Raw genomic sequence first — 72,089 nt, 5'->3', positions numbered from 1 at the left:
TTTCAAATTTGGATCAAATAAGGCTCCTGTGTGACCTGTCATATCCACTTCTAACGATGACCCATTAGAAGCAAGTATAAATACAAATAAACAGGATTCATCATGGCCATGGTTAAGGCCACTTTCTGAAGTGTTGTAAAATCTGTCTCATGTTGGTAAACTGAGACTTGGTATTACTTGATGTGGAAGGCTGGTTAGGTAGTCATTCAAAAATTTTCCACCAGAAGAAATTATGGTAGTTATAAGATAAAATCTTATTTTTAAATTCAATTGATTATATCAGTTGGTTTTCTAAAAATAATTGATTTCTTCTAACACCTTTTAATATTTTTATAGCATCCTCACAATAATAAATTGTGAGGTAAAATGACATTTTATAGTGTAAATGTTCTATAAAGCTATACATGTTACCCAGTTGAAATCTAGTAACTTGTATTTAGAATTTATCCCTACATATGTAGAATTCATTACTATATGCTATTCACTTCTTCATGGTCAGAGATGTAAACTAGACTTCATTTTTCTGATTAAGTGCCTCTATTTGGAGGGATCAAGTATTAACTGCCATCAATAATAGCGACTAGAATCAATACCATGGGTTCTTTCTGTGCAGGTCTGTATGAATATACTCACTGTTTCAGGGGAAGGGATTTCTATATATTTTCTCATGCATTCTCCCCAAAAATAGGTCATTTGTTGCACTTCTAAAGTTCATTTCCGTGATACAGTATAATAACAACTAGGTTGCCTCCTCTTTTAGTGCCTCTTCTGTCAACAGTTGTCAAGTGAGTCATGGGCTCAGACTGAGAACTCATGGGAATGAAGTGTATAGGAGCCGATCAGTTCAGCCAATGGATACAACTTCTAAGAGGATGTATAGGTAGCCTTCAGGAAGAAAGGTTTCAAATAAAATTGTAGTTATCTTATACTTTCTTAATGTACTATTGAAAAGGAGTTCAGTCATGGTTGTACATGTGGCTTGATGCTGACTATGCTGAGACAGTGAAGATAATCTGGATGGTTATTTACAACAGAAAAGATGTAAAGAACCTTCAAACAGAAACTACTTGCTGATCAAGAGAGATGCACTCACGGATAAGTGGATATTAGCCCCAAAGTCTGAATTACCCAATATGCAACCGACAGACCACGTGAAGTTCAAGAAGAAAAATAACCAAAGTGCTGATGCTCTAGTCTTTCTTAAAAGGGGGAACAAAAATATTTATAGGAGGCAATTTGGAGGCAAAGTTTGGAGGAAGGATTGAAGTTACAGCCATTGAGAGCCTGCTCCACCTGGGGATCCAGCCCATCTATATATAGCCTCCAAACCTAGACAATATTGTTGAAGCAAAGAAGTGAATGCTGACAGGAGCATCAAATAGCTGTTTCCTGAAAGGCTTGGCCAGAGAATGACAAACACAGAGATGAATGCTAGCAGCAAACCATTGAACTGAGAAAGGGCACCATTGGAGGAATTAGAGAAAGAATTGAAGGCCTGAAGAGGCTTGCAACCCCATAAGGGCAACAATACCAACCAACAAGAGCTCCCAGGGACTAAACCACTACCCAAAGACTACACATGGAAAGACCCATTGCTCCAGCTGCATATGTAACATAGGATGGCCTTGTTGGGCAGGCATGGGAGGAGAAGCCTTTGGTCCTGCCAAAACTGGATACCACAGTATAGGGGAATATGGGGGTGGGGAAGCAGAAAGGAGGGTGGTGGTTGGGCATGAGTGTGAACCCTTATGGAAGGGGAGGAGAATGGGAGAGGGGGCTTATGGCTGGGAAACCGGGAAAGAGAATTATATTCCAATAAAATATATCCAATAAAAAATTTAAAAGGAGGTTGGGGATTTAGCTCAGTGGTAGAGTGCTTGCCTAGCAAGCACAAGGCTCTGGGTTCAGTCATCAACCAGAAAAAAAAATATTTAAAAAGAGGGTACTACAATAAAATTCATGCAAAACTATTACTTTATAACTTTTCCTCTCTCCCCTAAAAGAACTTGATATTTTAAAACATTGCATACACTTGGAAAACTGCACTATAATCACAGTTATTACACATTCTTGGTTCTATGGTTCGGATGTATATACAATACTAGGGTAGATAAAACCAATTAAAGTTTAGCCCAATGGGCTTTTTCATATATATGTTAATCAAATAAAGCAATATTCCTAAAGAAAGCATTCTTTAGGATCCTAGAGTAAAACATAAAAAATAACATAAAACTTTAAAGATATACAATCTCATCATAATTACTTTAAGTGTTCTCATGGTATAAACCAAGATCAGTTGATTTTACAGAGCTTTGCTTTTATTGTTAACACTTCACATTTTGATTAGTATTTGATTTTCTTTGTGACATCCTTTTGCTCAGAATGCATTGAAATTGATATTTTAAATAGTGATGCTTCTTTAAACATAATAATTAAAAGCACTCTAATATTCAGAGACCATTTTAAGAGCAACAGTACAGTAACCTGTGTTGTAAATTCTTGTGTTTCAGTTGGAAGAAGTATGTGGTGGCTTTCTATACTAGACATGCTTTGCTATGAGGTCATTTGTAAGGCACCTTTGCTGCTAATTCCCTTTTAATATTGTATTAGCTAGTAATCATCAGTTATATCTGAGATATTTGACCTGCTATATCCACAAAAATATATGACATAGAATGCTTGCAGAAACAAAATTTCAACTTATATATACACATTCACACAGTCTATGATTAAATTACTAAGGTTAAAAATGAGAATGGCAACTTTGATGCTTCTCATAAAACATCTATTTCTCCACTTGGATGGTTACACAAATGCATTTCACAGAGAAATCACAGCTATCTGTTTCATTCTTCTCTATGAATTTTTAACTCTAAGTGATGTTGCATCTCACTGGGCATCATCTATACTTTTACTGCATCAGATTTGGTAAGAGTAAGATATAAATGTCTCTTCACATTTGAAACAACACAAAATTGGGTCTAGGAATTACTATCTAGGGACAAAGTTCTTTGTATAGCTTTTGCAGTGATTCCAGAGCACTGATGGCTCAGTATTGTTTTGTCCAGCATCCTGGTGGTTGTTGCGTCAGTGAAAATATAAAAAATATTATTTCTCTGGTAATAATATGTAGACTTACTTAGCAATTGCATTCAAAACATAATTAAAAATAACCCACTGCCTCCAGACAAGCTGCATCCTTTTCATTTTAAACGATTGGTTTAAAGAAGAATACATTACATTTTCCATCAGAGATTGATTTAATAGTCAAATAAATTAAATTTCTTATCTATAGGAAATTTTTGAATAAATTTCTATTTTCATTTGAAAAATCATTAATTTAAATTTATATTACTTCTATTTATCATCTCATGTTCCACAATCTTTCAACCTTGATAAAAGCATTAGAAATTCTTCACAATGCTTTCTGTGATTTGAGAGATAAGATAATAGGAACCAGATGGAAAATGCCATTTAGCTGCATGTTTTACAATACAATGGTAATAGATAACATCTTATCACTCTTTGTTCACTTACTAGAAGTGGAATATTTCCCAATTATCATCTTGATATTTTAGGTTTTAGTAAAATGGAGAGACTAATGCTTCTTGAAAGAACACAGAAAAGTGTTTTTTGAGTACTCAGATCCTGGATCTGCAAAATTTAGTTTAGTTATCTGTAATGTCATTGTTCATAACCAAGATAAACCATATTGAAGGTGTCATGCTACTAACTCCTGAGACAGACACCATAGTTGGAACCTAGCAAACAGTGATTGTTTCACATTACAAGCCTCACCCATAATAATAAACTTACCATAATTGACGATTTATATAGAGATAATTATCTTTATTTAGAAAACTTAATATTTACTTCAATCTTGCTAGCTGCTATTGCATCCCTATTTACTCACCATATTATTTTGGTAAAAGGTGAAAGTACTTTGTCCAAGTATGTGTTTTATGTTTCTTGTCAAGACTGAATAGTTTGTTATCCGGAAAAAAAAAAATATATATATATATATATATATATATATATATATATATATATTCAGAGGAGCACTATAGATATGAAAATAGAGTAAATAGCTAATAAGTAAAATATACCTACCACACAATTCAGCCATACTAAAAGTAAAGTTAGCATATAACAGAGATACCTGCACATCTCAGGTTATTATAGCAATATTCACAAGAACCACCTTATAGAATTAATTTTAGAGGTAGATGAACATATGAGTGGATTGAGTCTTCTGAACATTTATAAACATATATATAGATATGTGTATAGATAGAAATAAGAATACACCTACACACATGCACTGTTACTGACCATGAGTAATCCGATTAGCTTGCTTGAAGAGAAATATACAAAATTAAAATTATTTTACTATGGGTATCCATAAGGATTTGGAAAACAAATATATTTACATATAAGTAAAATATATATTTTATCTGCATAAATACACATATTTGATAAAATACATAATTTTGGTGTTATTTTATTTGACTATAGAAAAGAAGGATTTATTTTGAAAGCAGTAGTATCTTCTGTTCAAGCAATAATAACAAAAAGTTTCAGGAAAAATGTCTTGCAAAAGACAGACATGTCCTCAAATTAGTTCTTCAGGGTACTTGTCCATATTTGGGAACCAACATAAGCAGGGGTAACAATAGCCCTGGTAGCATGGCAGACAACTCCCTTGGACTCCCCTATATAGGATTACTGATCCTATTTATAACACATCATCTCAAAAATATAAATATATTTCAAAGCCTCACTCCCTACATCTCAAGAAGGCTTTTTTTAAGAGTGTCAATGGAGATAGTTTGACATTTATAACAACTTTGCACAAACATATGTTCTTTAACACTATGGAACTAGGTAAAGCTGATCAGCATAAAACAAAAGAAATTATGATAGACATAAAGAGTGTTCTTATGTTAAAATCAACCCATAATCCTCTTATCATACCCATTGAAATTCACTGGTATATCTGTTTTTCTTCCTCTTTGGGCAATAAGTTTGAAGATTAGACTTCAGCAGCTTTAAGAAACTTAAAGCATATCTGCCATAAACTCTTTATAGTCTATTTGTTTTCACTGAAAAATTTAAACAAAGAAAGGGAAAAAAAAGAGAAAGAAAAAAGAAGCCAAGTAGATTACTGAGAGGTTAAAACAACTGACTATTCTTTTAGAGGAACAGATTCAGTTATTAGCACTTTCATGGAGGATACCCAACCACTTGTGACAATTGTTTCAGGTTATTAGGGGATTCCTGACATCCTCAGACATAAGGCATGTACATACAGGCAGGGAAAACACTATACACATAAAATAAAAATAAATCTTTTTAAAAACCAAAGTAAGACGAAAAAGAAGAGGCCGAAAAGATAATACGGTTGACAAGGTGTCTCAGTCTTTAAAAGTGACTCGTGACACAATGATGTCCTGAACTTCTTCCTCAGAATTCAGATAAAATGTTGAACATAGTGTCATATACCTGTGATCCCTGCATTCCTTCAGTGAAATAGGAAGGCAGAAACAAACTATCTTTTTCATATACAAGACCAGCTAGCCATTAATACTTAGCACAGCTTCATATAAAGAATGATTCTACTCAGAAAAAAGGAGAGGAAGAGGAAACTGTAGCCTTAGATTTTTCAAAACTTACTTTAATATGGGTTCTCAAATGCTTTGACCCCTGTTCTAACCCACTGTCAGAAAGTAGGGAACATAAAAAGAGCAATGGGACAATTGGGAAGTAAACTGTTTAGACGTAGTTATTTGGACCAATTCCAGTTTTCATTGTCAGGATACCAACAGGACAGTTCACATATGTCATCGAACAAAACTCAGGAGCAGTGGCATAATTCAGTGGAAAACCCAAGCCCTCACAGAATTAGCACAAGTCAGCTGGAGCAACCAGAACTAGTTGGGATTACCAGTGGAAGTTTTCTGTTGTGCCTCTCTCAACTAAATAAAGATCAGCAGAGATGAGAGACCAACAAAGATTTGCACAGTTAGATATGCAAGCATTCCTGGTTGCTGCCACCACAGAGAGATCGTGGGCAGCACCCCGCGAGCAAACATGAGCCTCGGGACCACAGGTAAGACCAATTTTTCTGCTGCAAGAGACCTGCCTCACAGTGAACTCGGGACACACAGAGGCAGAATTCCTCTAGGACCAGGCACTCGCTGTGTTTACCAGGAGTCCCACACCCGCGGATCCGGGCCCACAGCAGCTCTCTGCTCCCAGACCCCGTGGGAGAGAGACCTCACCACCTGGTCAGGTGGGCACTCCTGAGGCTGCAGAGCGGAAGAGACCACCAACACTGCCCACCCCTGCCCACATCCCTGGCCCAAGAAGAAACTGTATAAGGCCTCTGGGTTCCCGTGGGGCAGGGCCCAGGAGCAGCAGGACCCCTGCGTCTGAGACACCTCCGGAACCTGAGGGAACAGACCGGATAAACAGTTCTCTGCACCCAAATCCCGTGGGAGGGAGAGCTAAACCTTCAGAGAGGCAGACACACCTGGAAAACCAGAAGAGACTGCACTCTGCTCACATCTCTGACTCCAGAGGAAAACACCAAACGCCATCTGGAACCCTGGTGCACTGAAACTCCCTGAAAGGGCAGCGCACATCTTCCTGGTTGCTGACGCCACAGAGAGCTCGTGGGCAGAAACCGGCGAGCAAACTTGAGCCTCGGGACCACAGGTAAGACCAACTTTTCTGCTGCAAGTGACCTGCCTGGTGAACTCAAGACACAGGCCCACAGGAACAGCTGAAGACCTGTAGAGAGGAAAAACTACATGCCTGAAAGCAGAACACTCTGTCCCCATAACTGGCTGAAAGAAAACAGGAAAACAGATCTACAGCACTCTTGACACACAGGCTTATAGGACAGTCTAGCCACTGTCAGAAATAGCAGAACAAAGTAACACTAGAGATAATCTGATGGCGAGAGGCAAGCGCAGGGAGCCAAGCAAGAGAAACCAAGACTACATGGCATCATCGGAGCCCAATTCTCCCATCAAAACAAACATGGAATATCCAAACACACCAGAAAAGCAAGATCTAGTTTCAAAATCATATTTGATCATGATGCTGGAGGACTTCAAGAAATATGTGAAGAACTCCCTTAGAGAACAAGTAGAAGCCTACAGAGAGGAATCGCAAAAATCCCTGAAAGAATTCCAGGAAATCATAAATAAACAAGTAGAAGCCCATAGAGAGGAGTCACAAAAATCCCTGAAAGAATTCAAGGAAAACACAATCAAACAGTTGAAGGAATTAAAAATGGAAATAGAAGCAATCAAGAGAGAACACATGGAAACAACCCTGGATATAGAAAACCAAAAGAAGAGACAAGGAGCTGTAGATACAAGCTTCACCAACAGAATACAAGAGATGGAAGAGAGAATCTCAGGAGCAGAAGATTCCATAGAAATCATTGACTCAACTGTCAAAGATAATGTAAAGCAGAAAAAGCTACTGGTCCAAAACATACAGGAAATCCAGGACTCTATGAGAAGATCAAACCTAAGGATAATAGGTATAGAAGAGAGTGAAGACTCCCAGCTCAAAGGACCAGTAAATATCTTCAACAAAATCATAGAAGAAAACTTCCGAAACCTAAAAAAAGAGATACCCATAGACATACAAGAAGCCTACAGAACTCCAAATAGATTGGACCAGAAAAGAAACACCTCCCGTCACATAATAGTCAAAACAACAAACGCACAAAATAAAGAAACAATAATAAAGGCAGTAAGGGAAAAAGGTCAAGTAACATATAAAGGCAGACCTATCAGAATCACACCAGACTTTTCGCCAGAAACTATGAAGGCCAGAAGATCCTGGACTGATGTCATACAGATCCTAAGAGAACACAAATGCCAGCCCAGGTTACTGTATCCTGCAAAACTCTCATTTAACATAGATGGAGAAACCATGATATTCCATGACAAAACCAAATTTACACAATATGTTTCTACAAATCCAGCACTACAAAGGATAATAAATGGTAAAGCCCAACAAAAGGAGGCAAGCTATACCCTAGAAAAGCAAGAAACTAATCATCTTGGCAACAAAACAAAGAGAAGAAAAGCACACAAACATAACCTCACATCCAAATATGAATATAACAGGAAGCAATAATCATTATTCCTTAATATCTCTCAACATCAATGGCCTCAACTCCCCAATAAAAAGACATAGATTAACAAACTGGATACGCAACGAGGACCCTGCATTCTGCTACCTACAGGAAACACACCTCAGAGACAAAGACAGACACTACCTCAGACTGAAAGGCTGGAAAACAACTTTCCAAGCAAATGGTCTGAAGAAGCAAGCTGGAGTAGCCATTCTAGTATCAAATAAAATCAATTTTCAACTAAAAGTCATCAAAAAAGATAAGGAAGGACACTTCATATTCATCAAAGGAAAAATCCATCAAGATGTACTCTCAATCCTAAATATCTATGCCGCAAATACAAGGCCACCTACATAGTAAAAGAAACCTTACTAAAGCTCAAAACACACATTGCACCTCACACAATAATACTAGGAGATTTCAACACCCCACTCTCATCAATGGACAGATCATGGAAACAGAAATTAAATAGAGACGTAGACAGACTAAGAGAAGTCATGAACCAAATAGACTTAACAGATATTTATAGAACATTCTATCCTAAAGCAAAAGGATATACCTTCTTCTCAGCTCCTCAGGGTACTTTCTCCAAAATTGACCATATAATTGGTCAAAAAACGGGCCTCAACATGTACAGAAATATAGAAATAATCCCATGTGTGCTATCGGACCACCACGGCCTAAAACTGGTCTTCAATAACAATAAGGGAAGAATGCCCACATATATGTGGAAATTGAACAATGCTCTACTCAATGATAACCTGGTCAAGGAAGAAATAAAGAAAGACATTAAAAACTTTTTAGAATTTAATGAAAATGAAGGTACAACATACCCAAACTTATGGGACAAAATGAAAGCTGTTCTAAGAGGAAAATTCATAGCGCTGAGTGCCTGCAGAAAGAAACAGGAAAGAGCATATGTCAGCAGCTTGACAGCACACCTAAAAGCTCTAGAACAAAAAGAAGCAAATACACGCAGGAGGAGTAGAGGGAGGAAATAATCAAACTCAGAGCTGAAATCAACCAAGTAGAAACAAAAAGGACCATAGAAAGAATCAACAGAACCAAAAGTTGGTTCTTTGTGAAAATCAACAGAATAGATAAACCCTTAGCCAGACTAACGAGAGGACACAGAGAGTGTGTCCAAATTAACAAAATCAGAAATGAAAAGGGAGAGATAACTACAGATTCAGAGGAAATTCAAAAAATCATCAGATCTTACTATAAAAGCCTATATTCAACAAAACTTGAAAATCTGCAGGAAATGGACAACTTCCTAGACAGATACCAGGTACCAAAGTTAAATCAGGAACAGATAAACCAGTTAAACAACCCCATAGCTCCTAAGGAATAGAAGCAGTCATTAAAGGTCTCCGAACCAAAAAGAGCCCAGGTCCAGACGGGTTTAGTGCAGAATTCTATCAGACCTTCATAGAAGACCTCATACCAATATTATCCAAACTATTCCACAAAATTGAAACAGATGGAGCACTACCGAATTCCTTCTATGAAGCCACAATTGCTCTTATACCTAAATCACACAAAGACCCAACAAAGAAAGAGAACTTCAGACCAATTTCCCTTATGAATATCGACGCAAAAATACTCAATAAATTCTGGCAAACCGAATCCAAGAGCACATCAAAACAATCATCCACCATGATCAACTAGGCTTCATCCCAGGCATGCAGAGATGGTTTAATATACGGAAAACCATCAACATGATCCATTATATAAACAAACTGAAAGAACAAAACCAAATGATAATTTCATTAGATGCTGAGAAAGCATTTGACAAAATTCAACACCCCTTCATGATAAAAGTCCTGGAAAGAATAGGAATTCAAGGCCCATACCTAAACATAGTAAAAGCAGTATACGGCAAACCTGTTGCTAACATTAAACTAAATGGAGAGAAACTTGAAGCAATCCCACTAAAATCAGGGACTAGACAAGGCTGCCCACTCTCTCCCTACTTATTCAATATAGTTCTTAAAGTTCTAGCCAGAGCAAACAGACAACAAAAGGAGGTCAAGGGGATACAGATCGGAAAAGAAGAAGTCAAAATATCACTATTTGCAGATGATATGATAGTATATTTAAGTGATCCCAAAAGTTCCACCAGAGAACTACTAAAGCTGATAAACAACTTCAGCAAAGTGGCTGGGTATAAAATTAACTGAGATAAATCAGTAGCCTTCCTCTACACAAAAGAGAAACAAGACGAGAAAGAAATTAGGGAAACGACACCCTTCATAATAGACCCAAATAATATAAAGTAACTCGGTGTGACTTTAACAAAGCAAGTAAAATATTTGTACAATAAGAACGTCAAGACTCTGAAGAAAGAAATTGAAGAAGACCTCAGAAGATGGAAAGATCTCCCATGCTCATGGATTGGCAGGATTAATATAGTAAAAATGGCCATTTTACCAAAAGCGATCCACAGATTCAATCCAATCCCCATCAAAATATCAATCCAATTCTTCAAAGAGTTAGACAGAACTATTTGCAAATTCATCTGGAATAACAAAAAACTCAGGATAGCTAAAACTATCCTCAACAATAAAAGGACTTCAGAGGGAAGTACTATCCCTGAACTCAAGCAGTATTACAGAGCAATAGTGATAAAAATTGCATGGTATTGGTACAGAGACAGATAGATAGACCAATGGAATAGAATTGAAGACCCAGAAATGAACCCAAACACCTATGGTCACTTGATTTTTGACAAAGGAGCCAAAACCATCCAATGGAAAAAAGATAGCATTTTCAGCAAATGGTGCTGGTTCAACTGGAGGTCAACATGTAGAAGAGTGCAGATCGATCCATGCTTATCACCCTATACAAAGCTTAAGTCCAAGTGGATCAAGGACTTCCACATCAAACCAGACACACTCAAACTAATAGAAGAAAAACTAGGGAAGCATCTGGAACACATGGGCACTGGAAAAAATTTCCGGAACAAAACACCAATGGCTTATGCTCTAAGATCAAGAATCGACAAATGGAATCTCATAAAACTGCAAAGCTTCTCTAAGGCAAAGGAAACTATGGTTAGGACAAAACGGCAACCAACAGGTTGGGAAAAGATCTTTACCAATCCTACAACAGATAGAGGCCTTATATCTAAAATATACAAAGAACTAAAGAAGTTAGACCGCAGGGAAACAAATAACCCTATTAAAAAATGGGGTTCAGAGCTAAACAAAGAATTCACAGCTGAGGAATGCCGAATGGCTGAGAAACACCTAAAGAAATGTTCAACATCTTTAGTCATAAGGGAAATGCAAATCAAAACAACCCTGAGATTTCACCTCACACCAGTGAGAATGGCTAAGATCAAAAACTCAGGTGACAGCAATTGCTGGCAAGGATGCGGAGAAAGAGGAACACTCCTCCATTGTTGGTGGGGTTGCAGACTGGTACAACCATTCTGGAAATCAATCTGGAGGTTCCTCAGAAAATTGGACATTGAACTGCCTGAGGATCCAGCTATACCTCTCTTGGGCATATACCCAAAAGATGCCCCAACAAATAAAAAAGACATGTGCTCCACTATGTTCATCGCAGCCTTATTTATAATAGCCAGAAGCTAGAAAGTACCCAGATGCCCTTCAACAGAGGAATGGATACAGAAAATATGGTACATCTACACAATGGAATATTACACAGCTATCAAAAACAATGACTTTATGAAATTCGTAGGCAAATTGATGGAACTGGAAAATATCATCCTGAGTGAGCTAACCCAATCACAGAAAGACATACATGGTATGCACTCATTGATAAGTGGCTATTAGCCCAAATGTTTGAATTACCCTAGATGCCTAGAACAAATGAAACTCAAGAGGGATGATCAAAATGTGAATGCTTCACTCCTTCTTTAAAAGGGGAACAAGAATAACCTTGGCAGGGAATAGAGAGGCAAAGATCAAAACAGAGACTGAAGGAACACCCATTCAGAGGCTGCCCCACATGTGGCCCATACATATACAGCCACCCAATTAGACAAGATGGATGAAGCAAAGAAGTGTAGGCCGACAGGAGTGGAATGTAGATCGCTCCTGAGAGACACAGCCAGAAAACAGCAAATACAGAGGTGAATGCCAGCAGCAAAGCACTGAACTGAGAATAGGACCCCCGTTGAAGGAATCAGAGAACGAACTGGAAGAGCTTGAAGGGGCTCGAGACCCCATATGTACAACAATGCCAAACAACCAGAGATTCCAGGGACTAAGCCACTAACTGAGGTCTATACATGGACTGACCCTGGACTCTGACCTCATAGGTAGCAATGAATATCCTAGTAAGAGCACCAGTGCAAGGGGAAGCCCTTGGTCCTGCTAAGACTGAACCCCCAATAAACTAGACTGTTGGGGGGAGGGCTGCAATGGGGGGAGGGTGGGGAGGGGAACACCCATAAGGAAGGGGAGTGGGGAGGGGATATTTGCCCGGAAATCGGGAAAGGGAATAACACTTGAAATGTATATAAGAAATACTCAAGTTAATAATAAAAAAAAAGATATGCAAGCATACTCTCACTCTCTGTTGTGTCATACTTAAAGTCTCTCCAAACATCACTTTTCCTCTCATGGGTCTGCTTCAGCAAAACATCATATGATTCTACATCACATGACACAACCAGAAACGCTCACTTCATATCTCACCTTCCCCTAAAATTTTTTCACTAACATTAACAATCTACACACAACAAAAATAATCATAAGAACTGTAAAACTAGAACTTTGCATCACATTCTTTTTGCACTTGTAATCTCTTTGCCCATATAGTTTTCTTTTTTTCTTTTTTTCTTTTTTTCCATTTTTAATGAATGGGTATTTCATATTTACATTTCAAATGTTATCCCTTTTCCTGTTTTCCAGTCCAGCAGTCCCCAACCCCTCCCCCTCCTCTTTTTTATGGGTGTTCCCTTCCCCATCCACTCCCCATTATTGCCTCCAGCAACAATCCCTTACACTAGAGATCCAGCTTTGGCAGGACCAAGGGTTTCCCTTTCACTGGTGCCGCTACAAGGCTATTCATTGCTCCCTATGAATATGGAGCCAAGGGTCAGCCCATGTATAGTCTTTGGGTAGTGGTTTGGTCCCTGGAAGCTCTGGTTGGTTGGCATTGTTCTTATGGGGTCTCAATCCCCTTCAAGCTCTTCCAGTTCTTTCTCTAATTCCTCTAACAGGGTCCCTTCCTCAGTTCAGTGGTTTGCTGCTGGCATTTGCCTCTGTATTTGACATATTCTGGCTGTGTCTCTCAGGAGAGTTCTATATCTGTTTCCTATCCCTTCTTTGCTTCATCCATCTTATCTAGTTTTTGTGGCTGTATATGTATGGACCACACGTGGGGCAAGCTCTGAATGGCCATTCCTTCAGTCTCTGCTTTAAACATTGCCTCCCTCTCCCCTCCTATGGATATTTTTGCTCCCCTTTTAAAAAAGGAGTGAAGCTTCCACATGTGATCATCCTTCTTGAGTTTCATGTGGTCTGTGCATCTTGGGTAATTAGAGCATTTGGGCTAATATCCACTTATCAATGAGTGCAAGCCATGTGTGCTTCTCTGTGATTGAGTTACCTCACTCATCATGATGTTTTCTTTTCTTTTATTCTCTTTTTTAAACTTTTTATTAGATACATTTCTTTACTTACATTTCAAATGTTATTCCCTTTCCCGGCTTCCTATACATAAATCCCCATTCTCTCCCACCCCCCTCCACCAAACAGGTATTCACCCCATACATCCCCCTTACTGCCCGCCATATTCCCCTGCACTGCAGGTCCAACCTTGGCAGGACCAAGGGCTTCCCCTTCCACTGGTGCCCCAACAAGGCTATTCTCTGTTACATATGCAGTTGGAGCCTGGGTCAGTCGATGTATAGACTTTCGGTAGTGGTTGAGTACCTGGAAGCTCTGGTTGGTTGGCATTGTTATTCTTATGGGGTTACAAGCTCCTTCATCTCTTTTAATACTTCCGCTAATTCCCCGCAAGGGGGTCCTGTAGATTATATACAATAGTCTAACAAAACAAACTTAACTTTCTATCAATATACAATAATTCAAAAAAGACAACCTTAATTTCTAACAGTATACACTAATCCAAAAAGAAAAAAAAAACAACAACCATAAGTTCTTATCAGTAGACAATAATTCAAACAAACCAACCATATATTTTTATCAAAATACAATAATTTAAACCATTGCATAGATGATAACAATGATAACATATCAAACCAACAAACTATTCATTCCCACTTAAGGTATCAGGAAACCAGTCTTCTTATAATTGTTTTCTACTGAATCAAAATGAATCTTTTTGGGGGCCCAGTTGGGGGAGGGATATATGGTTAACCTGAATAAAAGGTATCTGTAGTATTCTTACCTAGTCTATGTTTTTCCAGTCTACGTGATGTTGGTTCAGTCTACATGTTGTTTGTCAACTCTCTGGAGCCATTTTGATGTTGATGTGCAAGTATATTTTAGAGAAATTGGCAACTGAGATAGACTGATTGTGAACCATCCAGGCTACTTGCCTTGTGAAGACATTCATGTCTCAATTGACAAGAGCCTTTCCCCAGCCAGATCTAATATTTATGTTTTGTTAGCAACGATATTGTTCATTCCTTGTAGAACATAATCATAATCACATCCCCATCTTAAAACTTTGCAGGTTTCCATTCTAATGCTAACACATTCTTATAGTACATTGGTTGACTTGCTCCTCAGATATTTTGATAACCAAGTATCTCTTAGCTGCGGTTGTTCCTTTTACTAACATTAGGAAGCCATTATTCAGTCTATCCCTGGGGGTTTTTGATATTTCTTTTGGTTTAATAAGCATCTCACTTAAGGTACAATTGGCTCTCTCTTTAACTGCTTGTCCTCTGAGGTTGTGTGGTACACCAGTAACATGCTTTATATATCAATATGCAAAGAATTGTTTTTATATTATTGTATCCATATGTTGTTGTAAAGATGTAAAAATAAAAAAAAGTAAAGTTGTCTTTTACCCCGCCAGCTCTGGCACCATAGTGTCCCAAGATATCTGCTAGATATCTTGGCGGAAACACATCCCAGCCACACACTTTCCTACACTCAAACCCTCACATAAAAGAACACACAACACAATAATCTTTGACCCAATTGGTAAGATATAATTGCCCACTTAAGCATACAAAGCCCAGTACCATCCATCCCTTAGGAACATTGATAACAACCTGTAAATACACAGAGCAGAATCTTAACATCACCTGCCATGGCTTCTCCCCCTCTCCTCTTTTCCTCCTGTCTCTTGCTTTCTCCTAGTCTCCTCCACTTCCTTCAGACTTCTCTCCCGCCCATCCTTCCTTCTCCTCCAATGACAGGCCTCCTTCTATCCTGTACTTGCCCTTCACCTGTACTTTTCAAATTCAATGGGGAGGTAGTTCTGGTGAAGTCACCTGAGTTCTGAGTATGTGACTAGGCAGTTGTCCTTGGGGCAGTGGAATTAGCATCAAAATATAACTTCAGGGCAAACCACAACATCCATGGACAGTAACAATATTAGTTTTAATTTGTGCATTATTTAGTATTATTAGTATTATTTGTGCATTGCCATTATTTCCCTGGTGTTACAGAAATTTCATCACAACACATTCAGCCTTTTCAGAACTGAAGGTAATTCACTGAAATATTGAATACATGTTAAGGGTATAGCATATATATATTCAAATTTCTGCAAAATGGAAAACATCCAACTGCCAGATGTCATTTCTTGTGGTACTTCTAGGGTTACATCCAACAGGTAACAGAACTTGATTATATAGACAACATAAAGGACATTTTATTATTATTATTATTATTATTATTATTATCATCATCATCATCATCATCATCATCATCATCATCATCATCATTATTTCTTTGATGTGTTGTCAAGTGAAGGATTTTTTTCTTTAAAACTTTCCTATTAACATGAAGTTTTTCATGAAATTTTGAGGATTCTAACATATTTGCTACTGCTAATTGGTCAATTTTGTCAGTTCCTTTAGCTAATGGATCTGGGAAACCTGTATGACACTGAATATTAATAATATATATGGATAATTTCTACTTCTGATAGTTTGTTTAATTGTATAAATAAGAAAGTCAATTCTGAGTTATAAGGTAAAAATTCAGGAGTCTCTGTATGCAAAACAACTTTTTCTAAAATATTAAGAATGGTTAATTATGTTAAGAAATTCAGGATAGTCTTTTGTCATTTGAACTGAGGTTTAGAGTCTTTGGAGTACCTTGCTTATTTTGTCTGACTTACAACCTGCCTTCCCATCTTGTTTGCATCTATATAAAGTATTGATTGTTCTGGAACTTGTATTCAATGTACAAAACATGGAAGAATCCAATTAGTTTTTTTTTTAATATAGACTGTCTATGTTTGCTTTCCAGATACTTCTCTTTAACTTTACCCAAATAATTACTGCAAGGTATTTGCAAATCTTTATTAATGGTCCATAATGACATAATTTCAGCTTTTGGCTACAATTTCAGCCAGATCTATTTCTGATAATTAATGTAATCTTTTTTTACCTTTTATATTATCTCATCAATCTTTTCGATATATGTCTTCAACCTTTTTCTTTGTTTATGAACTAAGAAAATCCATTCCATAATACTATCTTCTCTTTGCATAATGAGCTCAGTAAGAGAATGAGTTGAAGGCAAAATGACCAAATACAGTTAAGTTTAGGATCTAATCGATCCATGTGTGCCTCTTGCAGTCTTTGTTCTACAAGAATTGACTATTTTTCTGTTTCAAATGTCAGACATCTTGTGCTATTCAAATTTGTCTCTCCTTGTAATCTCTGAAACTAACTACCTAACTCAAATGTACTTAATCCAGTTGTGAGCCTCAGCCAGTTAATACCTCCCATTAATTTTTGAAAACATTTAGAATTTGCAATTGGTCCTTAGGGATTTCATGGTTGAAATTTTGAAGACTGAGTCTATAACTCAAATAACTAAGTGAATATACTCTTTGTAATTTTCTAAACTCTGTAATCTCCACTGTGGCAGAATTATTTTTGTTACCTTAAACAACATGTTTATCTTTATCTAAATTATCTTTGTCACAATTAGCCAACAAAATGTCATTCATAGCATGATGAAACACAAATCAAGGGAATTGTTTATGAATTATTTCTAATAGTTGTTGCACAAAATATTGACAGAAAGTTGGACTATTTAACATGCTCTATGCAATACCTTTAGTGGATGACTATTATTTAAAATAGGTACTGAGAAAGCAAACCTTTCTCTGTCCTGCTTGTGCAAGAGTATTGTGGAAAACAAATTTTCAAGTCAATTATTATTATAGACCATGATTTCAGTAACAAACATGGTAAATGATGTATAGGTTGTAAAGGACACAGTGATTAAACTACTTAGTTAATTGCTCTTAGATCTGCTATCATCCTCCATTTTTCTGATTTCCATTTCACAACAAAGACAAGGGAATTCTATAGTCTGGTAGACTCTTCTATATGTTGAACCTCTAGCTATTCAAGTGTCCACAATATTGGGGAGGTTGGTGATGGTTATTACAAGTTTTAGCTCTTGCCTAACATGTCTGTTTGATTAACATTTTAGGGGTAAGGCTGTTTGTATGTCAGCAGTGTCCACTTTTATAAATTTTGAAATTTAAACCCTGTAACATCCTGTTTTTTGACCGTGGGTATAGCTTATGATTTTTCTTGATAATCTGTATGAATAACTCCCCTAGGACCATCTACCATATAATATATAATTTTCTCATTTGTTATCTCTGGAATTACAGGGATATTAACTTACAAACCTCATTGTTGTAAAAGATTTCTTCCTCATAAATTTATGGATCTGTCAGCCAAATAACTACTCAACTTATTTGTTTGCCTTTCTGGTTCCATACAGCTAATTCACACAACACTTTATCTTATTCCTGATAATTTACCAATTCCAATAAACTGGGTGTAAACTTTTTGAAGTGGTTTTTCTTAATTTGAACACTTTTGGGAAAGTATACTAACACCAACTCCTGTATCTACCCAGCCTTCTGTGTCAACACCATTCATTTATACCATTAATTTGGGCCTCTACCATTAACCACTGTTTGTGAGAACGCATTTTTCAGTACTCCCCAAATTCACTGTCTTCTACTGGAGAAGCCTTGCTTCTAATGTAAGGAGATAACAGTTGAACAATTCTTTTCCCTGCATCAATTTACATCTCTTTCCCCCCATATGCCATAATTTAAATTTCTTCCATACCATTCCCATCTATTATTCCTGAATCTGCAATAAATCTTTGAGAAGTTAAGCTATTTCTTTCTAAAATTATTCTTAATATTCCTGAGGGTAAAGGACCATCAACACCAGTAACTCCTATAACATTCAACTTTGGGAAATAGTGTAAGAGGCATATCTGTGGCCAGATCCAAAGTCAAATTCCATTCTATACCATGTTTAAGATCTGAAATGGTTAATTTTGATTTTCTTGCCTGCTTTGTACCTTCTGGCAGACGAAAGACTTTTTCTCACTCATATTGTTTACTTTAGGACCTTGAGATGACAGGACTCTCTGTTCATTTCCCAGTGGCAGGAGTTTACTTTGTTATACCTCTCTTGGACCAGGGATCTTTGACCAAGGTTTACTTTTTCCATAGTGGCTACAATACCTTGGAAATCATAGTAAGTCATAGCAGTCAGAACCTGCTTGTTATTTTCTATGAATACTTTTCTTTCCAGAGTCAATGTAGTTGCTGAATCTTCTAGCCTTATAATTTCTTTGGAAATAGCCAAATTCATCAAAATTAAAGCACCAGGCACTCCAATTTCTAAAACAAACCACTGCTTGCCCTGTGATATTAGTATGATGCCCCTGAAAACCAATGCCAGTTGTTTCCCATATCTATTCATCTATTGGGGTTCCTTGTGCTTTCAATGGTCTGATGGCTCTATTACATTCAGTATTTGCATTTTCAAAGCCAATATTTCTATCAGTGACTCTCTGGTTTCAGGGTTTAATAAAGCTCTATTTATAGCTGAACCCAATCTCTGTAAGAAATCAGTAAAGGCTTCTGAAGAACCCTGTATTACCTTATTTCATCAGGTGGATTATTTTCTACCCTTCTCAGTCATATCCCAAGCTCTAAAAAACTTAACATGGTAATTTTCAATTATACCATTTGTTCATGTATTTATTTTTTTCTTTTTTACTTATTCACTTTGCATCCCTCTCACTACCCTCTTCTCGTCACTCTCTCCTGCAATTTTTCTGCCTCTCCCTCTCCATTTCTCCTTTGAGAGGGTGGAAGCCTTCTGGCCCCCTCCCAAACTGTCACATAAGTTTCTGCCAGGCTAGGCATATTTTTTCCTATTGATGGCAGACAAAGGAGTACAGCCAGAGGAGCATATCTCACATGCAGGTAACAGCTTTTGGATAGCACTATTCTAGTTGTTCAAGACCCATATAAAGACCAAGATTCACGTTGGCTACATATGTGTGGGAAGCCTATGTCCAACCTGTGAATGTTCTTTGGTTAGTGGTTCAGTCCCTGAGAGCCCCAAATGTCACATGCTAGCTTATTCTGTTGGTCCCCTTCTGTTCTGAAATCCTTTTCCCTTATTATTCCATAAGAGTTCCCAAACCCCAATTAATGTTTCAAGGTGAGTGTCTGAATCTGTCTGAGTCAGCTAGTGGGTAAAACCTCTCAGAGCACAGGCTCTGTGCCAGGGAATAGCTCATGCCAGGCTATTCCCTGAGAGCACAAGAGTGTATTACCAATAGTGTCAGAGTTTGGTGCTTACACATGGGATTGATCTCATGTTAGGCCTGTTTTTGTTTGGCCGTTTCCTTAGTATTTGTTGTATTCCAGTTCCCTACATTTTTATCAGACAGGATAACTATTGGGTCAAATGGTTTGTGATTGGTTTGGTATCCCTGTTGCTTTACTGGGGTTCCTTCCTGGCTATTGGAGATGGCCTCTTTAGGTTCCATATTGTCTGTTCTGTAAGATACAGGTAAGGTCATTGATTCTTGAATGCCTCCCTTATCACAGGTCTTGGTCACATCCCTGAGATTTCCTCCATATACCCACACCTATCAGTTGCAGATTTTCATTCATTCTCATAGTCATTTGGCCATCATCCCCCACACCAAATCAGGAAACCCCCACTCCTCTTCCCATTCCATTTTTCACCGAATTCCCTCCCTCTATCTGGCTCCTATTTTATTCTCCCTTCTAAATGAGAGTAAAGAAGCGTTGCTTGTCCCTTCATTTTAGTTTAGCCTCTTTTGGGCTATGAAATATAGCATAGACATACAGTATTTTATTGCTAATATAAACTTATGTGTCAGTACATTCCATACATGATCTTTTGGGACAGGGTTGCCTCACTCAAGATGATATCTTCAAATTTAATTCATTTTTCCTGCAAGTTTCCATGATATCTTTGTTTTTAGTAACTGGATAATATTGAATTGTGCAAATGTACCAGATTTCCTTTATCCATTTTTCATTGAAGGACATCTAGGTTGTTTCCTGTTTCTGGAAACTAGAAGCAAATATGCTATGAATTTAATTGAGCAAGTATCTTTGTAGGATGTTGGAGTATCTTTTAGGTATGTACTGAGAAGAGGTATAGCTGGATCTTGAGGTAGATCTGTTCCCAGTTATCTCAGAGACCATCTAATTGATTTCCAAAGTGGTTGTACATGTTTTCTCTTCCACCAGCAATGAAGGAGTATTCCTGTTGCTCCACATCTTTGTCAGCATGTACTATTCCATGAGTTTTTTTTTTATCTTAGCCATATTGATGGGTGTAAGATAGAACACAGAGTTGAATTGATGTGCATTTCCCTGATAATTAAGAACTTTGAATATTTCTTTAAGTGTTTCTTGGCCATTTGAGAGTTCTATATTGAGAATTCTATGTTTAGCTCTGAACACTGGTCTTAAATTATGTTATTTAGGTTTTGAGTGTTTAATCTTTTGAGTTGTTTATAAAGTTTGGATATAAGCATTGTGTCAAATGTAGGGTTTATTAAGAAACTTTATTAATCAGTAGGCTATCATTTTGTCCTAATGACAGTGTCCTTTGCCTTATAGAAGCTTTGCAATTTTATGAGGTCACATTTGTTGATTGTTGATCTTAGATTGTTTTTCTGTTTAGAAAATATTCTACTGTGCCCATGTGTTTGAGGCTCTTCCCCACTTTCTCTTATTTTAATTTCAGTGTATCTGGTTTTATGTGGAGGTCTGGTCCACATGGACACTAGCTTTGTACAAGGAGATAAGAATGAATTGATATGCATTTTTTTATATGCTGACTACAATAGTATGAACCAGCACCATTTGTTGAAAATGCTGTCTTTTGTTACACTGGATAGTTTTAGCTCCTTTGTCAAAGTTTAAGTGACCATAGGTCTTTGATAAATAATTTGAGAGATAAATTAGGAACAGGACACCCTTCACAATATTCAAAAATAATATAAATAACACCAAGTAACTCGACTCAAGCAAGTGAAAGATCTGTATGACAAGAACTCAAGAACTTCAAGTCTCTGAAGAAAGAAATCAAAGACCTCAGAAGATGGAAAGATCAACCATGCTTATCGATTGGCAGGATTAGTATAGTAAAAATGGCCATCTTGCCAAAAAGAAATCTACAGACCCAATGCAATCTCCATCAAAATTTCAACTCAATTCTTCATAGAGTTAGAAAGAACAATATACAAATTCATTTTGAATAACAAAAAGATCCAGAATATCAAAAAATATTCTCAACAAATAACGAGCTTCTGGGGGAATCACCATCTCTGACCTCAAACTGTATTACAGAGCATTCGTGATAAAAACTGCATGTTATTGGTACAAAGACAGGCAGGTACATCAATGGAATATAATTGAAGCCCCAGAGATGAAAGCCTTCCAAATCTCCATCCCTTACTTGCCCTTGTTTGAAAGGAAATATATCATTTCCAAAGTGTTTAAAGAATTCTCAGAAACATATGTGGATACAATACAGATAACATGAATTTTTATATAGTGATTTCATTAGATAAGGTGAGAAATACTGTAAGAAATTATTTTAAAGCTTAATTTTTCTTTCTCTTCTTTCTTAGGCACTAAACCTAATTCTCTGAAAATCACCTTCCTAAATGAAAACTGAAGCTATTTATAGTACTCTGTTCTCTTGGTTAGAGATTACTTGTTGCACATTGTACCTATGCAGCTGATGAGAGCATTAACTACAGAAAAAGCAAGTATTAAAAATACTTATTCTATCATGTAATGAAGGTCCCTAACTAGTCATATGTACTGAAATTAAACTTGTTTGCAAATGTGTCTTTTAATAAAAAACTTTATCATAAAATAAAACTTACATATGAAAAAAACCACACACCAAAATCAAATGTATTGAAGTCTATATATTTATTGTATGAAAAAAAAAAACTTTGCAGAAGATCTATAACAAAACTATCTACTCATCTCATATCAGAATCCCATGACAGACCAAAGTAAGTATACTAACAAAGTCCAACTAGGTTAACCAATATTTTTTAAAAGTGTTACGTAGAGGAGTGTGAGGAAAGGGTTACTTACAGGAGAAGAAATGACTCAATGACAACTACATCTCTAAGGTCCATTTTAGCATGAGGCTGCAGAAGCTAGACTGGTTGAAGAGTGTCCTTTCCAGGTGACTTAAGCTTCTCCCAGGAAGCTCTGCTGCTACTACCAGGTAGCTAATGGGTCCTGTTTCCCAGTACTCTTTCCAGCTTGCCTTATCTGAGTCTTCTTTGTAATTCAGCTTCTTTTTGTCATATGGAGGTTCTCAGCTTTTATGGTTTGCTATGGCAAGGCAGGGCCTAGTGAATCAGGTCACTTTCAAGGACATCCTGAAGTTCTTTGAGTTGTTTACCTCCCATCTTAAGGTGGATGCCTAAAGGATAAAATTTCTATCTCCGAGGAAATTGTTCCACACTATTTTATAGAATTCAATGCCTTTAAAGGTCATTTCATCAGATGCTAAGAAAGCATTTGACAGAGTTGAACACCCCTTCATGATAAAAGTCCTGGTAAGATTATGAATTCAAATCCAATACCTAAACATACTAAAAACAATATACAGCAAACCAGTAGCTAACATTAAAGTAAATGGAGAAAAACTTGAAGCAATTCCACTAAAATCAGGGACTAGACAAGGCTGCCTACTCTCTCCCTATTTATTCAATATAGTACTTGAAGTCGTAGCCAGAGCAATCAGACAACAAAAGGAGGTCAAACTGATACAAATTGGAAAGGAAGAATTCAAAATATCACTATTTGCAGATGATATGATAGTATTATTAAGTGACCACAAAAGTTCTACTAGAGAATGACTACAGCTGATAAACAACTTCAGCAAAGTGACTGGGTATAAAATTAACTCAAACAAATCAGTAGCCTCCTTCTACTCAAAGGATAAACAGGCTGAGAAATTAATTAGGGAAATGACACTTTAACAATAGTCCCAAATAATATAAAATACCTCGGTGTATCTCTACCCAAGCAAGTGAAATATCTGTATGACAAAAACATCAAAGCTCTGAAGAAAGAAATTGAAGAAGATCTCAGATGTTAGAAAAATCTCCCATTCTCATGGATTGGCAGGATTAATATAGAAAAAATGGCATTTTTCCGAAAGCAATTTCAAAATTCAATGCAATCCCCATCAAAATTCCAACTCAATTCTTCATAGAGTTAGAAAGACCAGTTTGCAAATTCATTTGGAATAACAAAAAGCCCAGGATAGCGAAAACTATACCTAACAACAAAACAACTTCTGGGGGAATCACCATCCCTGACCTCCAGCAGAATTATAAAGCAATAGTGATAAAAACTGTATGGTATTAGTACAAAGACAGGCAAATAGATCAGTGGAATAGAATTGAAGACACAGAAATGAACCCACACACCTATGGTCACTTGATCTTTGACAAAGGAGCTAAAAATATCCAATGGAAACAAGAGAGCATTTTCAAGTCCAAGTGTATCGAGGATCTCCATATCAAACCAAATACACTCAAAGTACTAGGAAAAAAGGTGGGGAATAGTCTCGAACACATGAGCACTGGGGAAAATTTCCTGAACAAAACACCAATGACTTATGCTCAAAGATCAAAAATCGACAAATGGGCCCTCATATAACTGCAAAGCCTCTGTAAGGCAAAGGACACTGGCATTAGGACAAAGCAGTAACCAACAGATTGGGAAAAGATCTTTACCAATCTTACATCTGACAGATGGCTAATATCCAAAATACACAAAGAACTCAAGAAGTTAGATTCCAGAGAGCCAAATAACCCTATTAAAAATGGGGTACAGAGCTAAACAAAAAAATTCTCAGCTGAGGAAAGCCAAATGGCTGAGAAGCACCTAAAGAAATGTTCTAAATACTTAGTCATCAGGGAAATGCAAATCAAAATAACCTTGAGATTCCACCTCTCACCAGTCAGAATGGCTAAGATAAAAAATTAGTTTATAACAGATGTTGGTGAGGATGTGGAGAAAGAGTATCACTCCTCCATTGTTGGTGGGATTGCAAATTGATACAACTCTCGAAATCAAACTGGAGGTTCCTCAGAATATTGGACATTACACTACTTGAGGACCCAGCTATACATCTCTTGGGCATATACCCAAAAGATGCATTAACATGTACTAAAAACCCATGCTCTACTATATTCATAGCAGCCTTATTTATAATAGCCAGAAGCTGGAAAGAACCCAGATCCCCCTTCAATAGTGTAATGGATACAGAAAATGTGGTACATCTACACAATGGACTACTAGTCAGCTATCAAAAGCAATGACTTCATCAAATCCATAAGCAAATGGATTGAACTAGAAAATAACATCCTGAGTGAGATAACCCAATCACAGAAAAACACACATGTTATTCACTCACTGATAAGTGGATATTAGGCCAAAAGCTCAAATTGCCCAAGATACAATCCACAGACCACATGAACCTCAAGAAGAAAGAGGAACAAAGTGTAGATGCTTCACTCCTTCTTAAAAGGGGAAACAAAATACTCATATAAGGAGATATGGAGGTATAGTTTGGAGTAGAGAATGAAGGAATGACTACTCAAAGTCTTCCCCACATGTGGCCCATGTATATATAGCCACCAAAACTAGATAAGATTGATGAAACTCAGAAGTACATGCTGACAGGAACTGGATATAAATGTCTCCTGAGATGCACAGCCAGACCATGTCAAATACAGAGGTGAATGTTAGCAGCAAATCATTTAACTGAGAATAGGATCCACATTTGAGAAATTAGAGAATGGATTGAAAGGGCTGAAGAGGCTTACAACCCATAAGAAAAACAATGCTAACCAACGAGAGCTCCCAGGAACTAAACCACTACCCGAAGTCTATACATGGACTGACACATGTCTCCAGCTGCATAAGTAGCAGTGGATGGCCTTGTTGGGCACCAATGAAAGGAGAAACTCTAGGTCCTGCCAAGGTTGGACCCCCAGTGTAGGGGAATGTCAGGGGTGGCGTGGAAGTTGGAGTAGATAGGGAAGGTAACACCCTTATAGAAGCAGGGGAGGGGGATGTGATAGGGGGCTTATGTCCAGGAAACTGGGAAAAGTATAACATGTGAAATATGTGAAATGTAAATTTAAAAAAAATCTAATAAAAGAAAAAAAAGGAATCGAGTCCTGGTATCATGAAGAGAGCCTATAAGAGGCTATTGGTGAAGCCTTGTTCTAGCAGAATTCTCCACTGTACTGCAGGTGCCAAAACCATGGCATGATCATCAAGAAGTGGCAACAGTGGAGTAGATAAACCTGAGTTTAGAGCGACAGAGGGCAAAGGTGGAGAAGTTATACCAGCTTTTTGAAGGGGTCCAGAAGAGCATGCGTGGATCCTAGACACTGAAACAAGAAAATAAATCACTGAATTTTCCTTGGAGCCCCAAAGATATTTGAGATACCAGAACTGTGGGTTATCTGCTGAGGAAAGCTGCTAACAGGGGATGGGATCAGGCCAGGAGAAAAAAGTTTGTTGTAGTCAACAAAGATTAAAATGGAGTTGGAAATCTGAAGACTCATTTGACATCCAACGTGGATTTGCAGAGTATGGAGTTTGTTCAGCTGGTTTCCTATCTTGCTTTGGGGATTATAGCTGATGCATGACTGATAATACAAGTTTCGCTGTTACTTGGAAGTCACCATAGGTCTTAGAGATTACTTGCATTTCTGTTCCCCACAGCCTTCATCGAAACAGCTGTTTCATCATAATATCAGCAAAAATAATCACTGATACATACACATCCTAGTTGTACATTTTGGATAATCACCATTTCGATTTACTCAAGATTAACTAATATGGGTTTTGACATCTTTGTAAGAATCCGTTCCCTGTGTTATTATTGAATAAAATTCTATTTTTCTTAAAAATGCATTATATTAATTTCTCTATCTCTCTGTCTGTCTATATCTCTGTGAGATATGCATGCAGGAATATACATGCTTTGGCTCCTGTGAAGATGTCAGAAGAAATCATTCTGGAGTTGCCAAAAGTAGAAATTTTTGGTTGAGTTATGTGATGCACACTCTTGTGATGTTTTACTAAAACAGATCCATGTGATGCTTTGCCTAAGCAGAACCATGTTATTTTTTGCTAACGCAGACAAGTGAGAGTACACATGGTGTTTGGAGAGAGTATAGATAGAACAATAGTGAAATGAGGGTGTACTTGCATAGATTAGTTGGTCTCTTGACTTTGCCAATATAGAAGATAGACACCAGAGAATCAAATAACCCTATTACAAATGGGGTACAGAGCCAAAAAATATAATTTTCTACTGAAGAATAACAAATGGCTGAGAAGCACCTAAAGAAATGTTCAACATCCTTGTTCATTAGGGGAATGCACACCAAACAACACTGAGATTCCACCTCACACCAGTCAGAATGGCTAAGATCAAAAATTCAGATGATAATTGATGTTATTGAGGATATAAAGAAAGAAGAACAGTTCTCCATTGTTCAGAATGCAAGATGGTACAACCACTCTGGAAATCAGTCTGACAGTTACTCAGAAAATTGGACATAGTACCACATTACAACCCAGCTATACCATTTTTAGACATATTCCCAAAAGATGCTCCAACATATAACAAAAACACAAACTACACTATGCTCACAGCAGCCTTATTTATAATAGTGAGAAGCTGGAAAGAACCCAGATGTCTTTCAACAGAGGAATGTATAAAGAAAATACGGTACATTTACACATGGAGTGGAATTCAGCTATCAAAAACAATGACTTCATGAAATTCATAGGCAAATGGATGGAACTAGAAAAATATCATCCTGAGTGAGGTAATCCCAGGCACAAAAGAACACACATGGTATGCACTTACTGGTGAGTGGATATTAGCCCAAAAGCCCAGAATACCCAAGATACAATTCACAGATCATATGAAGCTCAAGAAGGAAGACAAAATGTGGATGCTTTAGTCCTTCTAAGAAGGGAGCACAAACTACTCAGGGTAGATAGAGGGTGGGACAGACTTGGGAGGAAGGGAGGAAGGAAGGGAAAAAAGGGGGCAGAATCAAGTGTGGGAATAGACAGGGATGATATATAGAAGGTCAGGAATTTTTACAGAGGTCTTTAACAATGGGCAATAGAGAACTGAGGTTAGCCACCAGCAAGGTCCCCGATTGAGGGATGGAGCCACCCATCGTTCTCAAAATTTTAACCCAGAATTGCTCCTGTCAAAAGGAAATAAATACAGGGAAAAGGGTGGAGCAGAGACTGAAGGAAAGTCATCCTGACTGCCCAACCAGGGATTCATCCCATATGCAGCCACCAAAACCAGTCACTATTTTTGATGCCAAGAATTGCTTGCTGACAGGAGCCTGATATGGATGTCTCATGAGAGGCTCTGTCAGAACGTGATAAATACAGTGGCAGATTCTTGCAACCAACCATTGGACTGAGAATGGAGACTCCAATGGAGGAGTTAGGGAAAAGACTGTTGGAGCTGGAGGGATTTGCAACCACATAGGAAGAACAACAATATCAACCAGACCCTCCAGAGCTCACAAGAACTAAACCTCCAACCAAAGAGCACTAATTGAGGGGCCTATGGCTCCAGCTGCATATGTAGCACAGAATGACCTTGTCAGGCATCAATGGGAGAAGAAGCCCTTCATCCTGAGTAGCCTTGGTAGCACAGTGTAGGGGAATGCCAGGGCAGTGAGGTGGGAGTGGGTGTGTAGCAGGGGGAACATCCTTATAGAAGCAGGAATAGATAGTGGATTTCTAGAGGGGAACCCTAGAAAGGTGAAAACATTTGAAATGTAAATCAATAAAATGGCCAATAAAAAAGAAATATTTTGATAGATGATAATCAAATGATAACAACATGCATATTTGACAGAGTACTTGTGTGGCAAAAAAGCATTAGAAGAATAATGAAAGAGTAATTTGTATATATGCTTTTCTTTCTTATGAAGTAACTTATAAAATACTATAAATTTCTTGTATGATACCCAAATAAATATTTTTAAACCCCCTTTCCTTTTTAAATGAACTATTGCCCTGATAATGCAACTAGTGGGAAATGAATGTGAAATTCAGTTAGCATGTATTTCTTGTAGTTCAGAATATTATGAAAAGCATCCTAGCATGATAATAAAACCTCAGTGTATGCAAACAGTGAAGTTAATCACCATCATTATCATTTATATTTCATTTTGAACACTGCTGGGTCTTGAAGCATTAAAGGACACACATTCCATAAAACAACAACAACAACAACAAAAATATCACATCCAGTAGTGAAAACCTAAGTGTACAATATGCAATAATTGTCTTCATTCATATTTAACATTTTTATTTATGTCAAAAGAGAAGAAAACATCATTCAAAACAGTAGTTTCATAATGGCAAAGTATATTGTATCCTAAAGAACACACCAATTTTATGCTGACTAGATTATTATGCTGAAGTTAAAATCTATGTTTACCTTTTTTCCTGGTTAATTACAACCATATATTTCTTCATTAGGAAGAAAGTTACAATTAATATTCTTCCAATATATTTTATTTCTAATTTCAGAACTGTTCTGAAATTGAATTCTCTGTAGTGATTCTATTACTGTCTTCTGAAGAGACAATGTTAATTTTGCTAGCTGAAAATTTAGACATTAAGCATTGAATTGGGAGTCAATGAAGATTATTCTGGTCCAATGGACTTTTAAGGAACCTTGGATGTTATTTTATTGTTTTTTTCTAAGTTGTCGTCATTTTATTCCTCAGTGTACACATCTTTCAGAACATGACCAAGACCAAATACAGGTGGACTAAAATGATGCAGATGACTGCTGAAATAAATCAATGAAAACTTTATTTCATTAACTACTTATGATTGCAGTATAACTTGGAGATTATATTACTGATTAAGTTCTAAAATGTAAACAAATATTGAATTATAGTAATTCAACAATATATTTCAAAAATTTACTACAATTCATCATGAAAACAATGAATATTTCAGAATCTGTAAGAGCAAAATTACCCAAGAAACATTGCTTTCAAGAACTCAGAGGTGTCAGTTACAAATAAAGTTTCCTGGTGGTCAAATGAGTGTACTTAGCAGACATGATACCCATGCTTGTCAATTGATTGAATCTTCAATTAAATAACCCTTTTCCCGCCCCGCAAGTGAAAGGCTCCTAGCAAACTTCCTGTACCTCTGGCTCTTCCAGTCTCTCCATCCCATAAATAATCTCTTAATCTTAGGTAAAGATGCTGAGGTTTTGTATATTTCCATTGAATTGCAGTCCTCCACTCTGCATTTTGATTGTCTCTAGTTTTCTGTAATGTCCTCCTCCTGATAGAAGGTGATTCCCTTGGTGAAAAATGAGTACTATACCTATTTGAAAATGTAAGAATGAATATGTTGAATTTACTTAGGGATTAGGCTAGTTTAGTAAAGTTTATATATTCCTCCAAGATCTATAATTTTTCTAACTCTGGGTAGTTAGCTAGGTTTCCATTAACTAACTATACCTCCTTCTTGATGAATATGTCTCAAGGTCAATTAGAGAGCTATTGGTTACTGCCAAATTATGTGTGTAATTCCAGCACCATTGTAGATGAATTTCAGTCTACCAATACGGCTGTTCCTGGTCTGTGTGATCCATTTGAAATACACACACACCCTTTGTGCATACTTCTATTCCTAAACAATGTGGGTAAATTTAGTTTGTTGAAAAAAGCAGCAACATTTGAAAGTGAGATCTAATTAAAAAAGCAGACAAAGGGACAGTCAGAGAAAGATTTAACAGAATGTGTCAGAGACAAATATGCTCAACTCTCCCAAGAACACACAAGAAACAGAGTCTATTTAAGAGCACTTCAGAGAGTTGGACAGAAAAATTTGCAAATTCATCTGGAATAACAAAAAACACAGGATAGCTAAAACTATCCTCAACAATAAAAGGACTTCAGAGGGAATCACTATCCTGAACTCAGTATTACAGAGCAATAGTGATAAAAACTGTATGGTATTGGTACAGAGACTGACAGATAGACCAGTGGAATAGAATTGAAGACTCAGAAATGAACCCACACACCTATGGTCACTTGATTTTTGACAAAGGAGCCAAAGCCATCCAAGGGAAAAAGATAGCATTTTCAGCAAATGGTGCTGGTTCAACTGGATGTCAGCATGAAGAAGAACATACCAAAATATACAAAGAATTCAAGAATTTATACTGCAGGGAGACAAATAACCCTATTAAAAATGGGGTTCAGATCTAAACAAAAAATTCACAGCTGAGGAATACCGAATGGCTGAGAAACACCTAAAGAAATGTTCAACATCTTTAGTTGTAAGGAAAATGCAAATCAAAACAACCCTGAGATTTCACTTCTCCCCAGTGAGAATAGCTAAGATCAAAAACTCAGGTGGCAGCAAATGCTGGTGAGGATGTGGAAAAAGAGGAACATTCCGCCATTGTTGGTGGGGTTGCAGACTGGTGCAACCATTCTGGAAATCAGTCTGGAGGTTCCTCAGAAAATTGGACATTGAAGTACCTGAGGACCCAGCTATACCACTCTTGGGCATATACCCAAAAGGTGCCCCAAAATATAACAAATACACATGTTCCTCTATGTTCATAGCAGCCTTATTTATAATAGCCAGAAGCTGGAAAGAACTCAGATGCCCTTCAACAGGGGAATGGATACAGAAAATATGGTGCATCTACACAATGGAATATTACTCAGTTATCAAAAACAATGACTTTATGAAATTCATAGGCAAATGGATGGAATTGGAAAATATCAGTGAGGTAACCCAATGACAGAGAAACACACATGGTATGCACTCATTGATAAGTGGGTATTAGCCCAAATGCTCGACTTACCCTAGTTGCACAGAACACATGAAAATCAAGAAGGATGACCAAATGTGAATGCTTCACTCCTTCTTTAAAAGGGGAACAAGAATACCCTTGAGAGGGAATAAGGAGACAAAGTTTAGAATAGAGGCAGAAGGAACACCCATTCAGGGCCTGCCCCACATTTGGCCCATACATATACAGTCACCAAACTAGATACGATGGTTGAAGCAAGAAGTGCAGGCCAACAGGAACCAGATGTAGATCTCTCCTGAGAGACACACCCAGAATACAGCAAATATATAGGCGAATGCTATCATTAAACCACTGAACTGAGAACGGGACCCCCATTGAAGGAATCTTAGAAAGGACTGAAAGAACTTGAAGGGGCTCCAGAACCCCTATGAACAACAATGCCAACCAACCAGAGCTTCCAGGGACTAAGCCACTACCCAAAGACTATAAGTGGACTGACCCTGGGCTCCAACCTCATAGGTATCAATGAATAACCTAGTAAGAGCACCAGTGGAAGGGGAAGCCCTTGGTCCTGCCAAGACTGAACCCCCCAGTGAATGGGATTATTGGGGGAGGGTGGTAATAGTGGAGGATGGGGAGGGGAACACACATATAGAAGGGGAGGGGTGGGGGTTAGGGAGATGTTGGCCTGGAAGCAGGGGAAAAGTAATAACAATCAAAATGTAAATAAGAAATACCAAAGTTGATAAAGATGGAAAAAAAAAAGAGCAGTTCAGGGAGAGTCAATCAGTTCTAATTTTCAGTCAGTTGAGTTCAGGAAATGGATTAGTCAGCCAGTTAGGAATCAGTGCAGTGAATGCAGAGCAGTGCAGTGCAGTGCAGTGCAGTGCAGTGCATTTGAATTTTTCATGAGTTGCTGCAGTTCAGTGCAGGTAAGAAGAAGTAATTGAAGCCGGAGAATAAGAAGGTGGCAGAAGACTAGAACAAATTGCTAGAGTTAGTTTGAAGTCAACCAGATTAATTCAGGAGAAAATGAGAGAAATCAGATTGAATGTGGCAGAAGACTAGAACAAATTGCTAGAGTTAGTTTGAAGTCAACCAGATTAATTCAGGAGAAAATGAGAGAAATCAGATTGAATCAGCTCAGTCAGCTTGGAGAGGACTTTTAGCCAGAAAAGCTGCATTGAACCAGCCAGTCAGATTTCAGAAAAAAACTAGAAAGTGTTACCATATTCAGCAGTAAGCCTCCAGGAGGACTATTACTTCAAACAAATAAAGATAGCTTTACAGCCTTTATGGTTATTTCTTCATATTGGTTACTGTTGAGTTTTATAGTGTCATAGATGGATAGTTTTGTTTGTTGTTTCTCTAGTTTGGAAAGTAGCATGGTACCTTTTTGTAACATGGCAGCTACTACTCCAGATGGATGATTTCAGGTTAATTCCAGATAAGTGGTTTCTGAGCCTTACTTTTGAAGTGCATGAGATCTTCATCAATAGGCACTTATCTTTCACCTATGTGGTTAGGGGTGACAACCAAGGGCATTAGCAATTAACTGTAATATATTGGGAATTCTCATGAGAATATATGACCAAGAGTGTTAGTTGTTCTAATTATTATTGATGTTCTGAATTTGTTAAAGACATTTAGCTGTTAAATGGAATATTGTCAACTCAGATAAGCAACTTTTATTTAAATTATATTATAGTTCTTGTTTTTTTGTAGATATTTAATAATATGATTCCTTGTGAATTTTTAAGAGATCTTACTATTACCTTAACTTCCTCTATTCTTCTTTTCCTCCCATACTTATGTCAATTAATGTTTGGATATTAAAGAAGATGCAACTGGATATCTGAGCATTCAATCTATAGTGATATATAATCTTTAAACATGCTTTTATACATACATAAACAAAAATTGCCTACGTATTCATGTACATTTTTGATCTGTAGTTTTCTTCCTTAGCATGTTTTACTCCTGATTCAATAGCAAAATAATGAGAATAAACTCCTGTTTTCTAGATAACTTTGTATGAAGTTGTTATTAAATGTTTATTAGAACTACCCATAAAGCTACCAATTACTCAGCATCAATTTATTGTTATGTGAATGTGGGAATCACAAAGATTTCAAATATCCGTTACCTATATTTGTTTATATATCTATTCATATAATTGTCTTTTTGAATTATTTTCAATATTTTATGTGATTCCAAAATTAATTTATTTAACCTTTCTAACTTTACTGATACATATTTATTTCTGAAACTGACAACTTTAGTCCAGTAAATATAAAGCCAATTTATTTATGATTTTAATTCTCAGGAACCATTTATTGTTGGTCAGACAAACTAAGACTGCAAATTCATTTTTTATATAGACATGTATTATGATCATTTTATGATTTTCATGTACTTTATTTAGTTTGCTCTTTTTAACTTTTAATATATTGGAAAGGAGAAATACTGCTTTAGCAACTGTTTTCATTTTTAATGTAGGAATTTATGAATATAAATATCCCCTGAGCAATAATTTCTCTTCATTGCATAAATTTTAATATATATTGATTTTCTTTTCATGTGTCTCATTTGAGTTTTTCTTAAAATTTGTTTCGACTCATTAGTTAGGCAAAACTTTCATATATTTGTAATGTCTTTAGATTTCTTGTAGTATTAATCTCTAATTTCATCCTATTGTGGTTTATAATATTTGTTTTTTTTTATTTCATCCTTAAATTTACTTGTTATTTAGTTATTGTCTAGAGAAGTTAGAGAAGCTGTCTCCTAGGTATTTGATAACTCAAATAATTAGGGCATACATAGAGCAAAATATCAAGAGATTTTATTCAGAAGCAAAAGGCAAGGTAAATCCATAGCAGTGGAATATAGGTCTAAGCAAGATTACTCATAAACTTCATATTTCCTCTTGGGAATTTTGGATGAATCTTGGAGAAGGAGGTTTTAGTTGCTAATATGTTGATCATTCCTGCTCAGATAAACTTTGGATTTAAGTGGAGACAAGGGCCTTTTGAGCAGTTCTCTCAAAGAGAAGGGTTGGGTGTATTTGGATATTATGGAGACAACCTCCTTCTGAGTCTCATCATAGGTCCTTCTGAGTCTTAGGTCATCACTGGTCCTTCTCTTGAAAGATTTCCTGACTAATTATGTCCTCTTTCTATTTGGGTAGAACATGATTGTAGAGAGCAGCTTTAGTCACTTTCTAGTGAAGATCTTCCAAGAGTCATTGGAACAGGAAAGAGGAGAATCGTCTACCATTAAAAGCAGAAGCTGGTGGGGAATTAATCCTGGTAGACCACAGACACACTGAGTAAATCAAAGAAGTGTCATGATCTTATAGTCTTTCTTCTTGGTGTCTTGGTAGACATATAGAATGTGAAAGTCCACAGCAGGTATCATTAATTTTTTTCCACTTTTAAAGAGACTAATTTCTAACTCTACAAGAATTTTTTCCAGCTTGTCTTATAAAAGAGGAAGGTTCCCAGAGTTACGGAATCCAGGAAATGTGAAAGTCTATGAATAAACGTCCCTGGGGTTTAGTGCTGAGAAGTCTGAAGAAGCTATGAAGAGCCAATACAGAATGAAGAACATAAGAAACACATGTAATAACCCTTCAAATACTTGCCTAATACATTCATAGATTCATGTTTTTTCCTACTCTAAAAAATAACTCAGTGTGCCCAGTCCATGACCCAGTTATCATACCATGACAGCCTTCAAACAATGAATGTCCTAATGGCTCTAAATTGCCAGTCCTGTGCCTGATGATTGATGGCAAAATGTAGAAGTTTTAATGACATGAGTTGCAGCTAGCCAAAATGAGTAAAAAACAATCATTCCCACTTGGGCGCTTATCTCCTGGCCGCCTGACCAAAACATTTTAACTGTGGTTGTTGTAAGGACTGGTTGTACTCCAAGTTCTTTTAATCTTGATTGTGTAATTAAAGACATATACACAGCTAAAAGACTAGCAAAGTTGGCAATCAGAAGTGTTTTACTTAGTGTTCTGACTTAATTTTGTTTTGTTCTGTTTTGTTTTGTTTCTCTTCTCTTCTTCCCCTCTCCCTCCCTCTTCCTCTCTCTCTTCTCTTTTTCAGTCAACCTGATACAAGCGTCATCTGGAAAGAGGAAGTTAAATTGAGGAAATGCCTTCATTAGATTGTTGTAGGCTTGCCTGTAAGACAATTTCTTGATTAATGATTGATGTGGGGAGGAGCAGTTCACCAGGATAGTGCGACTCCTGAGCAAGTGGCGCCCTCTAAGAAAGCCATGAGCAACAAGAAAGTAAGCAATATTCCTCCCTCGCTGGTTTCTGCTTCATTTCCTGCCTCCATGATTTTGCTTCAATCTATTGCCCTGACTTCCTTCTATTGTGAAATATAAGCCATAATGTAAAATTAAACATTTCCCTGTGTTTCTTTTGGTAATAGTGTTTTATCACTGTGACAGAAACCTAAGTAAACAGTTTCCTCTTTGTTGTAACAAAATACTTGACCCAAATATCTTTAAAGGGGGAAGAATTTATTTTTACTTAGCAGTTCTATGAGTAGTCAAGAAGTACACAGGACAGAGAATGAAGTAATGGAGGCTGCTGAGCACACTGTGCCACAGTTAGGAAGCAAAGACAGGTGGAGCTCAAGTTGTTGGCTTTTTATTTGTTTGGTTTTTGTTATTTTGTTTTTTTCTTTTTTGCAGTACAGAATCCCAAGCTCATGGAATCATGCCACCCATTCTTCTGATAGTTCTTCTCATTGTAATTAACAAAACCTAGAAAAATTATCACATACTTGCCTACAGATTCGTCTCCAAGGTGATTCTAGATTCTATCATATTGATAATCTATATAACCTTTCTCACGCAATAACGGTGCAAGTGTGATAACTTCAAGAGTGAGTTCTGTATTGGTCTCTGGGATGTTTTTCTGTGTCCATAAGGAAGAGTAGTTGGATGCTAGGTTGGGGTATAATTTCTTTTCTGCTCTGTAACACTATTGATTTATAGATTAAAACTTGTTTCTTCAACACAAGTGTAGGTTGTACACTACATAAGTTTAATCATATATAAACAGAAGTTGGTTATGACACAACAAGGTCAGAAAAGTGACCTCCTGCAGATATAATTCAAGGGAGGATTTGGGGGTTATAGAAAGATGGGGAAAGCATGATCAAAATATATTATATGATAAAATGTATCATTTTTTAAATGTAGGTTGAATATACTTTCTCTGATTCCAGAAAATGTTTGATTACCAACAAACTTAAAAAATACGAAGTTGTTCTGATAGAGTTAGGTGTTGCTTTTAGAGGAAAAAGATAAGTGTAACTCAAGGTAGACAGGGTCTTTATAATCTGTGGCTCAATTAATGGTAGGTTTCTATTGCCCAGTACTCTATCCAGATAATATCTCACATGTGAATCTCTCCAGACAGGAATACTTCGTCCTCCTCATTTGTTTTCCATGACTATAGAAACTGATTATAAGTGGAAAGTTTTATCCATTTCATTTCATAAGATCACCGATAGTCACATATTTCCTTTCCTTTCTTTCTGTCATTCCTACTTTCCTAGTTTCTTCTGTTCTCTTCTCTCCTCTCCTCTTCTGTTCTCTTCTCTCCTCCCTCCCTCTGTCCCTTCCTCCTTCCCTCCTCATCTCTCTCTCCTTTCCCCTCCCTCCTCCTCCATTTCCTCCCCCTCTCTGTCTCTCTCTCTCTCCCTTCCCCTCCCCCATGTGGAATTTAATAGAATCTCAGACCTTTATAGGCAAGCACTGTATTTAGTACAGCTTTTAGAGCCCCTTCCATTTAGTTCCTCCTCAATCTAATCCATCTTTTACTCATGCACTCTGTTCTCACTGCTTTTGCTTAGTTTCATTTATGTGATATGTATTTGCAATTTTGACTTGAGTCCCATTTGCATTGCTGCATTCTGCTTTTGTTCTTACTTGAGATTTTCTGTTACTTTTTATTAAACCAATTTTATTTCAACTAAAAATGAGTCAATTTCAACAGCACATTAAAAGAACTCACTTCTACAGTATTTTATACCGCTTAGTGTGTTGTTCTTTCAAAATGTGTTCTTTCTCCCTGTCCAAAGTTTATGCTAGTACTTTATGCCTTTCCTTGTAGAATCATATGGAAATAAGGAAAACTACAAATAAATGTGTGTGCAAAGAAACTTCATCATTTGTTTGAAGAGTTCTGTTCTTTGATGCTCATTTCTTTACATGGCTTAGATTACTATTGTCTTTCTATGTCAATGCAACGGAGCTTCTTAAGCACTTTTCATGAGACAGTTATTCAAAGTGTTTGTTTATCTGTGATGTCTTCATTTTCCCTTCACTTTTAAATTCTATTTTTAGCCAGAATAGAATTCTTTTCTCTTCTAAGACCCCTGCATCTTCAGATGTTTTATGTCACTCTCCCTTCTACCTTTAGCACTTCTAATGCCAAAAATTATAACAATTAATGGTGTTCATCAAGCTATTTGCCTGGTTTGGTTTTAGTTATTATTCTTTATCTGCTTTTAAAGTAGGGGTAATCTGACCTCAATTTTTCTAATTCTTTCCTCTGCCTATCTAATAACTGTAGAAATTATATAGAGGATTCTTATTTTTGTTCAAATTCACATCCAAAAATGCATTTCCCTTTTTACAATTTATTACCCTTTGGATAATTCTTTAATTAATTCTTTGAGAATTTCAATGAACTACATGATCATACTCACCATAACTCCTTCTCTTATCTCCTCCCTGATTCATTGCTAACTCTCTACCCACTCCTGACTTCCTTCCTCTTGATTTTTGTGTTAGTTTTTATTATCCATTAAATCCAACTTGTGCTGTTGTTGGACACATGGATGAAACTCCAGCACCAGCAATGTGGTCAATTCATCCATTGTTCAGAATCTTAAATAGAAAAATAACTCTCACCCCTATTTCAGAAGCCATCAGCTCTCCATAGCTCTTCAGTAGCAGTGAGGCTCATGAAGCTCTTCTCGCTCCACTCTAAAATGTTAACTGATAAAATTTTGAACAGGAAGTTATAGCTGCTCTATATTCTAGATGCAGGGGACATGCCCTTTCCTAAAACATTTGCTTTAATGTACACATTTATCTTTCACATTATATTGTTTCCCATTTTTCTGGAATTCATTATTTATTTTCCCTTTGTCTTTGGGAATGAGTTTTATGTACACTTTCCTTTTTGTGTTTCCATCAACTTGGTGATTGGTCCTGAAAACTACATAGAAAACTATAGATAGTAACTTTGAAAACCATATTCTCTTCTTCCCACAGAGACTGTTGCTGGTTTTTTTGCTTGTTTGTCTGTTTCTTTGTTTGATTTTCTTTTTTAAAGATTTATTTATTTCCTTTCTATGGGCTTGCAAACCCCTTCAGTTCATTCAGGCCTTTCACTACCTCCTCCATTAGGGTCTCCGTGCTCAGTCCGATGGTTAACTGCAACCATCCCTATCTGTATCTGTAAGGCTCTGGCAGAGTCTTCAGGAGACACCCATATCTGGCTCCTGTCAGCAAGCATTTCTTGGCATCAGCAAGATAAAATATATATTCTATTTTACATGTAATAATTATATATAATTCCTATTATTTTTTCTTTAAAGTTAAAACTTTTTAAAATTAATATATTTTGTTGAATGAGCAATGTTCCTTTATTGTTGAATAGCATTCAAGTCTGAGGGCAATTGGAGCATTTGTACGTTTTGATTACTCATGTTGCTATATAGATGTGAATATGCATATTCTTTGTTATGTAGAAATCCTTAAGTATAGAAATAGAGTCAAATATAAAACCTGGCAAAGTATACTAATAATGATAATATGTTTGCTGTTCCAATGTCCAAGAATTCACTTTACCACATATGGCCAAATGTTCCTTGTGAATTTCTTTTCTTTTTTTTTTTTTTGGTTTTTGTTTGTTTTGTTTTTCCTTTTTTTCCTTTTCCTAGTAACTTACAGTGTTCAGTATTTCTAACATTATTACATGACATTGATGTTCTTTTAGGATGAAGCACCTGTTAAAATACTTGGCATATTCTAATATTGAGTCATTTGTCTGACACCAGAAGTAAGAGTTATTTAAATTTATAAAGTAGACATCATGTCAGGTATGAGTTTTACAGACATTTCCCTCAAGTCTTTGATGTGTTGATGTGTCTTTTTATTTCATCACTAATATCTTTAAAGTAATTTTTTTTAATTTTCACAAAATTCAGTTTGTCACTGTTGTTGTTTTACTCTTGCTAGAAAATAATGGCTAATCATAAGATTATAGACATTTTCCTGTTTGCTCTAAGAATTTCATGGCTTTCAGTCTTATGTTTTAATATAATATCAATTTTACTTAGCCTTTATGTATCACATTTGATAAAGACATAATTAATCATTATGTTTTGATTAATTTAGAAATATTAATTTAGAAGCTATTTTTTCTTCATAGAATATCCTTAATATTTCTGTAAAAACTGTTTTTGTATCAAAATAGACATTTAAAAAATTAAAATGATTGATTTGATGATAAATTTTTGTAAAAGATTAGAATTACGATTATTAATATATACTACAAAAATAATATTGTCTGGAAAGTTATATGTGAGGTCTTATTGGCAAGAGTGGGTTACTGGGGAACAGGTCTTAATATTTGATAGGCTAGCCTGACTTTCTATGTACTCACAATTTCTTATTTATGACTACCTATCTCATCCTTCTGTTACCCTATTTCTTCTATCATAATTGAATGTATAGTTTCAACTGTAAGACAAAATAAAACCTTCTTTTCACACTTTGCTTCCTATTTAGGTATTTGTCACAGAATGAAGAAAATTAACTAATTTGGAAAACTGTTATCCAGCCATGTTTCCATTGCCATGGTAAGCCAAACCAGCTAGTAGTCATGTTTTTTGTTTGTTTGTTGTTTGTTTGTTTGTTTTTAAAATAGGTTTGTGGGTAGAATGAGATTAACCCTGAAAAATCCCTACAAATTTAGCCTAGAAAATTCGGCTTTCAGCAGAGCTTAATAGTCAGGTTGATAGGAAATCAGAAGACCACGTTAGCAATAATGATATGGATAATGAAGGCTCAAAAAGTATCCAAAGTGACTATATACATTATCAGGAAGAGCTCCAGAATTCATTCATATTATATTCTGGTAAGAATGTGGCGAAATAATACCTATGTTTTGAGTGATACTGAATTCAATATAATGGAAAACTTTGACAGCAGTAGATTCAATTCAAGATAGCATTCGGTACATGCCATGGTTAATTCATACAATTTGTATTCACTTTTCCAATCACACAAACTGAAAAAATGGAGGAACAATGCTTAAGAAACTGAAAGTTAAAGATTTAAACCTACAGATAGTGAGGTGGAAACAGTTGCTATGTTGCTTTAAAAAATTATACTGTTAAAGATACTCATGCTCTGAAGCTAAACAATAAGAAGGGTACTATAAGGGCAAAATATTACCAACAGAGACTTACATATGAAGGGAAAGAGCATAGTTTGAGAATGCTGCTAAGGGGATCCTGTGTAAAAACAGCTACCTATGTACACCTATGTACACAGAGGCTACTACAGACTTTATACAAGCAAGAAAGTTATATAACTCATGTTTACAGCAGAACTTGGCAACATCAGTCATATCATACAGCTTTTCCAGGAATGAATGATGCAATATTCATGTGATCATGGAATCTGAAACCAAGTTTTGAGAAAGCTGTTAGATTAGGAAGCATGCGGTATAGGTATAATGTTAGGAAAGATCTCTTAAAGGACCACTACATGAAGATTTAATAATGCAGATCAAGTTTCAATGTAGAATTAAAAATTTTGGAGATGTCACAACCACAGGTTGTCCAAATATGAAAAGCTACATTCAGAAGCAGAAATAGCTAGAGAGAAAGGTTCTGTGCTGCAGGTGGCTGAACTGGAGGGAGGAGGGTCTACCTGAGCTCCTTGGAACACAGATGATTTCTCATGGCCTCTTGACGCAGTTTTTGTTTGATTGAGCTTTGTGTGTTTGGAATTAGAATGGTTCCCATATGCTCAAATTTTAAATTCTTGGTGACTAGTTGGTGGAACTATTTTGGCAAAATTAGAAAGTATGCCCTTGTTGGGAGAGTTGTAGTTGTGGCCCTGCTAAACATGGTGAGCCACTGGGGTGAACTTTGATATTTCAAAAGCCAATGCTCTCTCTGTGTCTCTGTCTTCCTCCCTCCCTCCCTCCCTCCCTCCCTCCCTCCTCCCTACTCCCTCCTCTATTCCCTCCCTGACTGTACCCTCACTCCCTCTAACTCTTCTTTTTGCTGTGTCTGTCTCAAACTCTCATGTAAGATGTAAGCTCTGAGCTACTACTACAGACAGAGTTATGTCTGCTGGCTCTTGCCAGGTTTCTTGCCATGACTCTGATAATGATAACGATAATGAGTTCACCCTCTGAATATTTAAGTAATCCCCAACAAAACTTTTTTTCGAGTTGCTTATGTTCATGTTTTTCTCAGCATGGAACAGTAAGACACTGTTTTCTCTATATCCTTGTTGCTTACTTTTGGATGTGGATGTGTATTCTGTCATTGCATATCACAGATAGATAACTTGCATTTTGATGTTATATAACCTCATACCTAAGTGATTCCCTTGGTCTCAGAAGAGACTAGGATTTGTGATTTTCAACAATGCTTAGTCTGTTAAAGTTTACAGTGCTGTTAGGGCTAGATGGATGGCTAAGTTTATATAGTGCCGGTTTTAGAAGCATAAAATCTTGCATTCAATCTCCTCAAAAGCTACCTTTAAAGGAAAGACAGCTGGGCATAGCTGTGCAAGCTTGTAATCCCAGTACTGGAGAGGTAGAGACAAATAGATCCTGTTATTCATAGACAGATTACCTAGTATACTTTGAAAGGTCCTGACTACCAAGGAAATCATCTTAAATAGCATAGTAACATCATTTAAAACATTTCTGATTTCCACACACAAATACACACAGTACAGATTTATGCATACATGCATGTACTTTCATATACATCAACATACAAAGCCACAGAAAAACTATGGAGATTTTTGAAATTGGAATATATGAATTTTTGTTATTAGGTGACCACGAGTCTATATGAATCATGGGTATTTTGAATATGGAATGTCTGTATTTGAACTGCCAGTCCTCAGTTATTGCCACTGCTTTAGAAGGTTAAATAACTGTAGGTAGGTGGTGCTTCCTTGGAGGTAGGAGGTCAGTAGCCATGAGTCTTGAAGTTTTCTGGACTGGCTTCCTTTCCTGTTCTTTACAGTTTTCTCATTGCATATGCAATGTAATCAGCTGGCTTGCATTTCTGTGTTCATGCCTTCCTCAACATTATGGACTGTATTCCTCCTTAAACTATAAGCCAAAACATACCACTAATCTATTCTCAATTATTGAATTAACAATATAAATTTAATCAGTTATTGCAGTATTTTTCTTTATAAAATGATAGTTTATATACCATGCTTTAAAATAACTACTTTTTTTAGTTTTTTTCATAGCTTCTTGTCTATAGTACTACACCACAGAACTAGTATGATCAGACTTACAAATTTGAATAGCATACCAATTTACCTAATGAGATTTTTTAGACTGTTATGAAAAGGGCTTAAATACAACCCTAAAATACATGACTATCACCAATTCATCACCCTTCTCATTCAGGCTTATCAGCAGCTATCAGGAGTTGATATTAGTCAATTGGCAATATGACTGTCAATTCTTAAAGAGTTTAAGTATTTTTATCTCATTGGATATTGAAATAGCAATGAAAATTATTAGAATTAGATATCTGTGCTATAATCACTATTTTTTATTAAACAGATATTTTGAATTACTTTCTCAAACTTTGATCTATATAACAATTATTCAAAATGGATTTATTACCTACTCAAAATTACATAAGCTATACATTCTGAATCACTTTGGAGGTCAGATAATAATATATTCTTGAGTGATTTAGAATTTACTGTATAACTGTTTAGTCTAGATACAATGTCAGCAGTAAACTACAATAAAGTGAATTCCTTTGAATTTGTTATATGAATACAAAAAGGTAGATGTGTGTATATACATATTCACAAATGCATATGTAAATTGTGTGTACACATAGTGAGAATGAGTCATATTTTTTATTTCACTATTTCTATACATGGAGTTTTAGAGTCATAAGGGAGGTCAGCCATTATATTTTTACTTAAAACACATTTAGGTATGTTAATTATAAGGAGCCCTATACAATGTATACAATGTTAACTTTGCAAAAATATAGATCACTTCATCATATAAAAACTTCACAAATTGGGAAGAGTAGATATTGCTGTTATTGATTCTGGAAAGTAGCGATTATACATTACTCAGAACACAGCATCAAAATGATCATTTTTCTGTCAGTGTTTTCACTGTGAGAACGTTCCTTGTAGGCTTTTAAGGGAGCAGTTATTCTTTGTCAGGTTGAGGGCATTCAAGTGAACCAAAAGGTCAATCTAATTAAAAAAGAGAAAGAACTTCAAGCCACAAGGGGAAAAAGAACCAGCTAAATGCCAAGGAATTTATATTACTGAATGCATGAGGTAAACAGTCAAACAATGAGATGAATGCTCAAAGGTGTCAAAGAAGAGAGAAAGGGTATGCAGTGACCTTTACATTATTATTTTTAGTAAATTAAATGATATTTACTCCTTGAAAGAGAAACAGTGTGCATTATCTAGATTTAAAATATAATTAATTTTTACTATGGCTTAGTTTTGTAAAGCTTTATTTTCCTCGAGTGGTTGAAAAATATAACTGTGAAGCATTGAGCAGGGAAGCTAAATTAAATTCACCATTCTGTGTGAATAACTCTTCAAAAAGAAATCATTTTAATTTTATTATTCTACTCTAAAATTACTAGTCATGAAATACTGCTAAAGTTCAGAGATACTGCTTCAAGACTGTAGTTCAAAACTTCAGTGTTAGTATATTTATGTTAGTATATTTAAAAAGCAAAGCAGTAATGCAGGTAGTAGCTGGACACTCTTATTCTCTTTTTTTTCCTGCCATTCATTCTTTTTGTTGCTTGTCACTATACATCTAGAAGTGGCAATGTAGCTATGTTTTATTAGGTCATAGACAAGAGGAACGATCTTTCTGATTTACATATTTGATTTCCAAAGTGATTCAAACTCATAACTTAGTTAAATGTTTTTGGTAGAAGTCTCTTCATTGTCAACTCACTACATATTGATGGGAGGGGAAACTTTCATTAGAAATTATATTATCAACACTAATTTCTTGTCTGAATTGACATAGGCATTTTGCCATTGGCTACACCTAATACTATATTGTGAAAATCAAAATAAACTAAAATGTTCCTACAAATCAATGATCTTCTTTTGGCCTTGTCGACAAAAATATTCTTTAATATTTTTGAAGTCAGATAATTTATAATCGTAACAGAGTTCAGCATTCATTTCCCAGGCCTGAAACTCAAGTTCATGAACACATTATAAAATAAACACCAAATTTCCCATCAAGTCTATCAACAGAAAGCACAGCTGCTACTTCAAGGTGAGTGAGAAGTCATTCATTTCTGAGTTAAATGTGAATGACTATGACACTTTAACATGGATCCAGCCTGTGCTATCCACTATGATCCAATGTAAACATGGTTACAAAAATATTTATAGTCACATAACAAAATAAATGCATATGTATTATTAAATATATTCATATTAATATTGTATAGATGAACTAAAAGTATCTGGGAATCTTTTTACATACCACCTGATGACACTCTCTATTGGGTCATTAGGAGCTGGCATGTTGAATCACTATCTTCCCACATGACTGACCTGATAGTAACACATAGGTTATATTAGACACAAATGTGAGAAGTAACTTACAACAAAGGAACCAAAGGTAGCTCAAGATAATCTCAATTTTGCCAACATTTCCAACTTTCCACAATCATGAACTTCTCATTAGTGTTAGAGATATTTTAACTCACAGGTGCAATTTTTTTCTGGAAACTTTACTCCACATTCTCATTCTTTTCTTTTTGGGTGTTATCTGCACTTATTTTAATTTTATTCCTTATACAATGCTTTAATTCTTTACTATAAATGGAACTCAAGCTCCTTGGGCAAGTACATTTTGACCATAATACCATGCCACTTCAGCACTGTACCCTGTCTTGGTTCTTTTTTTTTTTTTATTGTACAAGTGTCACTTAGAATCCCGAATGTGGCCCATTAAGTAGTCCAAATCATGAATGTGCTTAAATTCCAAGCTTTTTATGTTTGCTTATAGCTCTTGAAAATTTAGTGAGTGGGCCGCTGCCCCACTTATAACTAGCTCTTAAACGTTTTCCTTGATTTACAGCATTGTTGAAGCATTAAGTAATCTGTCAGTGTTTCCAGCTTTAAGTCATAAGCAATTGCCACTCTGAAGAAAAACAGAAAATCGTCATGAAGTTGGTAATTCTGTGTCCATTTTTAAGCCTGTCAACTGCTCTCTGAACTACAGACACTTTCTGTGAGATCAAATATTTACTTTCAAAACTCAAAACATTGAAAATTTAAAAGCAAATTTGGAGAATGGCATTTTGCTCATGTTTGCTTTGCAATTTTTCCTAAAATCCAGAAGTAGAGATGCTCATTTTTAAAACAAAACTAGGCTCTTGTAAAGTGTAAAATGATGTTGATGTGTTAACATAGCTGTGCAGACAATGAGTTGGTTAGTTTCATGAAAGTGTAAAAGTGAGCACTCCTTTCTCATTGGCCATCTGTGTAACTCTTGGAGCATTTGCAGAGCTCACTTTTTGTATGAATCCTAAGGTACAGATGACCTCCTTGAGCAGGAATAAGCTAATGCGGATCTTAGAAATAAGGACACTGAAAAGCAGGTAGAATCACAGTGAGACTGGCTTGTGATGGAGTATGGGAGATTTTTTTCCCACACTTTAGCTAATTATTTTTGTACATGGTTTTTGTCATTGCTTGATCATGTAAATATTTTTAAAACTTTATCCATATCCTAAAGATTTACAAGTATAAATTTGGGCTTCCAAATACTTAAGGCTTCAAGGCATATAAAGTCAGTCTTATCTCCTGTTTCTAAGACTTAGTGCTTTGACGAAGTTTCTATTGAATATATTTGGAAATCCTGAACAAAAGAAGACAAAGTGAATATAAGGATATAAGTTATAATAAACTCAAAAGATAGTTGTAGTTCTCTGTTAGCACTATAAATTTTTAAAGATGGAAAAATGTAACACTATTAAAGGACACACATGAAAAAAAATCAGCTTCTGTTAAGTATTATTTCATTATGTACCCCTACTATTTTTTAAAGTTTTATTTTATTTATTCCATGTAACTGAGTATACTGTTGCTGACTTCACACACACATGAAGGGGACATTGGATCCCATTATAGATAGTTGTGACCCACCATGTGATTACTGGGAATTGAACTCAGGACCTCTGGAAGAGCAGTCGGTGATCTTAACTGCTGAGCCATTTTTTCCAGCCCCATCCCTAATATTTTATGTATATTATTAACTCCAAGAACATTTTTGTGAATAATTACTTTATGATTATTTTTTCAACAAGTTCACAGATGTAGTGGTAAGTGCCCTGCAAAGACTACTTTGAAAGTTTGACTTGTACTGTCCATAATAGGAAGGAGAGATTGATTATATTACATGACTATGAACAAAAGATGCTGTTTATCTAAAATCTAAGGAAAAATCTTTATTAAAATTCAGCAATTCATGGAGTGTGGAGGTATGGTGAGGTGGAGGGTGGGGATGGGCCTGGAGACACCGTTATGGAGACAGGAAAGGAGGTATGGGTTGTGGAAGAGTCAGAGGGTGGACTGGGAAGGGGATAAAATCTGGACTGTAAAACCAGATTAAATAAAATTAAAAAAGAAAAAAAGTTCAACACCCCATGAGGAGTATAGATGATAATGCAAGACATTTCCATCTTAATGCATCTGTCTTCTATACACCACAGACTACAAGAGTAGATTTTTTATGCCTCTGACATAACCAATAGGAGCACACATCCTCAAACACTGGCAGTGGTTTAAACAGATTATATACATTTGACTTTCGAATGTTTCCTTTCTCTGTACAAGAATATAAGACAGAGATCTCTTGTGGAATACAGTTACCTTTTGTTCTTTCCCCTCCACCCCCACTGAGCTAAGAACTGGACCCAGGTCCTTGTGCTTGCTAGGCAGGAATTCTATTTCTGAGCTAAACTCCCAACTCCTCTGGTGGAATACAACTGATAGAAATCATAAGCATTATAAATCAAGATTCAGATCTGGAGACTATTATTTATTTCCACTATTTAGGTTTTTGAAATCTAATATTTTTTAGTTCTTTACATGTTTTGGATGTTTCTTCTCTGTCACATATCTAATGGTAAAAAAAAATCTTTGATATTCTGTAGTTTGTTGCTTAGTCTGAAAATGGTGTTCTTTGCTTTATAGAGACATTGTATTATCATGAAGATCTACTTATTTATGGTCTATTTTAGAGTGTATGCTATCAGCATTAAGGAGGATCTTCTGAGCCAATGAGTTCAAAGCTATTCATTCACTGCTTTCTTCTCTATAAGATTCAATGTATCTCATTTCATGTTGATGTCTTTGATCCATTTGAACCTGAGTTTTATGAGGATATATCTATTTGCATTCTTTTACGTACAGACATCTAGTTTCACCAGCACTATTTTTTGAAGAGGCTGTCCGCTTTTCCAGTGTGAATTTCTGGGGTTTTTATTAAAAAAATAGTAGCTGTTCATAAGTGTGTGGATTTATGTATGGGTCTTCACTCTGATTCCATCCTTCCATCTACCAGTTCTATGCCAATGCAGTGTAGTTTTTATTGTGAGAGCTTTGTAATATCACTACAAACCACAACAAAGGGTGAGATACACAGTAATTCTTTTATTGTTCAATAATTTTCTCTATTATCCAATAGAGAAAAGTCAAATACCAGAGAAATAAATGTTTAAAAACCTTAGAGATCAGAGAAATGCAAATTAAAACTTCATTGGGATTACATCTTATGCCCATCAGAATGGCTAATATCAATAACACAAGTGGTATCTCCTACTAGCAAGGATGTAGAATAAAGAGAACAGTCCTCTACTCCTGGTGTGAGTACAGAAAGATGGCGGTTCTCCCAAAAGGTGGAGATCAATCTACTACAAGATTCAGTTATGCCACTCTTGACCTAAAGGATGCTTCATTCTACCAGAGAGATTTGCTGAACCATGTTCATTGCTGTTCTGTTCACTATAGTCAGATTGTTGTTCTTATTTTTGGGATTCTTTTTCTTTTGTTGAGTTGTCTTCTATAGCCTCAACGTGTTGTTTTTTTGTTTAGTCCTACATATTTTATGTTGTTATGTTTCATTCTTGTCTCCTAGAAGCCTATTTTTTTTTATGAAAGATGGAAAGAGAGTGAATCTGCAGAGGAGGGGATGTAGAGAGGAAATAAAAAGATTAGAGGGAGGGAAAACAATATTCACAGTATTTATATGAGAAAAGAATCTATCTTTAATAAAAGAGAAAAATAACAAATAAATTCATAAATAAATAAACTTGGATTACTAGATTATCTTATACTATAGGAGTTGGGTAGTCTGTCAATAGTCATCTGGATACTAGAGAAGTGGAGAACTCTACAGCTGCTCAGTTCATGGATTTACATATCTCACCAGTCCTGAGGAGATGTGGGAATTTTGGTGTATTCTTGATGAATTATGAATATTAGATCCAAATTATTAGTTCTAATAAGCTATAGTCTAATGTCACCCATGAATAGTTACAGAAGCAGCAAACATACCTAGTTGAAATAATGCTTTGATAGTTTGAGTGAGAATGACTCGGGGGATCATATATTTGAATGTTTGGTTCACAATTGCATTAACTGTTTAGGAAGAATTAGGAGATATAGTCTTGCTGAAGGAAAGGTTTAATTTGGGAAGTGAGCCTAGAAGTTTCAAAAGAGTAGTACCATTCTCGGTTTCTCTGCCTTCTATTTGTTGATCAAATTGTGAGGTCACAGCTACTGCTCCAGTGTCAAGCCAGCTACCATAATCCGCACCAAGGTAGTCATAGGCTCTAACCCTCCAAACTGTAATCCCTACATTAACTCTTTGCTCTATAAGTTGCCTTGGTCATGGTGTCTTTTTGATGACCAAAGTGAAGGCAGAAAATCAATGCAACTTTGTCCTTGGACATCTTTATACCTAGGCTGTGTACTTGTTGGATATCCACCACTATGAAATTAAATATTACATTTCAGCTAGCCTATTCCAGAAATGTTTCACAAATGATTCCACTAATTTCAAGTCTATAGTCAACATTAATTACCACAATATTACAGTAAAGTGCACACACACACACACACATATATATTTGATATATATATGTACACACACATACACACACATATATATGTATGTATATGTATGTATGTACACACACACATATATATTTGATATATATATGTACACACACATACACACATATATATGTATGTATAATCACATACACTCATACACATAATTTTGATCTATCAAGTTTAGTAATGATATGCTTAAATTTTCTGCTGTCTAGTGTTGCACTATAATTGTTGTCATTAAACTTTCCTATTGTATCTTACTACAAAGTTAGGTACTCATCCACATTCATTGCTGCTCTATTCATAATAGCTAAGAAATAGTAACAACCTTCATGACCATCGTCCAGTAACTAAATAGCAACAGTGTTCTTTATTTACACAATGGAATCTTATTCAGATTTGAAACAACAAACAAACATGTATTCTCAAAATAAATAGATGAACCTGGAAATAATCATACTAAGTAGGGTAATCCAGAACCAGAAGTGTAAATTACATCTATACTCATGTGTGCTTGTCTTAAAAGATATGTATACACTTGAGGTACTTACAGATGGTGAGCTTAGTTGGTAGTGCTTTAAAAAAGAAATTTTTCAAAGAAGGAAGAATGCAAAGATATAAAGGAGGGAGTTGAAATCATGAAGCAAAATTTCTATAGTGTGCTGAAGAATGTGAGAGCATGGTAGGCATGAATCAGTGAGGGGGATAACTAAAGTCATTTTCAGAAGTTAAAAGGAAATCTACTACTGAAAAGTTCTAAAATATATAAATAAACATTAGTAAGCAGAGTTTGAGTAAAGTTACCTAAATATGGGGCATAAACATAAATTAAAGGCCAACTCCAAGAATGAGTCGTTTCTCTTGAACTTGTTGACCAGTGAGTTCATATATGGCTCCTTATAAATTATAGAGTATTAACAATGTTGCTGGTTTATCTTCTAAACTTGATGATAAGACTTTATTATTAAAGACAGTATGTGGAAAAAAAACCCCGTCTAATTCAAGTTAGAGTCTACCATATCCAGATAACTCCTCAAATTATCTACATGTCCAGATAGGCTCAAAAGGGAGCCTTTTAATCATCTGACCTTGTCTGGGGAACTTGACTTCCCACACCCTCTACCTAGGGAAACATGCAAGTTCAGCTTCCTCTTTCCCAATAAGACACCACCCAGCAAGTACCTGGGATTCCTGGAATGCCTCTCCAAACAAATGGGGCTTTTTCAGAACTTTAACTTTCAGCTAATTAAATTTACCCTAAGAAAAACGCCTACCTCCCTCCAAGGCTCTGTAGCATATCTTAAAGTCCACCTCAAATAAAAGTATGGATACAACCTAAAATCATTTGAGAGCTGTTCCATTAAAATCCTTGGAGAAGTCCTTCTCCCATTAAGCACTTAATCACAGCCAGATTGAGATCCTACAGACCTCACCCATTAGGGGCTCTGCTTCATCCTTTAAGCCTGCTATCCTTCAAGTGTTATCTGAACATCAAGAGAGGAGTAGCACACACTCATAATAGAGCTGATACCCAATGTATATACTACAACAATAAATGTTTTTATCATAGAATAGACAGAATCCCTGCTGAGACTCCCTTAAGAATTTTATCCCTACTGGATGCATTTTACACTCTTACAAGTGCTATGTATAGTACTGAAGAAGCAAAGGAATGATCAGTCTCATCCAGGTGTAAATCCTGTAAACTTGAATAATGAGTAGACTATGAACAAATTCACATTGGTTCAATAGTATCATGAATTTTAGGGGAATAATCAACAACTTTATGATTGGATCTAAGACTCATTCCACAAGATTGAGCACACATGTGGCATTAATCTTGGGACAAATGACTAGATAGCTAATAGATTTTGTACCAACTACTACTGTTCTTATAAGTGGATGAAGTATTGACACAAATCTTAATGTTATTTCTATATATGTACATTAATGAACCTCTGAGCCCTAATCAGAGGTTTTTCTTGCAGTAAATATCAGAAACCCATAGCTAATCAACATATGGAAAATAAGAGACTGTCAAGTTTAATGAGGATATGTCTCAGACTTTATTAGCCCTAGTTGCATTTCTCGGGTACACCTGTTTGGAATCCAGCACCCACATGATATTCCATAACCATTTATACCTCAAGTCCCAGGAGATACAATGCATTCTTCCAGCCACTAAGCACAGATAGGGAGCATGTACATATATGTAAGCAACACATTAATACATAGGACATATAATAAATAATTTTTATACTTAAGTAGATTTTGAATTACTTACTCCTAAATTTGATATCTATATCTCAACTCTTTTCTCAAAGGTCTGAGTACATTGGCTCCAGAGAAAGAAGAAGCATTGTAAGGGTCAGAGAGTGTAGATGACTACAAGAAATTGTTCTGTGGAGACATTGAATGGAAACTGCTCCTAAGTACTCATAATATTTGTGCTAACATGTACAAAACCTGTGCTTGTTCCAGCCTGACAAAATTCCAACATTGATATAGGAGAGGGACCTGAAATTTCACCCTACATGAGGAGCTATTGGTAAATGATAGATGCTGAGAGTAAATTCTAATGTTTAAGTTTCTAGCCAGAGGTAAGTCAATGATGCATTAAAGGATGCCTTCGTGTCTAAAAAGGTTTGGGTGATACAAATTGTACTCAGTAGAAAAAAAAATAATGAGGTAGGGGTATATTTTAAAGGAATCGGGAAGTAGATAAATATGATCAAATGGCATTTTATATAATTCTTAAGGAATTAATAAACTACCATTTTTAAAGTACAATCATTTTCCTGCTTCTGTGGTGATTATGCATTTTGTAATATTTGTTTAAAATATTCCTCCATGTGACTTATACCCTTCTAGTTAAAAGTAAAAGTTTTAAACTTAGGGATTACATTGTTCATTAAATTCCCAACACTTCATTTATTCTATGAACTGTTGTACTCTGCAATAAACATTGCCTACACGTACAATTTTGAAACTGCATATATGCATTGAATTGATTTCTGAACTAAAAACAGGAAAAAAGAACAACAAGAAATTATCTACTTAACTGTTTTTTATCTAGAAGCTGCAATGTTTCTTGTTGAAACATACAATATAGCATAAACTACTCCACGGATTATACTTATATGATTTCTGAAAGTCATTGTTCTAAAATATCACAAACCTTGAGAAAATCAGCTTTAAAATTGGACATTTACCTCCTCTTTCTCTAATTTTTCACAGCCTATTTTGCTACAGAGCATGCATGCCTCATTCATAAAATGGCCAACTCTGTCATATGGAGTGACTGAGCCACCCCAGCATTGTTGAAATTCCTGATGTTGATAGTTGTCTAGTGCAACAATAGTTTTGGCTATCCCCAACACTGTACTTAAGAAAAGAGTCACAGGTCTAATAGTGCTTCCCCAAATGCATAGGCTGTCACATATCAAATATATGCCCTAGTTGCTATGTTGTTCTAAGTCATTAGAAATCTTAAGGAAATATTTATATTGGTGATAAAATGCATAGTATTTTTGCATTCAGATCTATTGATTTGAGACTTTGAATCACTTGCCATCCCACTATTTCTTTTTCTATTTGTTCAAAACATGATAGGCAATTGCTAACTTACCTGAAAGGAACACATTTTCACTGATTTCATGGTCTTCTCACATAATTACAAAATCAAAGCAAAGAAATTTTTTGTAGTCTAGGGAGGAAAGAAGTTATATTTCAACCAACCGCACCAATAACATGTTTACCATTTTCTGAGTTTACTTTTGAAGAATTCTTTTATTAATGTATTCCATTGATAGATTTCTATTTATATAAATAAATAACATTAGCACTTGGTATAGTTTTGCCTTCTGTGGGAATTTTTACCATCAAATGAACTAATTCACCTATCATGCCTGCGTGTATATATGTGTGCATGTATTGTAGTGAGAATACTGAAAACTTGTTCATTCAACAATTTCAAGTAGGCCACTTTTCACTATACCTCCCTGTCTGACCACCCTTTCTAACACTGATAAACATCATCCTTCTCTCTCCTTCAATGAATTAGGCTTCATTGGGTTTAAGGTATAAGTCAAGTCATATAAAATTTGTGCACTGATTTCTTTGCATTGCATAACTTTCTCCAGGGATAGCAGTATCATTATAGGGACAGAACGTAAAAGGCCAGGCTTTTCTCATTTTCATGGGTGAATAATGTTTTTATTGCACACTTTTTAATGAGTTATTCTTACTTAAATTTATGCCAGCTCAGCTCTGACTGTATGGTCTAGAAGGGGACTTCTGATTTCCTGGACCTGGAGTCACAGGTGGTTAAGCACTTCAGGCAACTATGGTCTTCACAATATGATGCTGAGAACTAAATCTTGTCCAGGACACCATCAAAATCCAGACAGTCTCCAATACTTGTAAACCTTTTGATAGTTGGTATTTTAGGCATTAGCCACCACACCCAGGTTCACATTTACTTTAACCAACTATCTGTCAATCAGCATGATTGACATAATTATTTTGAATAATGCCTAGTCAACATTAAGATGAAAATTCATCTAACATATATAGGCTCTATATCTTTTAGCTTTATACAATGAAGGAGAACAATTCCATCATATACCGCTTTGTGCTTATATTTTGAAGATCACATTGTCCCTTTCCACCATGCCAACTTACATTCCTCAAATAGTATGTAAAACTTATCTTTTCCCCATATCTTCCAAAATAATTTTATATTGTTATAAATTATGTGTCATAGTGTAGTCTCTGGTGGTTTTGATAATAGCTATTCTTATCAGTGTTAACTAAAATCTAGTTATTGGGTTTTTTTGTTGTTGTTATTGTTGTTGTTGTTTTGTTCTGCTTTTTTCAGTTCTCTACTGGAAGTTGTGGTGAGCAGATTTTTCTACATTTGTTTCCTGTCTGTATGTCTTTCATTGGTATTTTCAAAAACATCAACAATAACAAAACTGAAATCAGGTTAACACTTTTAATATCTTCTGTGTCTTTTTAAATGTGTGGAACTAAGCAATGATAAAACATTGATAAAAGAGTTCAAAAAGATAAATGAATGGAAAAAATAATCCTTATTCATGGTCTAGAAGAATTTTTAAGATGCCCATATTATCTCAGCAAACCACTACAAATTGAAAAGTATTGCTGTCAAAATGCCAAAGTCATATTTCTCAGAAATAGATAATAGAAACCAAAAAATAATATAAAACAACAACAAACCCACATAGTTCAGTCTTCAGCAAGAAAAAAAAGTTAGGCTATTTGTTGTCTAACTATAAATCTGTAGTAATAGAGTGTGGTACTGTGTGAAGGATCCCAGAGACACAAAGATCTATTAGAAGAAAGATTAGGAGTAGACTCTTGCATATGAAGCCAGTTATTTCATGAGAGTAACAAGAATGGATATTAGCCCAAAAGTAGAGAGTACCTATGATACAGCCTGCTGACAATAAGAAATGTCACAAGCAGAAGGGATCATGTGAGTATGATTCAACTACACTCAGAAGGAGCAAGGAAGAGCCTGGTTGGGAGAAGAGAGGAGAAAATGGAAACAGGATTAGGAGGGTTGAGAGGAGAGAAGCCCAGAGTGCCAAGAGAATGAATGAAGGTAAGCAGCATCGGGAGTGGAAGTTCAGGGAGGGAGGCTTTAGAAAGCACCAGAGACACAGGAGCTAAGAGACTTTAAGGACTCAGTGAGGTTGACCTTAGCCAAAATACTGAATACTGGGAAGACAAAACTCAAACAAACCACCTTTAGTACATATACATGACCTCAAACAGAAGAACAGGGTTACTAGCCCAGAGTCAAAATTTATGACCCAGAACTGTTCCTCTTTAAAGGAAGTGCTAGGACAGAAATAGAGAAGAGACTAAAGAAAGGGCAGTTCAATGATTGGCCCAACTTGGAAAACATCTCTGGAGGGCACCAAGGCCTAAAACTATTACTGATGCTGTGATATGCTTACAGTGGGATTCTAGCATGGTTGTCCTATAAGAGGCCCTACCAGCAGTTGATTGAGAAGCAGATATTCACACTCAACCATTGAACTGAAGTCAGGGACCTCTATTGTTGAATTAGGGGAAGGATTGAAGATGCTGAGGGGGAGATCAACCCCACAGGAAGGCCAGCAGTCTCAACTTACCACTCCCAGAGACTGGGCCACTAACCAGGATCATACTTGTTCTGGCCCAATGCACCTGACACAAATATAGCAAAGGTCTGCTTGGTCAAATATAGCAAAGGCCTCAGTGGAAGAAGATATGCTTAATCATTGAGTGACTTGAAGACCCAGGAAGGGGACATCTGGTGGGGGAGCACCTTCTTAAGAGACAAAAGGGATGAGGAGTGGAATGAAAAACTATGGGAGAGGGGAATGAGAAGGGGACTATGACTGGAATGTAAATAAATAGAAATACCCTCCCAATACACTTGATACATACAATGTACAAAAGAGTTAAAAAAAGAATAGTGCCATTGAATTATATAATACATCTCTTCATATATATGTATATATAAATATATATTCATATGTTTATATTATATATTTAAATAGTATATAAAATTGTATTTACATATGCTTTATGATGTATATTTTCTTGGTTTCAAGTAATTGATTATAGAGCAATAAAATGAATTTTTATACTAAGAAAGAATATTTTTTACTGACATTTACCAATTACTAAATATTAGTGTTATCATTAACAGGTAACTATGTGTATAAATAAATACATAAATGATATAGTGTTTTTGCATTTTATTACAATAATGTAAGACTACCCATATACAAATGTGAAATATGTGATGAAATAAGTTTTGTCTTCCATATCATACCATGGAGTACATCATGGAAGCCATTCTGCCATCACTTTAGCTATTCTATGGAATTTTCAACTTAATTCATAAGCAAAAGAGTTTAAAATTTTTTAAAATTAATAAAACCATTAATTCCTGAAAAGTAGATTCATAACGTGGTTTCATAACACTTATTTGGGACACAAAGATAGGTAATATATAGTGGTAGTGACAGCATTGAAATCAATTTCACAAGTATTTCCTGAAACAGTGAAGTTCCAGAGATTTCTCTAAGCAATGATTAGCATAATTGGCAAGTCCAACCTCTGTGTTTGCAAACAAGCAGCTTGCATTTTGAAATAGAAACACTGGAAGAACCATTACAGTTTTGACTGTGAAATCCCGCTAATGAAAGCTGCTACCTATTTTTAATGCATAGAAATTGCCTGACAGTCGACTGCACTGAATTGGTGTTTTCATTACTCAGATATAAAAGATACCAATAATGTAAGTCACAGCCTAGCAAGACTTCTTAGATGTTTAATATTAAAGGAAGAAAACAATTATGCCATTGTGACCATAACCAGAGTGTTGAGTGAACACACAGCAAAAATATGTCTTCTTTATGATAAAAATTCAGGAATATTCATATTCATAATACATGCATTTAAAAACTAATGCATTTAAAAAGGTCATATAAAAACTTCTAATTGAAAGTATTCAAAGAAACATAATATATGAAAACATTAATCCTATGCTATATTTAGAAGCAGAGTACAATGGAGGTTTAGTCATAAATATTTTCTGTATAAATTAGCTGGTATAGTACACTTGATGGTGTTGGTGCATGTGTCAATAAATTAATACTTAGAAAACTGTACTTAAAACTAAATATAGTTTTCATCTACATATTAATATGAACTTTACTCTCATATGAGTGGCTGAATCTTAGTATTCTAATTGTAATAACATCATCATCAAAACCCTTAACAGTATAGTTTCAATAATTTGAAAGTCATAAAATTCCATAGTTCACAATCTATTAGCATTTCTCATTTACATATGAGAAAAATTAAACTCAGAGATATCAGACATGTTATGCAAGTCATAATGATAGTATATTATAGATGTAAGATATAAAGTAAGTAATTTGAATGCACAAGGAAAATGCTTCAGATATTCTGAAATCATCCCATTATTTAAAAGTACCAGCACTTCTCAATCATTTAACATACTAGAAACTTCTTTTTTACTCGTAATTAGTGACTTCTCAGGTTCCAATAAAATTGAGTGGCAAAATAAAACAACAAAAATAAATATATATTTTTATGTCAGAAAATTAAATTTTTGCAAATTGTTTAATCAAGACAATATGTGCCAAAACATAAACACAGAATCTACATAATAATATGAGTAGTAATTATTGAAAAAATTATGGTGAAAATATGCTTAGAATTCAAATGCAAGGCAAACATTGCACATAAAGGATAAATAAAAAAAAGAAAATTCCCCCAGGGCTGTAGTGTTATAACAGAAGTGGCATTGTGACTTTGGTACAAGTCGATTAAATACATTGTAAACCTTTGGTAGAGTTTGAAGTAACTATAGTATTCTGGAATACAGTCATCAAGCTCTTCTACACTGTTAAGATAGGTAACTACCCTAGTAGAGTTGACTTACTCTTTATGGAACACTAGCATCATATAATATCATAGGAAGCACAGCATGCCTACAGGTAAATTTCAGACATATAGCTTCAGTAGAACTTCAGAACTCAGAGGCAACCCCTTCTTTAATTTAAAAATTGAGATTACATTATAGTCACCTCATTTTCCCTTCTCTTTTCTCCTTCTAAACATTCCCATGCATTCTCCTTGATTTCTTTAAAATTCATGGCTTCTTTATCCTTAAGTGTTCTCTCTCTCTCTCTCTCTCTCTCTCTCTCTCTCTCTCTCTCTCTCCCATGCCCTATGTGTGTTTGTGTGTATGTCTCAGTACATATAGGTATTCTATTCAATAATTAACAAGTTTCCAACTTCTTGAACTCAAGAAACAAAACTAAAAATTAGATGCCATATGATATGTTTTTGGAAGGTTCTATCATAAATTCTAAAAAAGATCCTAGCCCAAAACATAACAGAAAATCTGGGACACAATGAGAAAATCCTAAGGATAATAGGTTTAGAAGAGAGTGAAGACTCCCAACTTGTAAAGCCAGTAAATATCTTCAACAAAATTGTAGAAGAAAACTTCCCTGATCTAAGGAAAGGGATGACCATAAACATGTAAGAAGCCTACAAAACTCCAAATAGATTAGTTCAGAAAAGAAATTTCTCCTGCCATGTAATAGTCAAAGTAGCAAATGCACAAAACAAAGAAAGAATATAAAAAGCAGTAAGGGAAAAAGATCATGTATCATATAAAGGCAGACCTATCAAAATTACACCAGACTTCTCAACACAGACTATTAAAGCCAGAGGATCCTGGACAGATGTCATACAGACCCTAAGAGAACTCGAATGCCAGTCCAGGCTACTATTTGCATAATTCTCAATTAACATAGATGGAGAAACTAAAGTATTCCATGACAATACCAAATTTACACAATATCTTTCCATAAATCCAGCTGTACAAAGGATAATACTAGAAAACTTCAACACGAAGAGGGAAACTACACCTTAGAAAAAGCAAAAAAAGAATTCTTCTTTTAACAAACCCAAAAGAAGAGAGCCACACAAATATAAATCCACTCCTAACAACAAAAATAACAAGAAAGAGCAATCATTATTCTTTAATATATCTCTTAACACCAATGGAGTCAATTCCCCAATAAAAAGCCATAGACTAACGGACTGGATATATAAAGTGGACCCAACATTTTGACACCTCAGTGACAAAGACATACACTACCTAAGAGTAAAAAGCTAGAAAAAAATTTTCAAAGGAAATGGTCCCAAGAAAAAAGTTAGAGTAGCCATTCTAATATCAAATAAAATCGAATTTCAACCAAAAGTTATCCAAAAACATAAGGAAAGACACTTCATATTCACAAAAGAAAATCACCAAGATCAATCCTTAATCCAGAAGGTCTATGCTCCAAATGTAAGGGCACCTACATTCATAAAAGAAACTTTACTACAGCTTGAAGCACACATTAAACCTCAGACAGTACTAGTGGGAGACATAAACACCCCACTCATCACTGGACATATTATGGAAACAGAAACTAAGGAAAGATATAGAGAAGGTAAGAGAAGTTATGAACCAAATGTACTTAAAAGATATTTATAGAACATTTCATCCTAAAACAAAAGATATACTCTCTTCTCTGTACCTCAGAGTACCTTCTTCAAAATTGACCACAATATCAGTCACAAAACATGACAAAACAGATACAAGAATATTGAAGTAATACCATGTATCCTATCATAACACCAAGGACTAAGACTGGTTTTCAATAACAACAAAAACTACAGAAATCCCACGTACACGTCAAACAATGTTCTGCTCAATGACAACTTGGTCAAAGAATAAATAAAGAAAGAAATTAAAAACTTTGTAGAAGTTAATGAAAATGAAGGCACAACATAACCAAACATATGGACACAATGAAAGCAGTGCTAAGAGCAAAACTCATTATCTCTGAGTGCCACCTCCAAAGAGAAACTGAAGACTACGCTACATACATAGTAACTTGATACACTAGTAACTTGATAGCACACCTAAAAACTCTAGAACAAAAAGAAGCAAATACAGCATAGAGGAGTAAAAAGCAGGAAATACTCAAACTCAGGGCTGAAATCAACCAAGTAGAAACAAAAAGAACTTTACAAAGAATCAACAAAACCAGTAGTTTTTTTCTTTGAGAAAATCAACAAGATAGATAAACCCTTAGCCAGACTAACCACAGGGTACAGAGAGAGTATCCAAATTAAGAAAATCAGAAATGAAAAGGGAGACAAAGCAACAGAAACTGAGGAAATTACAAAAAAATCATCATATCCTACTACAATAACCTAGATTCAACAAAACTGGAAAATCTGAATGAAATGGACAATTATAGAGACAGATATCACATACCAAAATTAAGTGAGGATCAGATAAACCATCTAAACAGTGTCATAACCCCTAAAGAAATAGAAGTAGTTATTAAAATTCTCCCAATCAAAAAAATGCCCAGGACCAGATGGGTTTAGTGGAGAATTCTATCAAAGCTTCATAGAAGACCTAATTCCAATACTGTCCAAACTACAGAATAGAAACATCAGGAACACTACCAATTTCATTCTATGAAACCACAATTACACTTGTACCTAAACCACAAAAGAACCAACAAGGAAAGAGAACTTCAGAATAATTTCCCTTATAAATATTGACACAAAAATACTCAATAGAATTCTCAAAAATCAAATCCAAGAATACATTAAAATGATCATCCATCATGATTAAGTAGGCTTCAACTTAGTGATGCTGGGATGGTTCAGTATATGGAAATTCATCATCATAATGCACAATATAAAAAAAAACTAAAGAAAAAATCCATATGAACATCTTAGATGCTGAGAAATCATTGACAAAATTGAACAACCCTTCATGATAAAAGTCCTGGAAAGGTCAGGAATTCAAGGTCCATCCCTAAACATATTAAAAATAATGTACAGCAAACCACTAGTCAACATCAAACTAAATGCAGAGTAACTTGAAACAATTCTACTAAAATCAGGGATTAGACAAGGCCAGCCACTCTCTCTCTCCAACATAGTACTCAATATAGTATTCAATATAGTACTCAAAGTCCTAGCCAGAGCAATTTGACAACAAAAGGAATTCAAAGGGGTTCAAATTTGAAAAGAAGAAGTGAAAATATTACTATTTGCAGATGATATGATAGTATAATTAAGTGACCACAAAAGTTCCATTAGAGAATTACTAAGCTTGACAAAGAACTTCAGCAAAGTGGCTGGAAGTAAAATTAACTGAAACAAATCATTAGCCTTCCTCTATTCAAAGGATATACAAGCTGAGAAAGAAACTAGGGAAATGACACCCTGAACAGTAGTCACAAATAATGTAATATAATTCTGTGTGACTCTAATCAAACAAGTGAAAGATTGGTATGACAAGAACTTCAAGACTCTGAAGAAAGATATTGAAGAAGATCTCAGAAGATGGAAAGAACACCCATGTCCCTGAATTGGCAGGATTAATATAGGAAAAATGGCCATTTTGTCAAGAGCAATCTATAGATTCAATGAAATACCTTTCAAAATTCCAACTCAATTAATTCTTCATTAGAAAAAGCAATTTGCAAATTCATTTGGAATAATGAAAAACTCAGGATAGCAAAAACTATCCTCAACAATAAAAGATCTTCTGGGTGAATCACCATCCCTGAACTCAATCTGTATTATAGAGCAATATGGACAGAACTGTATAATATTGGTACATAGAAAGGCAGGTAGATTAATGGAATAGAATTGAAGACCTAGAAACCATGGTCACTTGATTTTGACAAAAATGCTGAAACCATTCAGTGGAAAAAAGATAGCCTTTTCAATAAATGGTGCTGATTCAACTGGAGGTTAGGATATAGAAGACTACAAATCGATCTACTCTTATCTGCCTGTACAGAGCTCAAGTCCAAGTGGATCAAGGACCTCCACATAAAACCAAATACACTCAAACTAATAGAAGACAAAGTGGGGAAGAGTTTCAAACACATGGGCACTGGGGAAAATTTCCTGAACAGAACACCAATGGTATATTCTCTAACATCAAGAATTGACAAATGGAACCTCACAAAATTGCACAGCTTCTAGAAGGCCAAGGATACTGCCATTAGAACAAAATGGCAACTAACATTTTGGGAAACGATTTTTACCAATTTTATATCCAATAGAGGGCTAATATCCAATATACACAGAGAATTCAAAAAGTTAGACTCCAGAGAATCAAATAACCCTAATAGAAAATGGGTTACAGAGCTAATCAACAATTCTCAGCTGAGGAATATCAAATGGCTGAGAAGTACCTACAGAAATATTCAACATCCATAATCATCAGTGAAATAAAAATCAAACCCTGAGATTCCACCTCACAACAGTCAAAATGACTTAGATAAAAATTCAGGTGAAAAAATATTCTAGTGAGGATGTGGACTAAGAGGAATATTCCTCCATTGTTGGTGGAACTGCAAACTGGCACAATCACTCTGGATATCATTCTGGGGGTACCTCAAAATTTTACATAGTTCTACTTGAGGACTCAGCTATACCACTCCAGGGCATATACTCAAAAGATGTTCTAACATATAACAAGGGCACATGACCTTGTGTTCATAGCAGCCTTATTTTTAATAAGCAGAAGCTAGAAAGAACCCAGATTTCCTTCTACCAAGGAATGGATACATAAAATGTGGTACATCTACCTAATGGAGTACTACTCAGCTATTAAAAAATGACTTCATGAAATACATAGGCAAATGGAAGGAACTAGAAAATATCACCCCGAGTGAGGTAACCCAATCACACAAAAACACACATGGTATGCACTCTCTTATAAGTGGATAAGCCCAAAACCTCGAATTACCCAAGGTACAATCCATAGACCACAGGAAGCTCAAGAAGAAGGACATCCAAGTATGGATGCCATTCAGACCCTGTCCCACCTGGGAATCCAGCCCATATATAAACCTAGACAATATAGATGAAGCTAAGAAGCACATGCTGATACTCCTATCAGAAATAGCTGTCTTCTGAGAGGTTCTAACAGTGCACGACAATTATAGAAGCAAAGGGTAGCAATCAACCATTGAACTGAGAAAGGGCTCCACATTGGAGGAGTTAGAGAAGAGATTGAAGGAGCTGAAGGGGCTTGCAATCTCATTAGAAGAACAATACCAACTGACCAGAGCTCCCAGGGACTAAACCACCACCCAAAGTGTACACATGGCTCCTGCTACATATGTAGCAAAGAATGGCCTTGTTGAGCACCAATGGGAGCAGAAGCCCATGGTCCTGCCAAGGCTGGAGCTCCCCCTCCCTGCTTTAGTGGAATGCCAGGGCAGGAAGGCAGAATGGGCTGACTGGTTGGGAATGGGGACACACTCATAGAAGAAGGGGAGAGAGGATTAGATAGTGGTTTATGTATGGGAAACCCGGGAAAGGGGATAACATTTGAAATGTAAATTAAGGTATCCAAACAAGAAAAAAAAAAGAAACAGTGATAGGACAGTGAAAGGTACTGCCCATTCATGGCCTCAAAATCTTGCGGGTCTGTAAGATGAATCCAAAGGTGCTGATAGTATCTTAAACCAGCTTTTCATCAATTTCTGGGTCCAGAGTTCCGATGAATATGTTGGCTCCTACAGCCATGTTTCTGTTGTGAGCCGAGGCTTTGTTCACCTGTATTGGTTTCCCATAGAGTTCGATCATGTTCACAGTCTTAATGACATAGTCAGCATTTTTCGCACTCAAGAATTCAACAAAGCCATAGCCTTGGAGATGGCCTTGACTCTACCCTTTGGCATGTGGTTGTTGACCACCATCCCTGCCTGGAGAAAGAACTCCCACAGCACTGCTTCACTCACTTTCTCGTCTAGACCTCCCAGGTACACTGTGACATCCTGATTCCATTCAGAGGTATTCCATTCCAGCAGCTATGGCGAAAGGGCTACTGCCATCTCTAAGCAGCAGCACCGCCCCCTGACTTCCTTAATAGTTTTTAATAGCTGAAAAGTAGCCTGTCTTGCAAATGAACCACATTTTCTGTATCCATCCTTCGTTCACGGGTATCTAGGTTGTTTCCAGTTTGGGGATGTTATAAGTAAGGCTTCTATGAACGTAGTAGTAGAACATGAGTCCTTGTAATAAGGTAGAACATCTTTTGGGTATATTCCCAGGAGCAGTATGCCTGGACATTCAAGTAGAACTATTTCCAATTTTCTGAGGAACCACCATATTGATTTCCATAGTGGTTGTGCCAGTTTGCAATTCTACTAGCAATGAAGGAGTGTTCTTCTTTCTCCACATCGTCACAAGCATGTTCTATCACTTAAGTTTTCTGGTATGGGGAGAGACAGGAGAGAAGCCCCAAAGTCCAGAAGAATTAATGGAAATATGCAGCTTTGTGGGGTGGAGTTTGGGGAACCTCTAGTAAGTCCTTAGATAGGAGAGAATGACTCTCTTTTCCAAATATCACCACTGCTAAAAGCTGTTCAGGAAGAAGTATGGAATCATGAGTTCCTCTGCTATTCATGCTGGAACTTTGGATGACATCATTATGTAAATTTTATACCAGCAACCACATCCACTATGAGTTCATGTGTACAAAAATCTTGTTGTATCTAGAAGATATGTTCTCACTGCAGTCCTCCCCAACCTCTGCTTTTAGCAATCACTTGGCCCCTCTTCTTAGATGATTCCTAAGTCTGAAGGGTTTGGTATTGTTGTCTTACTTAGAACTGAGTATTGTATAATCTTGTGTTATCTACACATTGATTAGTTCTGAATCACTGTCTAAATCACCATTACACTTCAAAAAGAAACTTGTCAAAGGAGGATTGAGATATATGCTAATCTACACGTATCAAGGTAAGTATTTAAGGAGCAATATAATGTTATGTTCATTAAGCAGAGTAATTGTGGGAAGTTCTCCCTAGGGCCTATGCCCATCCACTTCTGGGTTCTTGGCAAGGTAACTGAATAATACATGTTTCATCTACTGGAATGAGCCATAAATACATTCAGAAAACAATTGTTCACCCTCATAGTATTTGTGCCACTGTTGCAACAGTGGACATTATCTTTGCAAGTCAACATTCTTATTTCAGAGGGTAATACTTTTGTTTACTTACTCGGTTAATCACCCTATTATAACAGTATAAGTGATAGACAGTGGGAATGAAGCTTCCAGGTCATGACTAGTTTGAAGTATTCATGTCTTGTGACACAGGTAAGTAGTGTCCTCAAAGATTTCTGGCTAAAGTTGAAGAAACAATTTATTTTTTATAATGAAATACAAAAGGCCCTGTACAGCCAAGATAATATCATATAATAAAAAACACTGTTGGAGATATGACCAATTCTGACTACATGTTACGCTATCGAGCAAGAGTAATAAAATCACCATTGAGTTGGCATAAAAATGGACATGGTGATCAGTAAAACAGAATGGAAGAACTAAGTATGAGCACATACTCTTGTAGCAACAATTTTTAAACAAAGAAAAAAATGCAAGGAGAAAAGACAGCATCTTCTACAAACTGTGCACCTAGATGCAGAAAAATCTTCTCATAGTTAGTACAAATAAACTTTAAATGGTTCAAGAACTTCAATATAATCCGGGACATTCTGAACTTGTTTGAGAACAGAATGGGAAGTGTGCTTGAACTTATAGACACAGGAAAGAAACACCTGAATTGCCCAAAATCTATCTATCCCAAATGAGGCAGCTTAACTGTTTTCCTTGTAACATCTGAAAACCAAGTTAGTTTTCTCAAGTTCTTAAAAATGAGGACAGGGTTATTGAAAACATTTCCCCAATGTGTAGGCTGCCTATTTGTTCTGTTAACTATGCCCTTTGCCTTATGGAAGCTTTTCAGTTACATGAGGTCCCACCGTTCAACTATTGTTCTTAGAGCCTGAGCCATTGAAGTTCTGTTTAGTAAATTTCTTCTTGTGCCCATGAATTCAAGGTTCTTTCCCACTTTCTTTTTTTTAAAGATTTATTTATTTATTTTGTATATGAGTACACTGTAGCTGTCTTCAGACACACCAGAAGGGGACATCAGATCCCATTACGGATGGTTGTGAGCCACCATGTGGTTGCTGGGAATTGAACTCAGGACCTCTGGAAGAGCAGTCGGTGCTCTTAACCACTGAGCCATCTCTCCAGCCCCCCACTTTCTTTTCTAGTAGATTTAGTGTATCTGGTTTTTCATTGAGGTCCTTGATCCACTTGGTCTTGAGCTTTGTACAAGGTGACATATATGGATCTATTTTTATTTTTCTACATACCAACTGCCAGCTAGACAAGCATCATTTATTGAAGATGTTTTCTTTTTTCCATTGTATATTATTGGCATCCTTGTCAAAGATCAGGTCTCCATAAGCCTGTGGTTTTTCTCTTGGGTCTTTTGATCTATTCCATGGACCACTCTGTCTATCTCTGTACCAGTACCATGCAGTTTTTATCACTTATTGTTCTGTAGAACACTTTGAGGTCAGTGATCATGATTTCCCCCAGAGGTTTTATCATTAATAAGATTTTCTTTTGCTCTAGTATTCTTCTGGTTTTTCCATGATATTTTTGATAATTCATCTTTCCATGTCTTTGAAAAACTGTGTTGGAATTTTGACAGGAATTGTATTGAATCTGTAGATTGCTTTTGGTAGGATGGCCATTTTTATTATGTTAATCTTACCAGTCCATGAGCATGGGAGATCTCTCCATTTTCTGAGGTCATTGATTTCTTTCTTGAGCGACTTGAAGTTTTTTTTTCATACAGGTCATTCACTTGTTTCATTAGTGTTAATATAAGTTGTTTTTTTTTCTTTGTGACTATCAAGAAGGGTGTTGCATCCCTCTTTTCTTTCTAAGCTCAATTATCATTTGTATAAAGGAAGGCAACTGATTTGTTTGAGTTAATTTTAAATCCAACCCTACCATATTGCTGAAGTGGTTTATCAGCTGTGTGTGTTCTCTGGTAGAAATTTGACGTCATTCATGTATACTATCATTTTATCTGCTAAGGATAATACATTGATTTCTTCTTTATCAGTTGGTATCCCATTGATCCCCTTTTGTCTTATTACTCTAAATAGGACTTCAAGTACTAAGTAAGATATGAGGAGAGTGACTTGTTCCTGATTTTAAAGAGCTCGTTTCTAGTTTTTCTCCATTTAATTAGAAATAGGTTGTAGGATTGCTGTATATTGCTTTTATTATATTTAGTTATAGGTCTTGAATCCCTGATCTCTCCAATAATTTTTAACACCAAGAAGTGTTTATTTTGTCAAAAACTTTTTTAGCAGCTAATGAGATGATCATATAATTTTTTTTGTTTGAGTTTCTTTGTACAGTGGATTATGTTAATAAATTTTCATGTATTCAACTGGCCTTATATCCCTGAGATAAGGTCTATTTGATGAATGATGGTTTTGATATATTTGTTGATTCTATTTGCTAGAAATTTATTATTTTTGCATTGATGTTGTATTAGAAAAAATGTTCTGAAGTTCTTTCTTTTGGGTCTTTGTGTGATTTAGATATCAGAGTAACTGTGGCTTCATAGAATGAATTAGGCAGTGTTGCTTCACTTTCTATTTTATGCAATACTTTAAGGAGTATAGGCATTAGTCCTTCTTTGAAGCTCTGGTATAATTCTGCAGTAAAGCCATCTGGCCCTGGGAGATTTGTTGTTGTTGACACTGTTGTTGTTGTTTCTGTTGCTGCTGCTGCTGTTGTTGTTGAGACATTTTTAATGACTTCTTCCATTTCCTTAGAGGTATGGGTCTGTATAGATAGTTTATCATCTTTTCTTTTAACTTTGGTATGAAGTATCTTTCTAGAAAATTATACATTTTATCCAGATTTTCTCCAGGTTCACACGCTCTATGTTCATAGTGGCCTTATCTGTGATAAGCAGAAGCTAGAAACAACCCAGATGTCCTTCAATTGAAGAATGGATAAAGAAAATGTGGTTCATTAACCAAATGGAATACTATTCAGTTATTAAGAATGAGGACATCATGAGTTTTGCAGGCAAATGAATAGAAATAGAAAATTTCACCCTTGGTTAGGTAATTCAGACCCAAAAGAACTGCAAGGTATAAACTCATTAATAACTGGATATTAGTAAAAAAAATAAAACCACATACAATACCTAGGTTATAATCAATCGAACTGAAAAAAGGTAACAAGCATAATGGCCCAAGTAGGATGATTTAATCCCACTTTGGAGGGAGGAAAAAGCAATTATTGGAGGCAGGGGGAAGCAGGGACCTAGGTAGGAGAGGGGAGGGGAAGAGGAAAGGGGGATATAACCTGGTATACAAGGGGGATGCAGAGGAAACATAAGCTCTGAGGGTAAGGAGGGTAAGCAGAATGAATGGAAATATTCCAACTCAGGGAGTGAGAAGAGGGAGTATCCTCTAAAATATAGAAGAGATCTAGGACGTGAAAGACTCTCTGGTCTCAAAGAGATATAATCCTCAATAGTAGGGACAGGGAACTTGTAGAGTTCACCTCTGTTAGAAAGACAGGGAATCAAGTGGAGGTATGGGGTTGCCACCCCACAGTTAAAAACTCTCACCTAGAATTGCTCCTGTCTGAAGAACTACAGGAACAAAATTGCAGAAGAAACTGGGGTAAAATAAGTCCAGTGATTGCCCAACTTGTGATCCATCTCAAGGGAAGATCCTAAGGCTTGAAATGATTACTGATGCTAAGGTGTGCTTACATACAGGAGCCTAGCATGGTTGCCCTCCAAGAGGCTCAACGAACAGATGCAGATACTTACTGTTGTGTTGATATATATAAAAATAATGTGAGAAAGAACATGTTTTGGAAGAGGTATAGTCAGGTCTAGGGAAAGGCAGTGACTTTGAGAGCCCATACTGAGCCCATTCCGTCTGTGAGACCAGCAATACAATGGAGTAGTGTAGAACAGAATTTGTTTCGATCATGGGGAGGGGAGTTGCAAAGGTAGTAGATACAGAGAAAGGGAGAGAGAATGAGAGGGAGAGAGAGAGAGAGAGAGAGAGAGAGAGAGAGAGAGAGAGAAGAAGAAGAAGAAGGAGGAGGAGGAGGAGGAGGAGGAGGATAGAGGCTGGCCATGAGCATGAGGAGAGTGGGGGTTCATAGAGAGAGGGGAAGGGGTGAGAGACAGAGCAGGGAGCAAGAAGATAGAGTGAAGAAGGCAAGCAGCCCCTTTCATAGTGAGTCATGCATACCTGGCCATTTAGAGGTAACTGTGAGGCAAAGCTTAGACAAAATGCTAACATTTCCCCATTTTTGTTTAATTATAAAGAAAAAAATTAGAGCCGGTAGTGGAGCAGGAATATTATCATTGAGAATTTTAGCTACTTCCTGCTTATTTGGGGGTGACATGTCTCTCAGGAATATAGGAAAATGGGTATGGTGATGTTGGTTTAGTCTTAGGAGAATTGACTATTTCCTTGATGTTCTCGTACTGGGCAACCATCTGTGGATAGATCAGAAGGTACAAGTCCATTCAACGTGTCTATGTCTGTGAGAAAATATTTGAGCATCTGGAAATTGCTTGTCTGGCATTATTCTAGATATTGTGAGTTCCTAGCCTTGGCAAGATGCTGAAACTCACACACACACACACACACACACACACACTCACACACCATGTGTAGATAATAAGATTAAATATGTAAATATGTTTGGGAGAGAGAAAGTTCTTTTCTTAGATGTATATTTGAAACTCAGAGGAATCCCACATTCTGGAACAGGTAGTTAAGTGGGAACATCAATGGACTGAGTCATGGACTCCTGTTGTTGAATTAGGGAAAGTCTGGAACAAGCTGGATAGGAGGGCAACCCCATAGGGAGACCAGCAGTCTCAACTAACCAGGACCACTGAGATCTCTCAGACATTGAGCCACCAGCCAAGCAGCATTCAGTACCTGGACTATTTCTGCCTAAATGAATTACAGAAACAAAAATGGAGCAGAGATTGAAGACAGTTTATCATGGCTGTTCTCTGTGTGGCTCTACCAACAGCCAATTGAGACATAAGCAGATATTTATACCCAACCATTGGACTGAAGTCAGTGACCTCTATGGTTGAACTAGTAGAAGGATTGAAGAAGCTGCAGGAGAGGGCAACCCCATAGGAAGACAAGCAGTTTCATCTAACCCTGACACCAGGGAGCTCCCAGATACCAAGCCACCAAGTAGGCAGCTTAAATGGACTGGTACCAGGGCCCCTGCACATATACAGCAGAGGTCTGGCTAGTCTGGACTTGTTGGGAAATGATAAGCCTAATCATCCGGAGACTTGAGGTCCCAGAGATTAGGGAGGCCTGTTGGGGAACCTCTCAGAGGCAATGAGGAAGTGTGGGATGAAGAATGGTGGGAAGGGAGACTAAGAGGAAGACAATGGATAGGCTGTAAATAAATACATTGATAATAAAATAAATAAATAAAAGAGGTCACAAAATCAGAGAGAAAAGTAGGACTAATTTGTATATCAACATATATTGATGATATCAAATTTATGAAAATCATTGAAATTTGGAGAATGTATATTTATTGGTTATTTTATTTATGTACACTTCAAATATTAACTCTTTCCCAGTTTCCCCTCCACAGCCCCCCTATTCCAGCCCTTACTTCCCTGCTTTTATGAGGGTGCTCACCTACTTATCCACTCCTGCCTTACTATGCTAGCATTCCCCTATACTGGGGCATCAAGACTTCACAGAACCAAGAGCCTCCCCTCCCACTGATGCCAGATAAGGCCATCCTCTGGTACATACACAGCTTCAGTCATGTTTTCATCCACGTGTATTCTTTGGTTGGTGTTTTAGTCCGTGGAAGCTCTGGGGGGCCCACTTGGTTGATATTGTTGTTCTTCCTATGGGGTTGCAAACCCCTTCAGCTCCTTCAGTCCTTCCCCTAATGCCTCCATTGGCATCCCGTGCTCAGTCCAATGGTTGGCTACAAGCATCCTCATGTGTTTCAGTAAGGCTCTGGCAGAACCTCTCAGGAGACATTCTTATCAGGCTCCTGTCAGTAAGCTCTTCTTGGCATCAGCAATAGTAACTGCATTTGGTGGCTGTATTTGTGATGGATCCCCGGGTGGGATCCATCTTGATGCCTTTTCCTTCAGTCTCTGCTTCACTCTTTTCCACTGTACTTTCTTTAGACAGGTGCAATTCTGACTTAAAATTTTTGAGAAGAGTGGGTGGTCCCATCCCTTAAACGGGTGCAGTGTCTAACCTCTCTTCAGGTTCCCTCGCCCCTTTGTTTGGTGTTACAGCTATTGCCATCCCTGTTGAGCCCAGAGAGTAGCAATGGGAGGTGGTGAACTGGGGTAGCCAACAGAAAGTCCCAGACACCAAGAAAGCAAGAGACTCCCAGGTCCCAATGGGATGACATTAGGTGGGGAATATATTTTAAATATAAGACACTTGATATGATAGATGGCAACTCGATAAGACTTAAATTTTAGAATATTCATATACAAAATATAATGCCATCATATTATATTT

The 72,089-nt window shown here is 36.3% G+C and overlaps 1 long non-coding RNA gene across 3 annotated transcripts; it reads left to right on the top strand.

Moving 5' to 3' along the window:
• Positions 1 to 35,686: 35,686 nt before the first annotated feature.
• On the top strand, positions 35,687 to 64,105 carry LOC120103529 (uncharacterized). 3 transcript variants are annotated; one of them, XR_005505917.2, is made up of 5 exons: positions 35,693 to 35,873; positions 36,285 to 36,399; positions 39,610 to 39,712; positions 40,404 to 40,474; positions 45,988 to 64,105. It is a non-coding gene; the product is annotated as an uncharacterized LOC120103529 (long non-coding RNA). The 3 variants fall into 3 exon arrangements; XR_005505918.2 differs by having other exon boundaries at positions 35,687 to 35,873; positions 36,290 to 36,399; positions 40,404 to 64,105; XR_005505916.2 differs by having other exon boundaries at positions 40,404 to 64,105.
• Positions 64,106 to 72,089: the final 7,984 nt, after the last annotated feature.

This window comes from Rattus norvegicus, chromosome 6, assembly GCF_036323735.1.
Source record: "Rattus norvegicus strain BN/NHsdMcwi chromosome 6, GRCr8, whole genome shotgun sequence".
Taxonomy (NCBI): Eukaryota; Metazoa; Chordata; class Mammalia; order Rodentia; family Muridae; genus Rattus; species Rattus norvegicus.
Note: the sequence above shows the minus strand (reverse complement) of the source record. Positions and strands in the feature narration are given on the sequence as shown.